The sequence below is a fragment of the Trachypithecus francoisi genome, unplaced genomic scaffold (genome assembly GCF_009764315.1).
Source record: "Trachypithecus francoisi isolate TF-2019V2 unplaced genomic scaffold, Tfra_2.0 Lachesis_group7, whole genome shotgun sequence".
NCBI lineage: Eukaryota > Metazoa > Chordata > Mammalia > Primates > Cercopithecidae > Trachypithecus > Trachypithecus francoisi.
The window spans coordinates 97836564-97899093 of NW_022681472.1; the positions used below are offsets into that span (position 1 = coordinate 97836564).

Consider the following 62530-nt stretch of genomic DNA (forward strand, 5'->3'; position numbering starts at 1 on the left):
CAGTTAGGTGGGGCTGTGTTCTTTTCGGGAGAGGCATATTGAACACAGAGGATGGAAGAGTCATGGGGTCTTGTGCGCCTTCTGGTCTGAGTTGGGTGCAAGGTAATACAGAGGGAAAGGTCCACAACCGGGAGAGGAGGAGGGCTTATCTCTCATGTCATTGACTATTAATTGTGAACCTCAAACACCCGAGACAGGTCTCAGTTAATTTAGAAAGTTTATTTTGCCAAGGTTGAGGACACACACCCACGATACAGGCTCAGGAGGTCCTGACGACATGTGCCCAAGGTGGTCAGACCACAGTTTGGTTTTATACATTTCAGGGAGACATGAGACATGAATCAACATGTGCAAGATGAACACTGGTTCAGTCTGGAAAGGCGGGACAACTGGAAGCGGGGAGGGAACTTCCGGCTCATAGGTAGATAACAGACAAATGGTTACATTCTTTTGAGTTTCTGATTAACCTTTCCAAAGGAGGCAATCAGATATGCATCTATCTCAGTGAGCAGAGGGATGACTGAATAAAATGGGAGACAGGTTTGCCAGAAGCAGTTCCCAGCTTGACTTTTCCTTTTAGCTTAGAGATTTTGGGGCCCCAAGATATGTTCCTTTCACATTTTCCCCTTTTCTTTTTTGAAGTCTTTTGGAGAAAGCATTTTATAAGAAAATGAGTCTCCGGTCTCAGGTTTTGTCTGCTCTCTCATGGCTAGGATGGTTTATTCCTGTACAGTTAGGTCCGGAGTTATTAGAAAAGCTCATTTTTAGAAGGTCATGAAGTGTCATGTCCTGTGAAAAGAAAATAGGGGGAGGAGGGAGGAAAAACAACAACAAACAAAAGAACAATCTGGGAAAAATTAATACAGGCCACATTACTCTGAAGCCCATACATTAGTAGGCAGGTATGAAAATGGCTTATGTATGTAAACAGGTTGCTGTTGTTTTCTTCTGAAGTTTAAGTTGCCTGGCTTCAGTTCACAGGGCTTTATGAAAGCACAGCTTAGTTTTCAGTAACTCCAAATCAGGAAAAATGGGAGAAAAAGACAGAAGAAAAAATAAAAAACATTATTTTGAAGAGTTGTAGACAAGAAAAATTATAATTCAGTCAAAACTGTAGAAAATAATAAAAACGTTAAAACATTAGGCAAGACTAGAATCTAACAACAGGTATACTATAGGTTTGCAACATAATTTTTCTTTCTCCAGTTTCCCATTTTTAATAAACACAAATCATGGTAGGACTAGTTTGCTTTATTATACTTGGCCTAATTATTTGTATTCAGTGCAGCAAGAATAATTATTTTTTACATAGGCTTTTTTTTTAATGGAGTTTTCCTCTGTCACCCAGGCTGGAGTGCAGTGACACAATCTCAGCTCACTGCACCCTCCACCAACCAGGTTCAAGTGATTTTCCTCCCTCAGTCTCCTGAGTACCTGGGATTACAGGTGCATGCCACCACACCTGGCTGATTTTTGTGTTTTTAGTAGAGATGGGGTTTTGCCATGTTGGCCAGGCTTGTCTCCAACTCTTGACCTCAGGTGATCCACCCACCTTGGCCTCCCAAAGTGCTGGGATTACAGGCATGAGCCACCAGGACCAGCCTACATCGGCTTTTAAATTGGCTTTGATGAAACTTTGTCTCAAATAAGACTTTTTTAAAGCTGAGTGCAGTCATGGATTCATATCATCAAATATCTATGAGTTGGGGGATCCTCTTTTCTTGAGGTTCCAAGATAAAACTTGGGGGCCAGGCGCGGTGGCTCAAGCCTGTAATCCCAGCACTTTGGGAGGCCGAGACGGGCAGATCACGAGGTCAGGAGATCGAGACCATCCTGGTTAACACTGTGAAACCCTGTCTCTACTAAAAAATACAAAAAACTAGCCAGGTGAGGTGGTGGGCGCCTGTAGTCCCAGCTACTTGGGAGGCTGAGGCAGGAGAATGGCATAAACCCGGGAGGCGGAGCTTGCAGTGAGCTGAGACCCGGCCACTGCACTCCAGCCCGGGCAACGGAGAGAGACTCCATCTCAAAAAAAAAATAAAATAAAATAAAATAAAATTGGGGCTGGTGGGCCTGTCAGAAAGTGACATTCTCTACTTACAGTTCAGGAACCCTGTACAGAGACTGTGTAGACAAACATGAGGCCAGTCATGGCTTTTATTGACTCTGTAAGTCAAGTTTGAGTCCTTAAAGGAAAGCACATCATTCCAGTCAAAGCCATGGTAGAATAACCAGTTTCTCCAAGTGTGTCCTCTTATACATGAAAAGAGATTCTTATTGCACTTATGTAAATTACTGTATTGCCACAAATAGCTTCCAAATTCTGGAGAAATTGGGAAGAGGAAAAACAAATATGTTATATATTTTGTTCATAGGAATATGCTAAATTGTTAAATCCTGTTAATCGCTCAAAAGAAAAGTTTCCTTGGCTCTGAAAAAGCAAATCAAAGGATTAGCAACATTTTAAGTGAAAAGTCAAAAGGATTACTTCAGTCTTGTAATAGTTCAGTCGCTGTAGTTAATTCCTGTCCTGCTTGATATTCCTGAACATTTCAGTTCTCCATGGGTCCTGAAAGTTTTTACTTTATTCTGATGTCACCATCTCCAAAGCTGTTAAAAACTTGTATGCAAGAGCACCTGTTGGAGTTTTATAGCTTTTTATAAAATCACCTTCTAAGAAGGACCAAAATAAGACAACAATTGTCTGTGAATGACAAAAGGTTTTAGGGCAGCCACAGCCAAAAGAACATTGACAAGAAAATTCATTACCTCTGTGGCACACAATAATTTAACATAATAATTATAATCACTACTGAGAATGTACACTAAGTCATATCAGAATTATAGGAGTGAACACATAATGATAACATGTTTATACAAACAGCCCAAAGAAACCCAAACACCATTTCATATTTGACAACACTTCCTATATAATTTTTATACCAAATAGGACAAATTATGTCATTTTTGGACTTTATGGAACTTAATATCTTAAAAGATTAATTAGGTCAGAAAAAGACATAATTTATAATTTGATTTTGGAAAGTTTGTCAGATACCAAAGGTTTAAAACACTTGATATCACAGGCTATTGTAAAATAAGTCATTCATTTAACCAAAATGCTAACTTGAGGATTTCAAAAAAGGTGAAAACCTTCATTCTTTCAGAGAAAACTTAATTTTCCAAACAATAAACCCTAATAAAAACAAGAAGCCAATTACATTTGTTTTTCAAAATTTTATAAATAATCAATAAAATTTTAATCTTGATCATAAGATATAATTTTCATAAGCCTTTTACAAACTTTATAGCCTTAATTTATTAAGGAGTTTGTTAATGCTTCCAGAAAACCTTGTTAATCTGACACAGGGTCAAATAATGATTTATTTATAGAGAAACTGAGCTTATTTTATCTCTCAAAGTCAGCCTTTACAATCTCACACACCCGCCTCTTCATGATAGTCCCTGGGCCTTGAGGAGTTGAATAGCTTTAATTTCTGGCCTGATGTCTCAGGAACGCAGTTTATTTTGAAGGGCATCTTCTACTGGGTCTGAAGATAGAGCTTTAATTCCTGTCAGTGTTTATAATTTAGCAGGACTTGGTGTTCTTTTTAGATCCAGGAGTCAAACCCTGTAACTCAATGTCACAAGTACTTTAAATGTGCATACAGAGAGATACATGGATGTAATAACTTTAATTTTAAAAAACATTAATCTCAGTTTTTTTCCTACGCAAACCAAAACTTAATAATAGTATGACAACATGATCACATGAAAGTTTTTGCTTTTTAAAAAATAATATCCTCTTATTGTGACTTACACAGACCATTCATGGCATACTTGGACTTTTTGGGTTGACCTGAATATCCCTTTTTTATAAACAACCACTCATTTTACTGTAGGACTCAATTTACCATACAGGATTCTGTCTCATATAAAATTATTTCTCTTTAAGCATAAAAGTTTGGAAAATCTGCAACCTGACAATGTAATAGAAAAGAAAATCCTACTTTCTGAGGAGAAATTCAAGCCAGCTGCAGAAATTTGCATAAGTAACAAGGAGCTGAATGTTAATCTCCGAGATAATGGGGAAAATGTCTTCAGCGCATGTCAGAGGTCTTCACAGCAGCCCCTCCCATCACAGGCCCAGAGGCCTAGGAGGAAAAAGTGGTTTCATGGGCCAGGCCCAGGGTTGCCATGCTGTTTGCAGCCTAGGGACTTGGTGCCCTGCATCCCAGCCACTCCGGCCATGGTTGAGAGGGGCCAACGTAGAGCTCAGGCCATGGCTTCAGAGTGTGCAAGTCCCAAGCCTTGGCAGTTTTCACATGGTGTTGAGCCTGTTGAGTGCACAGAAGTCAAGAATTGAAGTTTGGGAACCTCCGCCGACATTTCAGATGTACGTAAATGCCTGGATGCCCAGGCAGAAATTTGCTGCAGATGTAGGGCCCTCATGGAGAACCTCTGCTAGGGCAGTGTGGAAGGGAAATGTGGGGTCAGAGCTCCCATGCAGAGTCCCTGCTGGGGCACCACCTAGTGGACCTGTGAGAAGAGGGCCACCATCCTCCAGACCCCAGAATGGTAGATCCACTGACGGCTTGCACTGTGCGCCTGGAAAAGCTGTAGACATTCAACGCCAGTCCATGAAGGCAGCCGGGAGGGAGGCTGTACCCTGCAAAGCCACAAGGGTGGAGCTACCCAAGACCATGGGAACCCACCTGTTGCATCAGCATAGCTTGGATGTGAGAAATGGAGTCAAAGGAGATCATTTTGGAGCTTTAAAATTTGACTGTCCCATTGGATTTCAAACTTGCACAGGGCCTGTGGCCCCCTTATTTCAGCCAATTTCTCCCATTTGAAATGGCTGTATTTACCCAATGCATGTACCCCCAATGTATCTAGGAAGTAACTAACTTGCTTTTGATTTTACAGGCTCATAGGTGGGAGGAACTTGCCTTGTCTCAGACGAGACTTTGGACTGTTAACTTTTGAGTAATGTTGAAATTAAGACTGTGGGAGACGTTTAGGAAGGCATGATTGGTTTTGAAATATGAGGACATGAGATTTGGGAGGAGCCGGGGCAGAGTGATATGGTTTGGCCATGTCCCCACCCAAAACTCATTGTGAATTCCCACGTGTTTTGGGAGGGACCTGGTGGGAGGTAATTGAATCATGGGGAAAGTCTTTCCCATGCTTTTCTCATGATAGTAAATAAGTCTCACAAGACCTGATGGTTTTATGAAGAGGAGTTCCCCTGCACACGTTATCTTGCTCTTTGCCTGCTGCTATCCATGTAAGACATGACTTGCTCCTCCTTCCATTCCCCCACAATTGTGAGGCAATCCCAGCTACGTGGAACTGTAACTCCATTAAATCTCTTCTTTTGTAAATTGCTTCAGCGGGTGCAAGCCCCAAGCCCTGGCAGCTTCCACATGCTGTTGAGCCTGTGAGTGCACAGAAATCCAGAATTGAAGTTTGGGAACCTCCACCTGGGTTTCAGAGGGTGAATGGAAATGATTGGATGTCCAGGAAGAAGTTTGCTGCAGGGGTGGGGCCCTCATGGAGAACCTCTGCTAGGGCAGTGTGGAAGGAAAATGTGGGGTGGGAGCCCCCACACACAGTCCCCACTGGGGCACTGCCTAGTGAAGCTGTGAGAAGATAGCCACTGACCTCTAGACCCCAGAATGGTAGATCCACAAACAGCTTGCACCATGTGCCTGGATAAGCCACAGACACTCAATAACAGTCTGTGAAAGCAGCCAGAAGGAAAGCTGTACCCTGCAAAACCACAAGGGCAGAACTGCCCAAGACCATGGGAACCCACCTTTTGCATCAGTGTGACCTGGATGGGAAACATGGAGTCAAAGGAGATCATCTTGCAACTTTAAGATTTGACTGCGCTGCTGGATTTCAGACTTGCATGGGGCCTGTGGCCCCTTTGTTTTGGCCAATTTCTCCCATTTGAAATGGCTGTATTTACCCAATGCATGTACCCCCATTGTATCTAGGAAGTAACTCACTTGCTTTTGATTTTACAGGCTTATAGGCAGAAGGGACTTGCTTTGTCTCAGATGAGACTTTGGACTGTGGAGTTCTGAGTTAATGCTGAAGTGACTTAAGACTTTGGGGGACTGTTAGGAAGGCATGATTGGTTTTGAAATGTGGGTACATGAGATTTGGGAGGGGCCAGAGATGGAATGATATGGTTTATCTCTGTATCCCACCGAAATCTCATCTTGAATTATAACTCCCACAATTCCCACATGTCGTTGGAGGAACCGGTGGGAGGTAATTGAATCATAGGGTCAGTCTTTCCTGTGTTGTTCTTATGATAGTGAATAAGTCTCCAGAGATCTGATGGTTTTAAAGATGAGAGTTTCTCTGCACAAGCTCTCTCTCTTTGCCTGCTGCCATCCATGTAAGATGTGACTTACTCCTCCTTGCCTTCCACCATCATCGTGAGGGTTCCCCAGCAATGCGAAACTGTAAGTCCATGAAACCTCTTTCTTTTGTAAACTGCCCAGTCTCTGGCATGTCTTTATCAGCAGCGTGAAAATGGACTAATACAAACACATTTCTAAGTGTCTAAACTACAGTCTTCCTTAAAAACCAAGGATAGTCTCTGTTGCAATAACTATTTTAGTTAAAAAAAAAATCAGGTTCACAATACAAAATTAAGTGTTTTAAGGGCTGAAACAAACTTGTCTGTTTAAATTCTTTGGGTTCCATAAGGAAAAACAGAGGTTTCTCCCCCAAAGGGAGTCTAGCACCTTCTCCATTTTCTTTAAGGAACCCCATGCTATTATAAACTATTTTAGGTCCCCTATGCAGCACAGGGTGCAAGAGAAAGGAGAGACAGCAGAAGTAAATGAAGAAACTAGAATTCAGTCAACCGAGAAGAAAAAAATTTTGCTCAAAAAAACGACAAGGTTCTAGGAGAGGAAAAAAACGAAAACAAAAACATGAATGTCCTTTAAAACAAACACACACACACACATTTTGGATGTTAGCTTTAATTTATCTGACTTTTAACCATGGAGCTCCTTTAAAAAAAAAAGTTTTTAAATCTCACTACCATGTTTCAGCTAGGACAAATTGCTGCTATTTCAGAAGTACCAAGTATCAAACCAGAAAGGACTTGATTTAGGAACCAAACCCAGCTTTCATGCTGGAAAATAAAAAAAAAAAAAGGAAAGCAGAACCTTAGGCATTGAACTGCAGTGTGGGGTAACAGCCATTGCTTTCAGTTTGGCCTGGCTAGCAAAAAGGTGGTCTGGTTATGTAAATAAAGCCCCTTAAGTAGTGAAAATCAAAATCAATCTTTTTTTTTTTTTGGTGGGAATGTAGCCACTTCAGAGGCCTTGTTCCCCATAATTTGAAACTTTCCTTCAGATTTGATCAAGTCAGACAGAGTTGGTCAAACCCAATGGGAAAAAGACTGAAACAACAAAAACAGAAACATACAACAACAACAACAAAAAAGAGCAAAGCAAAACAAACAATTGCACAACTTATATAATTACTGAGTGCTCTAACAGTAAGGAGAAATTAAGACCAGCTGGCTGTTAATTTTACCTTTAGCCAAGACAAACCCCAATTCAGTTACTTACCTAGGAATGGATCTCAGGCTGAAAACTGCTCTCCACCATCCTAGAAGCAGGAAAAAAAAAACACCTCATCTTCCCTGTTGGAAGTGAGCTCAAACTCCATAAAGCAGTTTACCTGCCTTCCATCGTCACAGAAGCAGGTAAAAACTTGCCTGCCTTGTTTTGGAAGCAAGTAAAACTCCAAAAAAGGGGGCAGGGTGGTGGTGGGAGTTGTACAGCAAAAAAAAAAAAACGTTAAATCTCAACCAAATTTTGGGAGGTCAGGGATTCTCTGGAGGGGGTGCTTCCAGGCCTCAGTAAATTGTCCTATTCATTTGAGCCATAAAGATAACTCAAGCTGGTACTAAGCACTCATAGGAGATTTTTTCAAAGGTCAGGGGCACCTCCATTCAGAATCCCTTTGTGATGACCAAAATGTGAACCCAGAAAATCTGAGACAAGTCTCAGTTAATTTAGAAAGTTTATTTTGCCAAGGTTGAGGACACACGCCCATGACACAGCCTCAGGAGGTCCTCACGACATGTGGCCAACGTGGTCAGAGCCCAGTTTGGTTTTCTACATTTTAGAGAGATATGACACACCAATCAACACATGGAAGATAAACATTGGCTTAGCCTGGAAAGGCGGGACAACTCAAAGTGGGGTAGGGGCTTCCAGGTCATAGGTAGATAAGAGACAAATGGTGGCATTCTTTTGAGTTTCTGATTACCCTCTCCAAAGAAGGGAATCAGATATGCATTTATCTCAATGAGCCAAGGGATGGCTTTGAATAGAATGGGAGGCAGGCAGGGGCCCATTCCATAGGCCCCTCCCCACCAAACTGTCCTTGAAAAATCCTCACCTCTGAATTTCAGGGGAGGCTGATTTAAGTAATAACTGCCCTAAGCAGTTTTCAGCTTGACTTTTCCCTTTAGCTTTAGTGATTTGGGAGCCTCAATGTATTGTCCTTTCACATAATCAATTTACAGAACAAGAAAAAAGAGAAAGAGAGGTGACCCACAGCCGGAGAAGTGGAAGCTGCAGCTGCATGGTTATGCCACACAGCCACATTTCCTTCTAGGCTCAATGTCATTTTTAGGGTTCCAAAAATGGATGATGTTTATTCATTTTTTACACCCCTCTGTGCAGGCCCCAGTACTGGCCCAGACTGGCCAGGTACCCCACGCTGCAGAGGGGTGTGCAGCGGCTCCCCACAGGCCTGGCTTGGGCCACATCTATCACAGGCAGATTATTGTGAAGAGACCTTTGCACAAATTTTAAGTGCAAGAGATCTGACCTAACCAACTCCATCTTGCCTTTAACCTCCAAACTGCCTTTGATCACTTCTGGGCATGCATGGGCCAAGCTAACTTTGGGAGAAATTTAGTTTGTAATTTAAATGGTAACAGCCCTTCCCACAACTAAACCACCTTTGTAATACTAATGAAAGGCCACCAAGTTAAGAGGATGAGAGGGGCCTGGATTCTGCTAAGCCGTAGGGATAAACAATTACCAACTATTGTCCCAGAAGTTATGAGATTTGCAACTTCCCTAATTACTCCTGTAGATAACATCACTATTGTAGAACCTAGGATTGGCCTTTTAAGATGTATTTTCAGACAGGGTCTCATTCTGTCACCCGGGCTGGAGTGCAGTGGCAGAATCATGGCGCAGTGCAGCTTTGACCTCCTGGAGTGCAGTGGCAGAATCATGGCGCAGTGCAGCTTTGACCTCCTGGAGTGCAGTGGCAGAATCATGGCGCAGTGCAGCTTTGACCTCCTGGAGTGCAGTGGCAGAATCATGGCGCAGTGCAGCTTTGACCTCCTGGAGTGCAGTGGCAGAATCATGGCGCAGTGCAGCTTTGACCTCCTAGGCTCAAGCAATCTTCCTGCCTCAGCCTCCCAAGTACCTGGGACCACAGGGACGTGCCACCACTCCTGGCTATTTTTTTTTAATGTTTTGTAGAGAAGAGGTCTCACTATGTTGCCCAGACTGGTCTCAAGCTCCTGGGCTCAAGCACTCCTCCTGCCTCAGCCTCCCAAAGTGCTAGGATTACAGGTGTGAGCCACTGTGCCTGGCCACACTTTTGCACTGCTGACACCAGATGGCTCTACCTGGACCAGCAGACCAGCAGCTCCTTGGTAGCTGTCACCCAAAAGTGGACTCAGTGCACGAGGACCTTTTTTACACCCCTATGATGGCATCCCCAAAAAATCAGAAGCACCCATTCCCTGGGCCCCGTCCACCAAACTGTCCTTGAAAGATTCCCACCTCTGAATTTTAGGGGAGGCTGATTTAAGTAATAAGAAAACTGCAGTCTCCCATTTAGCTGGCTCTATGTATATCCAACTCTTTCTCTATTGCAATTCCTCTGTCTTGGTAAATTTGGCTCTATCTGGGCAGTGGACAAGAAGAACTAATTGGGCAGTTACAGTGGGGTTGACTGGCACATGAGAATGGTGGGATTGAGAGGCCTGGGAGCCTCCACCCTGCAGGGTCTGCTGATTGGTATCACACCCAATAAACCATAAGGTCAGGGGAACCTGCAGGGGAGGAGCAGCAGGAAGGACACTGCTCTGCAGCCCAGCCCACAGCACCCCCACATGGTGTCCATGGCCATTCTAGTGTGTCCTGACCTCTCACACTGCTCCAACCCTCACAGCACACCTGCTGCCCTCCTGGGGTGCTGGCCTCCCTTCAGGGAAGGGGAGATTCTGGGCTTACAAAGATCAGGACAGCGGCCAGAGGCAAGATGTGACAGACCCTGGCTCCCTCTCCCCTGATGTCTGCCCCCTCCAGCCAGACTCCAGCCACTCCCTGCTAAGGGTCCAGCCTGATTCTGTTGAGCAAGAAATGTTTGTGAGGCTCCCAGGCTGGAGGCCAATGTGGTCCCTGTGTCTTGGTGGGATCCTGTTGCCCCACCACCAGAGCTACCCCAGAACAGGCGATTCAAAGAAGAGGGCTATACCCAGGGCTCAGAAGCACAGACCCCCACCAGCCCTCCTCAGCTGGCAGAGCCCGCCTGACCTCCCTGAGCCCTCCCTGGCTGGCTCAGCTCTCTCACTGGGCATCTGGACTCCTCCCCACCCCAGATTCAGGCACAGCCAGTGCAGGTGCCACCTGCTTAATGCTGTCCTGCCCAGGCACCCTGCCCAAGTCCCCGGCCACCCCCAGCTCAGGGGCCAACGTGTGCAGCCTCCTGGATGCTGATCTTCTGCAGCCAAGAGCCTTGAGCCGCCCCAGGCCCTCCTCAGGGAAGATGAGGCCGAGAGCAAGCAGAGGACCCAGACCTCCCAACTGAGGTGCGTCTCTCAGCAGGCAGCACACTTCTGGAGAAGGTCAACTGCAGAAGCTCCTTGCCCTGACAGCCTCAGGGTCCCTTCTGAGGCTCTGCCTGCCCCAGGGGTCTTTGAGGAGGCCTCCCCTGCTCAGCCTCCTATGGCGGCTTCACGGGCTTCTCGAGCCACCGCTGGAGCCATGAGGGCTGCCCTCAGGTGACCACCCCCAGGCGGGATCCCTCTCTGCCTTTGCACACCCCCTTGAGATGGGTCCTAGTAGTGCCAGTTCTCCTTCCCCAGCAAGGGCTGCTCCAGGTTACTGCCCACCCAGAGACCCTGGGGGCCAGCACTGACTTCAGAGGTGGAACCATTCAATGTCCTCTGGTGGTGACCTGGCTGTGTGACTGCTGGCCTGGGGCCCCTGAAGAGCTGACACCCCACAGACACCATGTGTTAGGCACTGTGTGAAGGTTAGCCCTGCAGAGTGGCCCCACACTATTCAGACACTTTTGAGAGTGAAAGGGGTATCAGCAATTGTTCCAGGACAACAGGTGCCACCAGGACTGCCCAGGGAAAGCAGGACACAGCGGCACCACAGGCACATCCAGCTCAGCACAGCAGGAGGCTGGCAGACACAGCCAAGGCAAATGCCGCCAGAGGCCAAGAAAAGCGGGGAATCACAGGCAACAGGCAGGGGAAGGGATGCAGTGAGATCCTGAGCTGTGGAGTAAAATGGCTCCAGACTCCAAACTCTGTGTCCCTGACCATCTCTGACACTCCTGAGCCTCAACTGCTCATGTGTACAAAAGGGATGGCACTAGTGACTCAGCCAGGTGCCAGGAAGATTCGATGAGTTAAGTGCCACCAGAATATGGACCGCACAGGCCCCACTAAGTGTGTTCTGCCTCCTGTCGTCTTGGATCCTCTCTTCCTCCTTCGCTGCTTTTACACTGGGTATTTTCTAATGTAGCATTTTAATTTCTTTAATGATTTTTTTCACTCTATTTTTTGAATTATTTCTTTAGTGGTTGTTCCAGGGATCACCATTTACATTTTATCAGAATCTACTTTGGATCTGCGCCAATTCCAGTGAGAGACAGAAATGCCGCTCCTGTGCAGTTCCGTCCCCTTTTCCCTTCTGCGGTATTATCGTTATGCACGTATCACATCTCTACATGTTACAAACCCAGCAGTATGTTGTTATTATTATTCTGTAATGTTATGCTTTTTAAAGAAGCTGGGAGATAAAAGAAGACCAAGTACATATTTTTAGCTTTTGCTACATTAACTTTCCTTTTTATCGTTTCTGGTTCTCTTTATCTGTTCTGTGAATTTGAGTTACTATCTGGATTCACTTCCTAGTCAGAATATTTTGCTTCCGCCCATTTCCTTTGGATTATTATTCACAAATACATTCTATTTCTATATGTGATAGGCCCAACAATGTTATACCCATATTATTTTATATAATTGCTTTTTACATCAATTAAGAAGAAATGTGCATTTATACTGTTTTATACAACGATACAAGTACCTCTGCAAGTGTTGTTTTTAATGTGGATTTAAATTACCTTCTGGGGTCATTTACTTTCAGCCTGAAAGACTTCCTTTCATCTTTCTGATAAGGTGGGCCTGCTAGCAACAAACTCTCTTGGCTTTTGTATGTAGTATCTGGGTTCATCTTTAAACTGCTTGTTTGTTTGTTTGTTTACTGAGACAGGGTCTCACTCTGTTACCCAGGCTGGAGTGCACTTGGCTCATTGCAACCTCTACCGCCCAGGTTCCAGCAATTCTCCTGCCTCAGCCTCCCAAGTAGCTGGGATTACAAGCACATGCCACCATGCCAGGCTAGTAGACAGGGTTTTGCCATGTTGCCCATGCTGGTCTTGAACTCCTGACCTCAGGTGATCCACCTGCCTCAGCCTCCCAGTGCTGGGATTACAGGCGTGAGCCACCATGTTCAGCTGCTTAAATTTCTGAAAGATAGTTTGGTGGATATAGGATTCTTAGTTAATGTTTTTTTTTTGTTTGTTTTTGTTTCTTTTTTTTTGCTTGTTTTGAGCACTCTGAATATATTATCCCTCTGCCTTCTGGCCTCCATTGTTTCCGATGAGAAGTCAGCTGTTGATCTTACTGGTGTTCTTTTTTAAGTGACAAATCATTTTTCTCTGTTTTCAAGATTTTATGTTTGGCTTCCAGCAATTTTACTATGATGAGTCTATCTGTGGATCTCTGGTTATCCTACTTAGATTTCATTGAGCCTCTTGGATTTGTAGGCTAACATTTTTCAAAAAAATTGGGGATTTTTCAGCCATTATTTCTTTAAACATTTTTTCTGCTCCTTTCCGTCCCTCCTCTCCTCTGGTTCTCCAAGCGTATGTTGGTGCAATTCGTGTGGTATCATACATTTCTCTAAGGCTCTTTTCTTCACTCTTTTTACTGTTCTTTGGATTGCATAGTTTCTATCACTCTGTTCTCAAGTTCATGAATTCTTTCTTCTGCCAGTTGAAATCTACTGTTGAGGGCCGGGCGCGGTGGCTCAAGCCTGTAATCCCAGCACTTTGGGAGGCCGAGACGGGCGGATCACGAGGTCAGGAGATCGAGACCATCCTGGCGAACACAGTGAAACCCCGTCTCTACTAAAAAATACAAAAAAACTAGCCGGGCGAGGTGGCGGGCGCCTGTAGTCCCAGCTACTCGGGAGGCTGAGGCAGGAGAATGGCGTGAACCCGGGAGGCGGAGCTTGCAGTGAGCTGAGATCCGGCCACTGCACTCCAGTCCCTGCGACAGAGTGAGACTCCGTCTCAAAAAAAAAAAAAAAAAAAAAAGAATCTACTGTTGAGCTCAGCTTGCCTAGTGAATTTTTCATTTCAGTCATTGTACTTTTCAACTCCAGAATTTTCATCTGGTTCTTTTTATTTGAGACAGGGTCTTGTTCTATCACCCAGGCTGAAATGCATTGGCACTATCACAGCTCACTGCAGCCTTGACCTCCCAGGCTCAAGCAATCCTCCCACCTCAGCCTCCTGAGTAGCTAGGACTACAGGTGTGTGCCACCATGCTGGCTAATTAAAAAAAAAAAAAAAATTATAAATACAAGTTCTTACTATGTTGTCCCAGGCTGGTTTCAAATTCCTGGACTCAGATGATCTTCCTGCCTCAGCCTCCCAAAGTGCTGAGATTACAGGAGTGAGTCACTGAGTCAAGCTGGTTTTTTTTTTTTTTTAATACAAAACATATAATTTCTACCTTCTTAATCTCCATTTGAGGCAATACTGGCTCACATCTTCCTTTAGTTTTACCCCCTTCAGTTCTTTAATCATAATGTCCTTTAGTTCTTAGAACGCATTTATGATGGCCACTTTGAAACCTTTTTCTTTTAAATCCAGCATCTTGCTCTACATAGGCAGTTTCTATTACCTGCCTTTTCCCCCAGTGTATGGGCCATACTTTCCTGTTTCTTTGCATGCCTCATAATTACCTGTTGAAGAATGGACATCTTAGGTAACCATTGTAGCAATTCTGGATACTAGCCAGCCCAATCTTGGACTATTTTCCTGCTTTCTTTGCTTAGGGACCAGCTAGACTATTTTAGTGGCATTTCCCACCCTACATCCCAGAGCCTCTGACTGCATCTCAGTTTTTCTCCTCAGGGGCACCGTCTTGGTTATGCCCTCAGTCACCCTGGATGACAGTGGTTTGAAAGTGTTGCAAAGTGCTTTGTTTTCCCTGACCACACCCAGCTGTTAAGCTCCACTAATGGTCAGCTGATGGCTCCACTGTTTTGAATGCTGCCCTGGACATAAATTGCTTCGCAGGTCAATCCAATCAAATTTGGGCTCCTTTGAAGGGATAGTTCCTGTAGTTAGTGTTTGTGACACTTATATGACCCCTAGCCAGACAATATTTTTGGCACAGATCTCCAATAAATCTACTGATTGACCACAGTTGCCTTTCTCCATCACTTCCACCGTTTTTGAGAGCACCCTTAGGCTGGAACTTCACACTCTTACAAATGCAGCTCCTGTGGGGAGGAATGTGGAGCTCCCTCTTCTATGGCCTGCTTCTCCAGTGGCTCTGCTGTTTGGGGTAGGGACAATGTTGTATCTCTCCCTAACTTTGAGAGCTGAGCATTTGATGGGAGGGGAGTCAGCAATCCCAGGTTTTCTGGGCTTGCCTCTCAGTATGGAACCCCCACTCTACAGGTGAGGCCCACTAAGGGTTGTTGCCTGCCTCCATCCCTCACACATTAAGCTCACCTCATAAATCCGCCCTGTGCCCAGCCCTGCCATAAGGCAGTTCTCCAACATTATGTCTCTGTGGAAGCCTCTGGGGAGGGCTTAGGAATTGCCAGCTCCTCTGGTAAAGTCACTGCCACATCCACGAAGCCCACAGAACTGCCTGGACCTGAAGCAGGCTGGAACCTCTGCTCTCTCCTTACAGTGATGGGGGGAGATCAGACATAATTGCTGGAGAAGGCATGAAGGCACAAGGCCTGGGCCGACTTGCACTGCTAGATGAGTCCTATACTCACTCACCCATCCTCTACAACCATGCTACCCAAACCTTTTTTTTTTTTTTTTTTTTTTTTTGTATTTTTAGTAGAGACGGGGTTTCACCTTGTTAGCCAGGATGGTCTCGATCTCCTGACCTCGTGATCCGCCCGTCTCGGCCTCCCAAAGTGCTGGGATTACAGGCTTGAGCCACCGCGCCCGGCCCCAAACCTTTTATAACTAGTTGTACTCATATGACTGGGACCTGGCTCAAGGGACATGAGCAGAAATGGTGTGCTTTCTGGAGGCAGACACAGTGGAGGGGACTGGAGCAGGTATCCTGTAACATCTTCAACCCTGTGGATCCCTTCATGAAACACACATGGCATATCTTGGTCTGTTTGCAAGGTTATAAAGTAACACCTGAGGCTGAGTAATTTATAAAGAAAAGAGGTTTATTTGGCTCACAGTTCTGTAGGCTGTACAAGCAGCATGGTGCCAGCATTTGCTTCTGGTGGGGAATTCAGGGAGCTTCCACTCATGATGGAAGGCAAAGGGAAGCAGCATTACATAGCAAGAGGAAGAAGGGAGGGAGGTGCCAGGCTCTCTTTAACAAACAGTTCTCATAGAAACTAATCAAGTGAGAACTCATTTGTTACCACAAAGATGGCACCAGGCTATTAACGAAGGATCCATCCCGATAACAGGAACATCTCCCATCAGGCCCCGCCTTCAACACTGGGGATCGAATTTCCATATACGATTAGAAAGGGACAAACATCCAGACTGCATCATGGCAGACGGAGCCTGGCTCTGCCAGACAGTTGAGCTGTCTCATCAGCCCCAATTTCCCTTCTCAACTAGTATGTGTGCAAGAACTAAACTGCTATCTTGTGTACGCAACTCCAGGGTCCCTCTGTTATTGGCACTGGGCAGGGCAGAGTGAGAATCCCCCAGGCCCTGGCCACGAGGTGCTCTGTATCTATCACCACTGTCCGGGTCATGGTGGGCAGTGTGGGTCTGCCTCCCCTTCTAGACCAGGTGAACCTTCATGATATGTGCATGTTTTACTCATCCGAAGTCCCCCAGGGCCCTGGCCCATGACTGGAACTGAGGAGTCGAGGGCAATGGCAGAACGCCTGGACCTGCAGCAGGCTGGAACCTCTGTTCTCCCCTTACTGCCTGTCTCAGTTTGGATTGCTATAACAAAATACCACAAGCTAAGTGGTTTAAACAACAGAAATTAGTTTCTCACAGATCTGGGGACTGAAAGTCCGATATCAAAGGCACTGGCAGTCTGGCGTCTGCTGAAGGCTCTTTCTGATTTGCAGATGGCAGTTTTCTATTTTATTTCTTTTTTTCTAGCGATAAGAATGCCTAGGCTGGTCTCGAACTCCTGGACTCAAAGCAATCCTAATGCCTTGGCCTTCCAGTGCTGGGATTACAGGCATCCGCCACTGTACCCAGCTTGAAAGACGGCAATTTTCTCGTATGATCACACAGCAGAAAGAGACCTCGCTCTAGTTCCTTCCTTTCAAGGACTCAATCTCATCGGGGAGCCCCACCCTCATGACCTCACCTAAGCCTAGTCACCTCCTAAAGGCCCCACCTCCTAATACCACCCTACTGGGGGTCAGGGTTTCAACACATAAACTTTGGGGGGAACACAAACATGCAGTCCTTAATACCATCATTACGGAGATGGAGGCCACACACCTACCAACACCCACGCCCTCAAGGGCACTGGTGGGGATGGAGGGGTCTTACCCAGCACTGCCATGAGGCAGAAGTTCTCCGACATTATGTCTCTGTAGAGGCCTCCGGGCAGCACTTAGGAATTGCCAGCTCCTCTGGTGAGGTCACTACCACATCCTCAAGGCCCACAGTCTCCTGAAACAACAGAACTTTGCTGCTTCGTGGAGGAGCGTCGGTATGTCCACACCATAGGGGTGTGGTCACTTCCCTCTGCCAGGGAGAATGGGGAGGGAGAACAGGATTCCTAGTGTATTTATTCTCTTCAGAACTGACAGCCCATCAAGGTACAATGAAATAGAAAAAGGCTGGCCAGGTGCCAAGTCCTGGCTCAAGCATGGCAGCTCCTTCCACTGAGCCTCATGGCCACCCCAGAGGACAGGCCTTCCTTTTACACACATCAGAAATAGGGAACCCAAGACCTCGAGAGGGGAAATGGGCCCAGGGACATGCCTTGGCTTGGGGTGGCTTAGGACCAGCACAAGACACCTGACCCCAGAGCAGACCATGCTCTGACACTGGGCAACACATTCCCTGCTCTGGACCTCCGTTCCTTTGGCTGTTAAGGAGGCCCAACAATCCTGGCCTGTGTGGGACGGGACTGCCTGCAGACATAGAGGGCCTTTGAGCACCTCCTATCTCGCCTCCCAGCCAGCCTGGGTGTGGAGATGGCCATGCTGACAGGTTTCCTGAGAGAGGGCCCAGCCATGGCCAGTGGGCCTCCCAGGATTGGCCCCTGGGTGCAGGGCCTGAGCAGGGAGGCCATCCTGCTGCCCTTGAGACCAGGACCCAGCAGGGGCCATGCCCAGATTCAATGGCTCAGGACCACCACGGAACTGAAATGAGGTTCAAGGCCTCACACAAGAGTGGCCCCTAAAAAGGCTGGTAAAGGAGTGTTTTCACCTCTGTTTACAGTTGAGGGCACTGCTCAAGGTCATGCAGCTGGTGAATGGCAGGGAGTGAGCAGTGAACATGAGGCTGGTCACCAGGAGCAGGTAGCCGTGGGTCTCCCTCTGCCCTCAGCAACTTCACACCTGCCCCTCCCTGGGCCCCAGTCTCATATCTAAACAGGAGTGACCCCACCTCATTTCATGGTATCACCACTGCCCTGCAAGGGAAACAACAGATGTGTAAGGTCTCAGGGTCCATGTGTGGAAGCAGACACCAGAGCCGAGTCCACACGGGCAAAGGAGCGGGCATGCAGGGCCGGGAGCTGGGGCTCACCTGGGAGGTGGCTGGGGGTGGCTGCAGCTCCTGGCCCTGCAGACAGCCAGGCCTGGGGTCTACAGGAGCTGGACAGGGAAGAGGACAAACAAGCCCTCACAGGTCCATTCTCCCCAGCCTCCCAGCAGGCCGCTGAGCCCAACGCAGTGCCTGAGAGCTCAGCCCTTGTCAAGGGGAGTCCTCGAACCCAGAGGGGGCAGCGGAACTGCAGAAGCCCTGCCCAGGCCCTGTCTCCCAGCCCACCACCCACCCCTCACAGCTGCCACACCCACCAGCCCGCGACTGTCCACATCCTGACCCCTACCTCATGACCTCCCCGACCCTGATCTCCACACCTGACCCCAAAGCACATTTTATTATTATTTTTATTAGAGATAAGGCCTCTCACTCTGTCACCCAGGCTGGAGTGCAGAGGCCATAACTCACTGCAGCCTTGAACTCCTGGGCTTGGGGATCCTCCTGCCTCGGCCTCCTGAGTAGCTGGGGTGACAGGCAAACACCACTACACCTGGCTCATTTTCTTTTATTTTCTGTAGAGATGGGGTCTCCCTCTGTTGCCCAGGCTGGTTTCAGACTCCTGAACTAACGTGATCCTCCTGCCTTGGCGTTCCAGAGCGCTGGGATTTCAGGCAGAAGCCCCCACCCGCGGCCCCCCATAAGCACATGTATGTGGGGTGAGGTGAGGTCCCTGAGGTGCAGTGTGGATGGGTCTTGATTTGTCCCAAGTTTCACTGCCTTGTGCCACAGCCTCCCAAGAAAAGATGCAGCCTACACCTTCTGCAAATCCCTGTCTCAAACCCTGTCCCTCCAGAAGCACATCCAGCCACTCGGACCCTGAACCTCCTCCAAATGGACTTTAACTGGGGACAACTGATGACAGTCTTCCAACCCCAGGGAGCTGAGGAAGCCATGAGCAGGGGCTGGGACTTCCTTTCTTCCAGTCAACCTACCACTAGCAATCACTCATTCGGCCCGCTGGATAAGAACAGTGGCCTACGGTGTCAGGGGTGGCCCAAGTGGTCTCCATCGCATGCTCAACCATGGCTGAGCACGAATGAAGCATATGAAGTCACGCACAGACGGGCCCAGGGCAAGGTCCGCTCTAGATCCTCCTATGCAGGAGACAGACAACCTTCAGGACAGTGTGCCGGGGGTGCCCACAGAGATCCAGGCTGGCACAGGCAGGACAGGTGTTCCGTAAACCAATCCAAGGTAGAAGCGGCTGAAAGACCACCTACCCATCCCAAGCCCTGAATTCACCATGCCACCCTGAAAGTATGGCCTCTCCTGGGCACCCTGAGGGATGGGAGCTCCCAGAGTGGAGGCTGCCTGTCCCAACTGAGGACAAAGGAGTGCCCTCAGGCCTGAGCCCTCAGGGGCACCACCAGAGAAGAATGTGGTGGTACAAAGAGGTTCATTCTACTAACAGGCTGGAAGCAGCCACGGAGGTCCCAAACCAGATGTCGCAGCACCCACTGCTCCACTAGCCGCTGGAGAACTGAGGCCATGACCTGTACGGGCACTGTGAGAAGACAGGGAGTGGCTCCAGCCTGGTGTGCTCACAGATAAAAGGGAGAGGCATTTAAACGGGACCAGAGACTTTCACGCTCTGCTCTGGCAAGCTCCAGGGCTTCCCAGGGGCCTCAGCAGCCCCAGAAACGGAGTGAGGAGACACAGCCTCACAGGGCTGCGGTGTCTGGTGCAGCGGGGCTCCACCTGAGAGGGCTTGGGGAAAAAGATTCCGAGGCTAAAACATGCAACCACTTGAGCTTCTGAGACTGATCAGGAAGTGAAAACAAAGTGTTCGGAGGAAATAGCAGTCTCCACAAAGTGTTCTGGGGGACAGGATGGAGGCAGGAAGTATGCAGCAGGCAGCTGGGCCCAGCAGCGCAGAGATGAGTAAGCTCTGGGCTCCCTAAAAACCTCACTCTAGGGAGACCTGCAGCAGCAGCAAGCCCAGGTGAGGAGGGGCTGCAGGAGGAGCAGGGCCCAAGTCCCCTGGGTGGCACAAGGGATTCCAGCCACAGGGGCTGTGCTTAGAGTCAGGCTCCAAGCCTTGTTGCAGTTAGTCTGGAAGAGGGACACCCTGAGGACACAGCCACTCACTGGGGACAAACGTCTACTCATGAGCTCAGCACAGTCAGCACAGAAGCAGGTCAAGGGCGGGAAGAGCTCAGGTCCTGAAGAGCTACAGTCTGACAGGGACAAGCCATCTCCAGAGGATTCAGGAGAGCCAGCCAGGAGCTCGGCAGGCCTGCCCTGTGCCCTCCTCAGCTCCACCCACCCAGGATGTCCTGCTGTTTCAGAGCCCTCGAGACATGTTCTAACCTCCTGCGTTGCCTCAAGCAGCTGCAATCCAGCAATCTTGGTTATGAGGCTCTGCTAGGAGTGACACGTGAGCCCAGAAATGGCACGAAGTACACGGATGTGCAGAAGTTCCCCAGACACAGGAAGCAAACAGTGGGGGTGACACCACGAAGGCAACGGGACCCAAATGGAAACAACTAGGACTGTCGTTCAGCACCGAGGTCTTTAGAAACTGTTTGGCTTTTATAACCTTCACACATGCATTCAAAGCGAGAAACACACACTTGCAGGACATGGGTAGGGCTCTGTCAGCAATGACTTTTGCCCCGGGATCTGCAGGGATGTGAAAATACAAGAAACCACAGCGAGCCAAATCCTCTCCCTCATGAGAACAAAGGTTTCAGTGGAATCAACAGCAGACGCTGGAATGCAAACTACGTGCTAACTCTGCCAAATGACATACATTTAAGAGGGGAAAAGAATTCAAGAGCAAAGCACTGAAAATAACATAGCAAGAAAAACCCATTTAGGCCGAGTGCTGGGGCTCACGTCTGTAATCCCAGCACTGTGGAAGGCTGAGGAGGGAGGATCACTTGAGGCCAAGAGTTCAAGACTAGCCTTGACAACACAGTGAGACCCTGTCTCTGCAAAAAAATAAAAAGGTAGGTGTCACGGTGCATGTCTCTAGTCCCAGGTACTCAGGAGGCTGGGGTGGGAGGATCACTCAAGCCAGGGAGGTCGAGGCTGCAGTGACCTGTGATCACATCACTTCACTCCAGCCTGGTCAACACAGTGAGACCCTGCCTCAAGAATAAAAAAAAAGAACAATGCACCTATTTCATGCTCACTCAAAGATGAGGCTAATCACTGTGGACACAGGGCATTTTGGAATCTCAGCTGCAGGAAGCGAGTGCTGCCTGTGAAATGGAGATGCTGCAAAGCAGCTACAGACATGGAGAAAATCACCACATCCTCTTACAACCACGTCTGTGAACACTGACCAGGACAGACAACTCCTCCCCAAAGGTGTTACTAACGTGCTAACAGCCGGGGATAAGAGCACAAATATTGCTGGAAATCTAAGCAACCTGTTTTACTGTTTCCAGTGACTTACGTGCAAACCTAAGACTAATCTTTGAACGCCTGATCAAGACGTATTCATGTAAAGGCCGTAAGTATGAAATTCTGGGCAACATGGCACATTGCACTCTGAGCCAAAATGCCAAAACACCACGCAGGGTCTGTGTCCCCTATCCGGGTGATGAGCAGGGCCTGGTCAGCCACTCCTACTTTCTTCACGGAGAGAAACTCGACCAAGTCAACTCTCTGTGGGGCCCCCACATCCTGGGGCCAGAGCCCACGGGATAGGATCTGCGGGTAACAGAGGATGGTTCCAGAGTCATTCTGCTGAACGAGGCCACGACTGAAGTGAGACGTGCGGCCTCTTCAGCCGAGAGCAGGCCAAGAACTGAGTCCCAGCTCTCGGCCATCGGCCCTCAGGCACCGTGCCCGGGGTCCACCCAACAAGGGGATAGCCGCCAGCCCAGCACATAGAGCCTTCTGAGACGAAGCTTGTCCGGGGCGGTGGGCATGGCCTCCTGTCGGTCTGGAGGACAACTTCTCTCCACATGGACAGACAGACATCTCCACCCTCTGATACTGCAATCATCAGCCAGCACACATGAGGCCAGATCAGCCGAGCGTGGCCCCCATTCCAGCCAGAGTGAGACTCTGGCTTGTTCTAGGCTAGGGTGGACCCTTCCAAAGCATTTCCTCACTTTCGGATGACACGGCAAGTGATAAAACCTGTATCGACAGGAACCTCGGGCAGACTGTCCTGAGCACCCGAGCCACAGCCGTGGGCGACCCGCTCCTGGAAGGGCTCTTGAGTGTCTGCACATGCCCTCCTGCCTCAGGTGGGGTCGGGGCATAGGACCATGCCACTCCAGGGTATGTGGAGAAACAGGGCCGGTGGCCAGGGCAGGGCAGAGAAGCCATCAGTTGTCACCTGCTGTGGATGAGCAGGGCAAGGGAGAGTGAGCCGTGGCCCCGCAGCCACCAGGGCCCTCCTGGAGGGCTTCAACCTTGACCACAGCCCCGAGGGCGCCACACCGCCTCCTCACCTGCTGCTGGCCCCGGAATACGGCACGCAGCGCTCGCAGCTGCCCCACTTCCTGTGCACTGAAGCACCGCTGCCGCTCCGCAAAGCGCAGGACTGCGTCGAAGGCCACGGCTGCCTGTTCCCAGGCAGCCTCCTCACCCTCACCAGGACCTCCTCCACCGTCTTGGTCAGCTTTCGGAGTCTTTTCTGCACCCCACACCACCTCTCCTGGCAACGTGGCAGCAGGGGGTAGTCCCCCTTCTGCCTCCCTTCCTGCTACACCCCAGCTGGTGGCCTGGCGCTGGCGAAGCGGGCCTGGGCAGGAGGAGCCTTCCTTCACAAGCTCCAGGATGTGCGCAAAGGATTTGTTGTGGGGCTTCGCTTGGAAGTGCTCTGCCTCCACCTCCTCCTCAGAGGAGGAGCCTTCAGCAAACACAACGGATGGCCACAGCTTCCTCCAGGCCCGCCTGAAGACGTCACTGGGAATTGCGTTCCAGGCACAGGCCATGCTGAAGATGGCATCGTTCATGTTGTAGCGGGCGTGGGGGCCCTGCAGGGGGGCCGGAGGGTTAATGAAGTTCCTCATGAAGTCTCTCCGAATGCCCTGCTCCATGGGCTGCACCAAGGAGGCCACGCTGGCAGGCAGGAAGATGGTGAAAACATTGCTGGACACCAGCTCGGCCTCCTGCGGGTGAGCCCGGGAGCTGTCCAGCAAGAGAACGGCCTTGCTGTCTTCGGGCAAACCTATGGTTCTGAAGTGCTCTCTCACTGAGGGCACAAAGATATGATGGAACCAATCAGAAAAAATCTCCTTGTCCACCCAGGCGTTCCCCTGGGCCTTATAGGCGACAGGCAGGTGCTGGATGCCTTTGAAAGCCCTGGGGCCGCTGCATTTCCCGATGGCCAAGGGCTTGAGCCTGTGGGAGCCCGTGGCATTGGCACACATCAGCACGGTCAGCCGGTCCTTGCTCTGCTTGAGGCCAGGCACGGCCCCACCTTCGGCAGTGGGATTTGGCAGGCACCGCCAGAAGAGGCCGGTCTCATCAGCGTTGTAAACCTGCTCGGGGCACAGCCCGTGCTCGGCAGCCAAGCTCCTGAAAAACCCACAGAACTGCTCTGCGGCCTGGTGGTCGGCTGCCTGCTTTTCACTGGATGCATCTAGCTTTTTAATGCCGTGTCTGGCCTTAAAGCGCCAAAGCCACCCTCCAGAGAACACACAGGGCTCAGTGAGCTGCATCTGCTCATAGAAGTCCTTGGCCTTCTCGATGAGCATGGGGCCTGACACGGGGACGCCCTCGGAGCGCTTCCCCAGGAACCACTCGTACAGGACGCGGTCCAGGTGCTCCAGCTTGGGCGTGTGCAGCGTGCGCCGCTGCTCCAGTGCCTTGTTGGAGTCCGAGCTGGCGAAGAACCGAAGCAGCTGGGCCTTGTGAGCCCTGATGTCGTAGAGGGTGGACATGCCCACGTTGTACTCCTGCATCAGCGCCTTCCGGCTCTCGCCCTTCTCCAGGCGCGTGCAGATGTCAATCTTCTCCTTCAGCGTCAGCACCACCCTTTTCCGCTTCTCCCCTCCGCTCTTCCCGGCCGCCGGCTTGGAGGCCATGGGGAGGGGTGGCTGGTCCTAGCACTTGCAGGACACACACCTGGCCTGGGCTGCTGCCACTACTCCCCCTCCTCCTGCTCCCCTTCCAGGGCTCCGTCTCTCCCTCTCCACTCTGCCTGCCTGATCCTGAACACAGGCCCCCGTCCGTCTCGGGTTCCCCACTCCACACGCTGCACCTCCTGCCTCAGGTGTCCCTGGTCTTCCAGGCTCCACACACCCAAGCCTTGGTTCCTGGCAGTGCAGTCAGCTGCCAGTTCTCTCTGTGGAGGAGGTGACCCTGTCAGACTCCCCTCTGCTGCTCCACACGACTGGAACCCCGGCCTCAGTGGATACTGTGGTAGCAGCTCCCCTCAAACTGACCAGGTTTGGGGTGGTTGAGATGTTACCGCATCAGCTGCAGGGTGCCTCTCCAGGGTCCACAATGGTATCTCCAGGCACAGCACTTCAGGGGCTGGAAAGCAGAGGGAAGAGAGAGGAAAGTGATGGGGCACGCCCGGGACACACCTGGCATCCTCATGACTCTATCCTCACCGGGATGCTCCAGCTGAAACGCGAGAGCTGTTGAGAAGAGCCACGCAAGCGCTAGCATGCAGTGTGGGAAGAGGGCGGCCCCGGGAGCGGCCCAGCCCTGCCCAGCTCCTGGGTGTGCTGCTCAGGTGGACTCTGCCCCACTCCCACCAGGCAAACTGAAGCCATTCGCTAGGGCTAGAAACGAGACGTGGCTCTCACAGGAGTAGCCCGGCCTTTCCTGGGGAAGCGCTCAGGCAGAAGCCATCAGAGGAAGCCAGGAAGTCCGACGCTGGGCAGACCTGAGAACAAACCTCCCAGCCGCCCGGACCCGGACTAAGCTTCTTGCTGTAACTGCTCGCTGGGCTGCCTGAGCTGGCCATCTTTTCAAATCCCTTATTCCTCCCTGACGAGCAGAGGCAGGGGTGGAGGGATGCAGGGAGGAGGAATTCCTCATTACCCTCCCCGCCGAAGATCTTACAAACCCCATCTGCAGCATGTCTCTAAACTCCTCTCTCTAACACAGAGCCCCAAACTGCCTCTAGAAAACGGGGCATTGGACGTTTCTCTATAAGAGCAGACCTCAAGATCCTCCAAGGGCTAGGAGGTGCTGCCAGTTTCTCAATCACCCTCCGACCTCCCTGACCACACACACTCAGATGCGTCTACCGGGAGCCTCAGCAGACAGACAACTGTGACCACTCCAGGCCTCTTTCAGGGGGCTCTCCTCAAGCTCAGCTCAGGGTACCCTGCCCCAGGCAGCCACACTGGGCCGCCAGTCTTTGAAACCGCAGGCTCTAGTGCTGACCGTCCACCTGACTCCACAACCACGGCAGGGCCGCAGAGCCTGCCAGACACGGACACACACACACAGCCACCCACCCTCACTCACGCATACACGCTCAGAGGACACAGGAACAAGCTAGTCCAGAGCAGGAACTTCTTCAGCATTTGCTAATTTGGGAGGCTCTATGAACAAATGACTAATTCACACCAGAAGCAAATGCCAGGACACCTATGGCCCGCTGGGAGCAAGGGTTCTTCCTGGGCCAGTTGTGTACCCTATGGAAAGCTTTGCTTTTAAGTTTCCTATGCACCTTTGACCAATATGAAGAAAAACAACACAGTCACAGCTCTAATCAAACACATCTTTCTGTTGGAGTTTTGAAGTATCTTCTCACCCTTCTACATAAAGAGGATGTGGGTCATTCTCATCCCTTCTAGGTGGACAATTCTATCCTCTCCTAACAAATCCGCAAACCCCCCCCCACCCCTCCCTACACCTGAGCCCACTGGCAGGGCACAGAGGGCGCACCCCTGTGAGGCCAGGGCAGCCTATGGAGTCAGGGCCTGCAATGCACTTCACCCAGGAAGACACTGGTGAGGGCTGAGAAGCTATGTGCCCCAACGCTGGGCAGCTGAGCTGGCCGGCTCAGTGTGGCGTGCATGCCATGGGCAGGCCTGGGGTCTCCCTCCCCTCCCTCCTCCGCAGGCCAGCAGGACTTGAGGATGGACTCCTGGAGCTCCTCCCTCCCTCCCGCGCCCTTGCCATTGCCGCTTCTGCCAACTCCATGCAGAGCGTGTGCTGGAGTGCAGAAACGCGGCCCTTTGAGGCCAGAGCTCAAGAGAAATGAGAAGTGCAATCAAACGCAGCAAAAGCTTCAAAGACAAATTCTAGGCTTGTTGGCCGCCACCTCTGGATGAGTCCTGTCCTCTTCCGGAGTCAGTTTCCTGGTCTGCAAAATGTGGGCTGGTCCCTTAAGGATCCTGCATTGTTCACTGAGGGTGACGGTGTGACGTGTGTGTGGTCTGGCACAGCACAGTGAGCTACGTGCATCTCACCGTGGGGAACAGGAAGGCAAGGCCACAATCCACCCTCGAGATTTTTAATATGAATCCGCTGCAGAAAAACTGGGGGAGACACGGAATCCCACAGCAGCTTGTGAGACCTGGGGCCTGGGATGCCGGGAAAAGCTTCCTGGAGGAGACTCAGCACCAGACACGAGCTCTTTGTGGACACGTCTCCATGCCTGAAGAGCAGGGGCGGCAGGATGACACAAAGTGGCTGAATTCGTTTCATAAGGAATCTCTGAATTTTAATTTTAAAGGAAGTTTTTGGTCTTGCAAGTGGGACAGCAGTGTGTTCCAGCACTTTGTGTCATCCTGCCACACCTGCAGGTCACGTATGGAGACGTGTCCACAAGTGGCCCGTGTCTGGTGCTGAGTCTCCTCCAGGAAGCTTTTCCCGGAATCCCAGGCCCGAGTCAGTCCCTCACAAGCTACTGTGGGATTCCGTGTCTCCCCGAAATGAGGGTGGTTTCTTGCCTTGCGACTGGAGAGGAAGCACAGAACCCGGAGGTCACGTGAACACGGGATGAAACATGGCATTCTCCTGTACCCAAGGCACAGACAAGAAACGGGAGGCCGAAGGGCTCAGCGCTGGGGCCGACTCCGTCCTGTGTGAGGGGAAGAAGAGCTGAGAAACGCGGGGGGAAAGCGGGAAAGAACCTTCGCACGGGCATTGTGTGTGCGCGCGCGCGCGTTGGGGATGGGGGGTATGGAGGATATGGAGAAATACTCAAAAAACAAGTCGCATTCTGGGGCCGGGTGAAGAGGTGAACTGGGGGTCAGAAGGGGAGTATGGGACAGAGAAAGATGGGACAGAAAGCCTGGGGTCGTGCGCCCCGCAGAGCGCGCCCGGGCGCCGGCGCCGAGTTCCGCTAGGAGCGCTCCACGCTGGGGGATCCTGGCGCAGAAGACAGCGCTCAGCTACCGGCGAGGCTCGCTTAAAAAGCGCCTCTACCCCAGGGTCCCCGTTTGCGGGCAGAAATTCAGTCTGGGACAAGAGCAAAAACGAAAATGGAGAAAAAGAGAAAAAAAAAGTCTCGGTCTGGTTTTTTAAGGGCAAGCGGATCTCGTGACCAAGCCTCTCTGAAAGTGGAAGCGCAGGAAGGGTCCGGGCTGGGGCGTCAAGGCCAGGCCCGGCGGCGAGGGGTGGGTTCGGCTCGGGGGCCGCGCGCGCAGGCCGCGGGGGTCGCGCGGGAAGCACAGGGCTTCGGGTTCCGAGCGCGGCTCCCGGGAGGGGGCGCTGCCGCCCGCGGCTGGGTCCGGCCCCGAGGCCTCGCGACCAGCCCCGCCCCGCGCGCCCGCCTGCACAGAGTGCGGCTCCCGCCCGCGCCGCCCGCGCCCAGCAGTGACCGGAGTCTGCCCGAGCCCACCCGGCCCGGCCTGGCCGCCCAGCGCCTCAGGCCAGCACCCTACTCACCCTACTCAGCCGGAGCAGCCACCGCCGGCCGGAAGTGCCGGCCACTCAGTTCTCCTCAAGTCCGCGCCTCGTCGCCTTCCCCCAGCTACTTCCGGTACGCTCTAGACAGGCTGGAGGACTCGGCGCTCGGTGGTGTCTGGGAGCCAGACTCCGGCTTTCCCAGAGCTGGGTGGCAACGGAGGGCCTGGGAGGGCAGGAGGCCTGGAGGGCAGGGGAGGAGGCCTGGAGGGGAGGGTAGGAAGCCTGGAGGGGAGGGGAGGAAGCCTGGAGGGGAGGGGAGGAGGCCTGGAGGGGAGGGGGGGAGTGGGAGTCCCAGGGTGGGGGAGGCGTGGGAGGGGAGAAGCGCGGACAGGGAAGGGAGAGGGGAAACGGGGCGGGGGTGGGCCGTGCGACCTGGGCCCGGGCTCCGAGCTGCTCTCTCCATCTGTAGAATGGGCGCAGGGTGTCATGTTCCTTTCATGACGAGCGACCCCTGCGCTGAAGGCGTTGGGGCTCCTGCAGTTCTGGGCAGCCACAGGTGCCTGGCCAGGGTTTCGTGCCGCCCAGCCCAGGACAGCCTTCCCGGTGCAGTTTCTGATGCGGGGAGAGCAGTACTGCCTTCCAGTCACCAGGACCAGTGCTCAGCCCGCCTGCTTGACCCCCTTACTTAGCTGGGGCCCATCCATACCCAATTTAGATGATTCAGATGATGGAATTTGAAACTTTTGAACTGGGTGCGACTTCAGTGAATGTGGACCTGAGTTGATGCTGTGATGAGTCAAGGCTGCGGAGAGCTTTGAGATAGGTGCGTGGGTTTTGCCCATGAGACCTATGCGAATCTTTGGAAACTGGAGGGTGGACTGTGGTGGGCAGAATAATGGCCCTCCAAGGATGTCCACATTCTAACCTCCAGCTCCTGTGAATACATTACTTACATGGCAAAAGGGACGCTGCAAATGCAATGAAGTTAAAATTCTTTTGATGGGGAGATTCTTATGTTTATCAGGGTAAGCCCAGTGTGCAGTCATCCCTGGGTATCCATAGAGGACTGGCTCCAGCACCTCTCAAGGATGCCAAAATCCTTGATGCTCAAATCTCTTACATAAAATGGCTTAGTATTTGCATATAACCTACACACATCTTCCTGTATACTTTAAGTCACCTCTGGATTACTTATAATACCTAATACAATGTAAGCGCTATGTAGATAGTTGTTATACAGTATGGTTTAGGGAATAGTGACAAGAGAAAAGTTTGTACATGTTCAGTACAGACACAGGTTTTTTTTTCCGAATCGTTTGTATCCTTGGTTGTTTCAGTCTGGATGGAGAGCCCACAGGTACAGACAGGAGGGCAGGCGCCATCACAGGGGTTCTTGTGGGCGTGAGGAAGCCAAGTGAGAGGACAATGGTATGAAAGCAGAGAGAAAAGGAAATGTGACAACCAACACGGGTTGGAGTGATGTCCTTCGAAGATGGAGGAAGGGGCCACAAGCCAAGGACTACGAGCGGCTTCTAGAGGCTGGGAGAGACAAGGAATCAAGGCCTCTCCTGGAGCCAACAGAAGGAATGCAGCCTGCCGACCCCTTGATCTTAGCCCGTGACACTCATTGTCCCATTAGACTTCTGACCCCTAGAGCTGTAAGATACAAGTTTGTGTTGTTTTGGATCACCATGTTTATGGTAATTGTTAGGGCAGCAGTAAGAAACAAACACAGATTTGGGTAGCTCACTCCTCCTTTTTCCTTTTTTGAGTCAGGGTCTCTCTGTTGCCCAGGTTGGAGTGCAGTGGTACATTCTCCTCACCGCAGCTCCAACCTCCTGGGCTCAAGGGATCCTCCTGCCTCAGCCCCAGAGTAGCTGGGACTACAAGCATACACCATCTCACCTGTCTTTAATTTTTTGTAGAAACGGGGTCTAGCTGTGCTGCCTAGGCTGGTCTCAAGCTTGTGGACTCAAGTGATCCCAAAGTGCTGGAATTTGAGGCACGAGCCCATGTGCCAGCTCACTCATCCTTAGCTCAGTTGTTCCCTGGGCTCCCAGGCCCCTCCCGCCCTCTGGGTCTTCTCTTCCTCACCCTCCGTTGCTGGTTCCTTACTGACCAGGCCATTCTTTGGCTCTTTTTGTCCAGCCAATCCCCACTCCCTGGGGATCTCCTCTGGTGTCATGCTGTTAAATACCATCCAACACCGGCAACGACCAAATTCATGTCACCTGCCAGGGCCTCTCCCCAGAAATCCAGACTCCTGTGTGCTACCCAATGTCTCTGCTTAGCTTTGATCCTCCAGCCCAGCTTTGCTCCGTCTGCATTGCCCCCACCTTCATGAATGGCAACTCACCTTGCTGTTCACTCAGGCTCAACCTCGACAGTCTCCATCCCTCATATCCAGATCCTCTACCCTCAAAATCCAGTCAGTGTTTGGCCTCTTCTCACTCCCTCCAACTTCCCTCCCCCATCCACACCTCTGTGGTCTTGCCTCCTCCCCAGTCTCCATGTCTGCCCTTACCCCCATGCAGCTATCAACTGCTGCATCACAAACCACCCAAAACTTAGTAGCTTGAAACCAACCGTTTTTATTGCACATGATTGTATGGGGCAGGAATTTGGTCATGCTAGAGTCAGATGTGTTTCACAGAGGAGGAGGCTGAGTCACGGAGCATACCAGCCACATGGCGGGACTAGAACCCAAGGTCACTGGACTGGGGCTCCCATGGCAGGGTCTCCTGAGACAGCAAAGTCCTCCCTTCCTGAGAAGGCTGGCTCCATCCCTGGTGTGACTCTGCTGCTGAAGCAGCATCATTGTCTGGGGTAAATACCTGGGGTTCATCGTCTCATGCCAAGAAGATTAAGGACACGGACTTGTGGATGGCTTAAGGAGCAGAAAGTTTAATAGACAGAAAAAAGGAGAGGAGAGCAGCCCTTTCTTTCGAAAGAGAGACGTCCAAAAGAGAAAAGCCGGCCTGCAGCAGACCCCAGCAGATTTTATAGGCCAACTTGAGGAGGCATTATCTGATTTATGAAGGGCCCACAGGTTGGTATGACTAAGGGTGATATTTACATATGGCGTGGGGAAGGTTGGTCACCCCCACCATAATCTTATTATGCAAATGAGCTTTCTACTTGGCCAGCACCATCTTGCCTGCTCCCTACTGTACACGTGGCTGGCAAAGAGAAGGGAAAATGGAGCTGCCATTTTGATCATGCCTAGTCTCAGGTAGCTTTTTTTTCCTGTTGGCACAACGGCTGGCATTCACCCATGCAAGCTTCCAGCTTGCTTTTCTTATGTCTGCAGCTCGATTTTACAGGCTGCTCTTTATGAGAAAAGAAAATGATTTGGGGGCTGCTTTTCATTAAAAGGAACACCTTACTGAGGACTTCCTTACCCTCACTATCTGCCTAAATAATTTATTTTTAGCTCCTCTATCACCCTCACTTCAGGGACGCGGAATCACGTGGTCTCCCAGGACTTGGACAGTGCTGGTGGGCAGTGGGGATTGGCATGAAACTGGGGCCTGATCCCAAGATGCATCCATTCTGACACTGGGAGGGGTCAGAAAGAAAGGAAGAGAAGGAAGAAAATACACTAGCGTGTAATCACCCAGTGGGTTCGTTTTGACCCCTGGCAAGATAGAACTGATTTATGAAGACAGGGGAAATGCAACAGAGAAAGAGTTTAATTCATGCAGAGCCAGCTGAACGAGAGCTTTATTATTACTCAAATCAGCCTCTCAGAAAATGCGGACGCTAGGGTTTTTCAGGAAGAGTTTGGTGAACCAGGGAATGGGTGCTGCTGGTTGGCTGGGGGTGTGGAAACTGGTACCCCTGTGCACTGAGTTTGCGTCCAGGTGGGGCCACGGGACCAGCTGCTGGGTTGGTGGACCTCGCTAGAGCCACCCAATAGTCATTAGGCATGCAACAACCTGAAACGGCATCTCAAAAGGTCAATCTTAGGATCACAATAGTGATGTTACTTGCAGGAGTAATTGGGGGAGTTGCAAATCTTGTGGCCCCTGGAATAATGGCTAGGAATCATTTAAGTCTACACCTCAGCAGAACTCAGACTCCCTTCATCTTCCTAATGCAATGGTGGCCTTTCATTAGCTTTACAAACATGGCTGAGTTTTGAGAAAGGGCTATTATGCCCAGAAATGACTAAGGGCAGTGTGGAGGTTAAAGGCAAGTTGGGGGTTGGTTAGATCAGATCTCCTTCACTGTCATCATTTTCTCACTGTTATAACTTTTACAAAGGCAGTTTCCAGTGTCTCCTGGGGGCTGGCACTGAGGACTCCCTTCCCCCAGCCATGCCCCAAGTTCACAGAGCAGAGCCCCCAGACCATGCCTGGGCCACTGCACCATTCTCCTTCCCCACTGGCTTCCCCATCTCCACCCACAGTCAGAGTGGCCTTTGACAGGGCTGGTCACTCCCCTGCCCAAACAAGCCTGTGCACTCTGAATACAGCCCAGGTCCTCACTGGGCCACAAGGCCACGCCGGAGCTAACCCCTTACTGTCCTCTCCCAAGCCCACGGGCCGTCCCCCGTGCCTGCTATTCCCTCTGCCTGGAGGTGGGCCTGTACCCAGCAGTGTCCTTTGCTCAGGTTCCGGAGTCCTCAGGTGGAGGCAGTTCCAGCCAGCCCTCCCTCTGGAGGTCTCTGGATGACAGGCCTCCCACAGCAGAGGTGGCTGGGGGTGCTGGTGAGGCTGTGCCCAGCTGGAAGGGAAGGATGTGCCTTGGGTCTCCTCCCCAATCTGAGTTCACTCCAGGAATGGGGAGTGGCACAAGCAGAGGGTGCAGAGCAGTGGGGGCGGATCTGAGGGTCACTGGAGGCCAAGGGGCCTGGCTGGTGGGGCAGGGGTTGGGGCAGTAATCATCTCCACCTTGGCGCCCAGGCAGGAGGGGAGCTGGTTTGAGGCAGGGCCCTGATGGCACCTTTGTGAAAGCCAGGAAAAGGCACCTCGTCTGGGAACGCAGGGGCCCTGGCGGAGTTAGAGATGGGGAGGGCCTGTGGGCCCCACCATGGTGGGCTTGGGGGAAAACGCCTCTGAGGGGCTCCAAGCTGCACAGCCCTCAGGACTTGGTGGCCCCAACACACACCCACATTTACACACATGCTTTTGCTCACACAACACACAACCCGTGCACACACCCACACTCACTCGCATTTACACACATGCCACACACTCGCACATTTGATCCACACACACAGACAAGCATCCTCTCTCACACAGCACACACTCCCATGCCCACATGGTTTGCACATACAACCCCTCACAGTTACATATCACACACACACAGCTTGCAAGTCATGGCCTTAATTTCCAGATCCCAAATGGGGGGGCTTGGCACTGAGTGCCCCCAGCCATCCCATGTGCACCAGCGGGTTTTCCTCCTGATCTGCAAGGGCGTTTTTCCAAAGAAAAGATGCTGCAAACTGACACCAGCATGACTTTGCAAGTGACATGCTATCTTTATTTTTTTTAATTAATGCTGCATGAAATAAAAAAATTTATACACAGGAATGTGTGTTCCAGCATGGGACTGTGTGGGGCTCCCCGAAGGTGGTGGTGGGACTCCCTGCGAGGTAAGTCGGCTCCCAGAAGCCCCAGGGCCTGGTCCAGCTGCCCTGGCCCCAGCCTCATCCCCTGCACTAGGTGGAAGGCAGGATCTCCAGGAAGCACAGCTGATTTAGGCCCATGGCGGTGGGCTGGGTGGGTGGAAGGTCAAGAGCAAACAGGAAAATCTGGAGTCCCAGGAGGCAACTGGCAGAGCAAAGGAAGGGGCCAATGGTGAGTCACACTGAAGCCACACTAGCCATTTTTATTGCACAGGTTCTGTGGGGCAGGAATTTGAGCATGCTAGAGTCAGATGTGTTTCAGAAGAGGACGCTGAGTCATGGGGCATACTAGGCACATGGCAGGACTAGAACCCAGGGCCACTGGATGGGGGCTCCCGAGGCAGGGTTTCCTGGGACAGCAAAGTCCTCCCAGGAAGGCTGGCTCCATCCCTGGTGTGACTGCTTACCACCTCAGGGACATGGGATCATGTGGTCTCCCAGGACTTGGGCAGTGCTGGTACGCAGTGAGGATTGCCATGGAACTGGGGCCTGATCCCCAAGATGCATGGGGCTCCCCCAGGTGCTCCTACCATTGCTTGGGCCTCTTCTCAAAGACCAAGTCCATTCTGGCACTGGGGAGGGATCAGAAAGAGAGGAAAAGAAGGAATAAAATACACTAGCGTGTGATCACCCATTGGGGTCATATTGACCCCTGGCAAGATAGAGCCGATTTATGAAGACAGGGGAATTGCAATAGAGAACGAGTTTAATTCACACAGAGCCAGCTGACCGGAGGACTGGAGTTTTATTATCACTCACATCAGCCTCTCAGCCCCTGTCCGCTGCATGAGGGTCTACAGGGAGCCATGCCTCTTGTGGTAGAACTTCCCAGAAAGGAGAACTGCCAGAAGATCCAGGCTCAGTTTAGGCTCAGGGCCTGCATTCGGGGTATGGCCAAAGTGTGAATGACAGGGTCAAAAATCAGAGGGTGGCCACAGTCAGGGTTCATTCGGTGACCAGGATCAGGGCTCAGTCAGTGGCCAGGGCCAGAGCTCCGGGTGTGTCTAGTCTTAGGACTCAAGGTGGGACCATAACCAGGGCTTGTTAGGTAACCAGGATTAGAATTCAGACTGACCACAGTAAGGGCTCCGTTTTCGGGTGAGGTCAGAACCCAACCTGTGGTTAGGGGTGGGGCTCTAGGAATGTCACAGCCATGGTCTTCCGCATAGGAGCCATGACCATGAGGCCATCCTCAGACCAGCCACACCCTCAGTGCGGCTGATGTTGGGGCCTGTGGATTCTGTGGTGGGGATCCTGTGTGTTGCCCCCTCCTGGGCCTGCACCCACTAGAGGCCAGCAGGACCCCTGAGCTGGAACATGCAGAGATGCCTCCAGACATCACCAAACATTCCCTGGAGGTGCAGTCGCCCACGTGAGAACCACTGCCTTACAGCAGTCACTGTGTATCAAATCAGATCAACAAACACTTACACACCTGTAAATATTTGAGGACAGAAAGTTCCAGGCTGGTACCTTGAATACAGAGACAGATAAGAAAACTTCTTGTGCAGGAATGGCCAGAGCCCCGGCGAGCTGGGGCTGGGGGTAGAGGGAGGATGGGACAGGGGCTGTCAGCCACACATGGAAGCAGTTCATGACTGTGTGAGGCTCCTTGTCCTGAGCTTACAGGACATGGGCTGGAGGGCGCGTCCAGAGGGTGGGCAAGAGTGGGCAAGGAAAGAGTCTGGGGTAGGCCGCAGTCACCCTGCATGGCCTCCAGTAAGTTCCTGTCCCTCTTGGGCTCAGCCTTCTCACTTGCCAGAGAAGAGACAATTTCCACGGAAAAGAGCCCAACCCAATGGGTTCCAGGGAGCCAGGCGGGAGAGAACCCAGAAGGACAGGGGATGACCTGGAGCCCCAGGGGAAGCCCGAAGGCAGATTCCTGGTGCCACTGAGTCTCAGGGAGGTTGGGTCTCGCATTATCCTTGCTCCCATCAGTAGTGTCACCTTGATCCCAGACTCAAGGTGAGACAGTGGGAAGCTGATGTCCCCCGAACACCCCAAAAACATTTGCCAGCCTTCCTGGATGGTGCAGGCCTGCTGGGAGAGAGGCTGATTCCCCAAGACTTCTTCCTGCAATATCCTCACCACCCCTTAAAATGTGCCAGAGCCCTTTTCAGAGGCAAAATCAAGGAGAGGAGGTAACAATGAAGGCCAGACAACCATCAGCTGGGACAGGAGAGCGTCCGGGGAGAAGGGGCCTGTTTCCCGCCAGACACCCCATCAACAGGGATGGGAGAGCATCAGGGGAGAAGTGGCCTGCCTCCCTCCAGACACACACTCAGCAGCAGGCAGGGCCGCAGCCCACAGTGGACCCACCAGCATCCGGCAGGAACAACAGCATACCCAAGAGGGTTGCCAGGCAGAGTCGTCTAACTCAGGGCCCATGTACAAAGGCAGGGGACAGGTTGAAGGAGACAGCAGGGCCACGAGTCCCCCTCAAAATCAGCAGCAGCAGGAAGCCACCGCCCACATGGGCTTGCAGGAATGAGGGGGAGAGTACAGTGACCAGAGGCTGGCCAGAGCCCTGGGGACAGGAGAAACCTGGCTGACAGGACGTGAGCCTGCTCTAGAAGGCCACAGCCATGACCACCACTGCCCACACAGCTGGCAGGAGAGCCTGGACCTGCTCTAGAGGGCCAGAGGCACTGCAGCTACCACCCAACCAGCTGGCAGGAGAGCTGGCCTGACCTTGTCTCTTCCACCCTCTCATCTCCTGCCCATGGGAGCTGGACCAGTCTCCCAGGTCATGGAGCAGGAGGGAGAGGGGATCTGGGGCAGACAGAGGCCATACAGCCCTGGGCCCAGCCCCTGCCTCCCGCTATTGTAGAGGCTGCTAAAAGCTGTACTTCCTGACTCCCTTGCAGCTAAAGTTCCAAGCTGAGGGTCACTCAAGGTCCTGAGGGTAAAGCTCCTAGCCCAAGGCCCAGCCCACACTGAATGCCCCATAAATGAAGACCTGTCCAACAGGGTCTCCTCCCCAGGGAGGCTGTCCCCTGGGTCAACAAAGAGCCAAACTCTGTAAAATATTTGAAGACATTTATTCTGAGCCAAATATGAGGGACCATGGCCTGTGACACAGCCCCCAGGAGACCCTGAGAACATGTGCCCAAGGTGGTCAGGGCACAGCTTGATGTTATCCATTTTAGGGAGACATGAGACATCAGTCAAATACATTGAAGACATACATTGGTTTGGTCCAAAAAGGTGGGCAACTAGGCCGGGCGTGGTGGCTCAAGCCTGTAATCCCAGCACTTTGGGAGGCCGAGACGGGCGGATCACGAGGTCAGGAGATCGAGACCATCCTGGCTAACACGGTGAAACCCCGTCTCTACTAAAAATACAAAAAACTAGCCGGGCGAGGTGGCAGGCGCCTGTGGTGGCGGGCGCCTGTAGTCCCAGCTACTTGGGTGGCTGAGGCAGGAGAATGGCGTAAACCCGGGAGGCGGAGCTTGCATTGAGCTGAGATCCGGCCACTGCACTCCAGCCTGGGCGACAGAGCCAGACTCCGTCTCAAAAAAAAAAAAAAAAAAAAAGGTGGGCAACTGGAACTGGGGGCTTCCAGGTTATAGGTGAATTTAAGTATTTTCTGGTTGGGAATTGGTTGCAAGAGTTATCAATAGAAAGGAATGTCTGGGTTATATGGGATTGTGGAGACCAGGGCTTTATCATCAGATGAAGCCTCCAGGTAGCAGGCTTCAGAGAGAATAGCTGGTAAATGTTTCTCATCAGACTGAAGGCCTGTGTTGATGTTAACGCTGGCTCTTCCTGAGTTCTGATGAGAAGAGGGATAATGAGGCTGTCCAGCCCTTTGCTGTCATGGCCTGAACCAGTTTTTCAGGTTCACTTCGGAAAGCCCTTGCCGAGAGGAGGGGTCCACTCAGATGGCTGGGGGTCCTTAGAATGTTACTTTTGGTTCACACCCAGAACAGCCCCTGCCCCTCTCCTTTGCAGCACCTGCTGCTGATCTGTCAGTGACGCTGTGACCAAGACTTATCACCCCGTGAGCCGTGGGTCCCAGGAGGGTGGCACAGCTTCTGTAGGAGCACAGGGCCCAGGGAGGTGCCCTCATCCTTGGCTGGAAGGCCGAGGCCTGGAGGAGTCTGGAGAAAGGGTCTCCCTTGTCTGGCTTTGTGCTGTGAGGTTGGGGAGGTGGGAGAGGCATAATCTGGGGCCTGAGGACGTTTCAGCCCTCAGCCTGGGGTGGCTGAGATATGGCCCTGGGCAGGCTCTGTCCTTCAGAGGTGGAAAGAAGAACAAAGGGAGAGGGAGGTGCAGGTTGCTCAGGGAGGAGATTCAGATCTGCCCAGCCCCGGGGCCCTCACTGGCTCCAGGAAACCCGCTGGTGTTGACTGTGGGCAGTCCAGCCTTTCCCCAGCTGCGGTCATATAAAGCCACTCAAGGCCCTCTCCACCTCTGCCCACCCCTGACCATGAAGGCTGTGCTGCTTGCCCTGTTGACGGCAGGCTTGGCCCTGCAGCCAGGTGAGGCCCTGGCCGGCCCCCAGCAGGGAAGGGAGCAGGCGTGAGCCGGGGAGGCCAGAGGGATACCTGCAGGGCACATGGAGAGGAGCGGGGGAAGGGGGTAGGAGGAAGGGGGTAGGGGATGAGGCTTTCGCCCTATAGCCTCTGTTCCTCCAAGGCAGCTCTTGGCACGACCAGGCAGCGACCTGTTCCCTGCCATCCCCTGTGACCAGGGCTTGCAGGGCCAGCACGGAGTCACTCTCCTTCATGCCCGTGGGGCAGGGCCTGGCTCCTCGGGGCAGATAGACAGACTGATAGACAGATGGACAGAGATGCTGATGAGGAGCCGGGAGGCACAGGGCAGGAAGCCTCAGGCTAACAAGTGCTTTTGAGGGCACAAGGCTGGGGTGCTGGGGGTGTCCTGCAAGGACCCGGGGGTCAACATCTGGCCCAGTCCCAGCACTGCAGCTTCCGAGGGTCCCAGGGAGCTGCTGGCCTGCGCTGCTCTGCTTGGGGTAGGACCGTCCCGACCCAGGGTCCCGGGGTCAGTCAACCCCACAGCTGCAGCTTCCTCTTCTGGAACGCGAGGTCACAAAAACAGCCACTGAGGGACTAAACAGGGCAGCGTTTCAGAGGCACTGAGGAAGGGGCCCTGAAGATGGGGAGGAGATATTGAGGCTGTGCAGGCAGGTGCGGTTGTTTCGGAGGAGCAGACACTGGCCATGAGCACCTAGCAGCAGGGCCACCACCCCAGGGGCAGAGCGAGACCTGACGCGGGAGGCCTGAGAGGGGCTGAGAGGTCGGGCTGCTGGGGACAAGGCCAGGTGGGCCTCCATGGTGGTGGCCTGAGGAAGTCCTGGAAAAGCGTCATCCATCCCCTGCCTCCAAGTGTCCAGCCGGGCCCCTGCCAGGTGAGGCGAGCCCCTTCTCTCTCAGGAGCATGGGCGTTTTAACAAAGCTTTACCCTTGCAAGCAGGGGGCTGGGGCACACATGGCCGCTGCCGGGCACCGTGGCAGGAGGCATGCAGAAAAGCCAGACCTGGGGGTGTGTGGAGAAGTTCGTGCCCTTGCAGAGGCCTGTCCCAGCACAGACTGTGCTCTCTCCGGAAGGGTCCGGATCTTGCTCTCTGCCCTGCCCTCTGCACTGCAGAGAAGATGAGGCTGGTAGGCCCCTGCCCAGGAGCCACCATTCCTGGGGAGTGCTATGGGGCAGCCTCTGAGGCCCCTCCCACTCCACCCCACAGGCACTGCCCTGCTGTGCTACTCCTGCAAGGCCCAGGTGAGCAATGCGGACTGCCTGAAGGTGGAGAACTGCACGCAGCCGGAGAAGCAGTGCTGGACCGAGCGCATCCGTGAGTGGGGGGACGAAAGTCACCAGGCCTAGGTCTCTGCCACTGAACTATTCATCCTTCTGGCCATCTGCCCACACCTATGTGCTCTTTTCCTTCCACCCATCCCTCACCCGTCCCACACCTGCCCCCCAGCGATCACCCAGCATCTGTTCCTCCAGCCATCCTCCTCCATCTGCCACTCCTCCACCCGTCTGTCCCTTCGCATCCTCCATCTGCCACTCCTCCACCTGTCTGTCCCTCCGCATCCTCCATCTGCCACTCCTCCACCCATCTGTCCCTCCGAGTCCTCCATCTGCCACTCCTCCACCCGTCTGTCCCTCCGAGTCCTCCATCTGCCACTCCTCCACCCGTCTGTCCCTCCGAGTCCTCCATCTGCCACTCCTCCACCCGTCTGTCCCTCCGCATCCTCCATCTGCCACTCCTCCACCCGTCTGTCCCCCACCATCCCTGTGCTTGCTCACTCATTCACACCATTGCTGACATTCAGTGGGTGGTCCACTTGACTTGGGCATCTGGATAGGGCTAAGACCAGGGCTGAGACCAGGCCCTTGCACTGCTTGCAATCTTGAAGCCAGCCCAGGGGGACTCTAGAGCTTTAGACAGGGTGGGGACAGGAGGAGGCCTGGGACAGGTCAGGCGGGTGAGCATGCAGGGCAGCCCCATCGCCGGGTCCCGCTGCTCCCCAGGCGCCGTGGGCCTCCTGACCGTCATCAGTAAAGGCTGCAGCTCAAACTGCGTGGATGACTCACAGGACTACTACGTGGGCAATAAGAACATCACCTGCTGTGACACCGACTTGTGCAACGCCAGCGGGGCCCACGCCCTGCAGCCGGCTGCCGCCATCCTGGCGCTGCTCCTTGCACTCAGCCTGCTGCTTTGGGGCCCCAGCCAGCTGTAGGCTCCCGGGGGGCCCTGCTGCAGCCCACACTGGGTGTGGTGCCCCAGGCCCCCGTGCCACTCCTCACACACCCGGCCCAGTGGGAGCCTGTCCTGGTTCCTGAGGCACGTCCTAACACAGGTCTGACCATGTCCCTCTGCGCCTCTGTCCCCCACCCTGACCCTCCCATGGCCCTCTCCAGGACTCCCACCCGGCAGATCGGCTCTAGTGACACAGATCAGCCTGCAGACGGCCCCTCCAACCCTCTCTGCTGCTGTTTCCATGGCCCAGCATTCTCCACCCTTAACCCTGTGCTCAGGCACCTCTTCCTCCAGGAAGCCTTCCCTGCCTACCCCATCTATGACCTGAGCCAGGTCTGGTCCATGGTGTCCCCCACACCCAGCAGGGGACAGGCACTCAGGAGGGCCCAGCAAAGGCTGAGATGAAGTGGACTGAGTAGAACTGGAGGACGGGGGTCAGTGTGAGTTCCTGGGAGGCTCCAGAGATGGGGCCTGGAGGCCTGAAGGGAGGGGCCAGGCCTCACATTCATGGGGCTCCCTGAACGGCAGCCTCAGCACAGTGTAGGCCCTTAATAAACACCTGTTGAATAAGCCAGAGAGACCCTCTGTCCTTGCACACCCCAGGTGGGGACGGGATCCGGGGCTGTGTCTGGACCAGGGCCCTGGTCATATGGGCTGCAGCCTCTGCCCTGACAGGAGCAAAGCTTGGCCCCTGAAAGGAGGACGTCCCTGCAGAGGGTGGGAGGGAAGTTCCCAGGACTTGCACTTGCTGTGCTGCCTGAAGCATGTGGCCAGAACTCTCCGAGCCTTCTGGCTCATCTATGACCCCTCCCTGCTGGGAGGATGGACCCAGAAAGTTCACAGGAAGGAGAGGGTTCCAAGGGGCGGGGCTGCTGCCGTTCACGCTCCTACTCATCCTTTTGGCCTGATTTGAGCACCCCCATTTTTCAAAATTTGTTTTAGCGATGCACACCCACCATACAGCATCCAAACACGACAGCAGGGTCCCCAGTGACAGGTGGCCTCCCCCAACCCTGAACCCCAGCCCCTTCCCTCTCTGGAGTGCCGGGGGCTTCTTTCTGGGAGAACCTGTGCCCCGCCATCATCCCCAGGCACCTGAGTGGGAGGACGCCATCCACACTTGCCTCCTGCGCTCAGGAGAAGCCTTGTGCACACAGCCTGCCTCCTGCCCTAGGACTGGGGGTGCAGTCTGTGACCTGAGTGGGGACCTGCTCAGGGTGGGGCCTCCAAGGGTGTTAGGGGTGGGGCTCAGGGGGATTTTCAGAGAAGAGGAGACAGAGGCTTAGGAAAGGGAACGGGTCTGTTGCCCACATCCCATACTGAGCCAGGACTGGAACCCTGGCCTGGACCTCTGGGGGTGGGTCATGGAGCAGCCAGTGGACAGAGCTGTGCTGGAAAGAGCCCTCCTGTCTGACATGTGACTTCACGGGGAGACCTCCCTCCTGAACACTGTGGGCCCAGGGTGGCACTGTCAGCAGGGTGCAGCTCCCCGGGCCAGCATCTGAGTGACCCTGGGCACTGGTCACACGCTCCCCACCTTGCCTACACCCAGCCCAGCCTGCCCGGCTTCCATGGTGAGCTCTGGGCTTCAGCCTGCCCGACATCCACCCACTCTCCTGGGCCCAAGGCACACTCAGACCTGCCTTGGCCCGGGGCCTGAGTCCAGAGTCGAGGGTTAGGCCATTGTTTTCCAGGACCCTGCAGACCTGCACAGAACTTTGCACCCCTCAAGGCTCTGGTGCAGGAACTGGGGCCCTAGGCTCAGGCATGTGCTGCTGGCCACACTGTGTCTCCTGAAGCTGCCAGCCTGGGCTTGCTGACCTGCTCTGGGGAGCGTCCAGGACGCTGGGTGAGGGAAGCTGGTGCCCTGCTCGGTTCCATCCATTCAGCACATAGTTATCGAGCCCCTGCTATGGTCTACGTGCTGTTCCAGGTACTCCTAATCATCCTGGTGATAAGAACTAGGAGAAAAAAGCAAGGAAAGAGGATCAAGAATGCTGGAATGGCCAGGGAGGAGCTCTGGAGGCCTGCAGTGCAGAGGCAGATGCCTCAGTGATAAGAGCACTGGTCCTCACTGAGCAGGACCCAGCCCACTCCATTGCCCACACAGCAGCCCCTATCCCCTGGTGGAAGGGGGTCCTTCTCCCTGGGACTTAGGTTCACAGATACAAGGCAGCGTGCTCCAGGGCTGGGGCCCATCCACATCGGGCTGGAGGTGGCCAGGACAGAGCAAGACAGGACCTTCACACTCTGTTCCCCAGACTTCCTCGCATGGGAATGCCTTGGGCCAGGTGAGGAGAAAAGGGGCGAGGACGCAGGAGGCCTCGCTGGGCTCTCGATGCTGGGGCCAACCTGAAACCTGTGGCCCCCTTTGACCTCCTGAGCTGTCCCTCAGGTCACGGGGCCTCTGAGCTAAGGGCCTGTGAGGATGCACAGCCCTGCCCCTCCCTCACACCACGACGATGGGGCCGGCGCCTGCTCTGGCCACATGACATATGGGGGACAGAGGTCCTCCCCATCCTGCTGCCTCCTCGAAGGACAGACGGCTGACCTCTCCAAGGGCAAGGACCAACCAGGAGGGCCACCTGCACCAACAGTGCAGGCCGCAGCCCTGGTGCACTCAGGCTCCAGAGGTCACCTATTCGCTCAGGGCCCCACAGCTCCATCTGGACTGGAGCCCACACCTCCCTGTCTTCCCACTTTGCCTCATCTTTAGAAATGATAGAAAAGCAAAAAAGAAAAAAGTGCAGAGCTCGAATCCCTAAACCCTAGCGTAATATCTGCCAGCATTTCATAGCCTTTGGGATGTTTCCTATTGTTGTAATCTAGAAGACACAAGTTTACCAAGAAGATAAACAAGCAAGGACCAACAATTAGTAATAACAAGATAGCTAACAAAGGTCCTAGGAAGGGCAGAACCAAGTGAGACTCAGGAAGGCGCTTTTAATGGTTGATCAGATATAGTTGAGATCAGAACCTCGGTTATATTTATGCAACCGGGCAGCTTGCTCATATATTTTACAAGCATTTTCTTCTATTTGACCTGAGGTGTTAACTCAGGTATTAACTCGGCGTTAATAAACGCAACAGGTTTTATTGATTATGGCACACATGTCCCCTTGGTCAAGCAATAATTAATCTCATGCTAATCTATCATCCATTATTATATCTGCAAAGGAATCAAGGGAGAGTTTTAGTGTATCTAAGTGTCTCCCGTTTTATGAGACAGTGTGTAGAATGAAGAAGTAAAGTTTTGAAGAGTTGCCTCAGGATAGGCAAATTTTCTCCATGGGGTCAGTAAGCCAATGGCAGCCTCAACCCCAGCCAATATAAGGCAGATTGCCCGCTTAGCTCTCAGGTAAGTGATGTTATATAATTGTATCCCACAGGGCTTTGCCTGTCTTGTTGTACATTGACCCCTGAACCAAATGTTATCAATACGCTGGTAACCATTGGGTTCATGATCCCAAATGAGAGACACTCTATTTATGCCTGGTTGAATAGGTGACCACATGGCCATAGGTATCCACTGGCGGTGCAAATCTGTATGGATGGGAGTTGTTAAGGAGGCTGAGTCGGAGGCACTAAGGATGTTAGTCATCTGTTTATTTCCAAAACAACAGCTTTAGGTATTGTAAGGGTTCACAAGTGTAGGCCATGGTGTCTTTCTCAGATGCCTGTGGGGACTCATAAGAAACAGGCTTAATCTTGGACAGGTGTACAAGAAGCCAAGTAAATTTGTTTTTCAAAATTTTATTTAAAAATTAAAAAATTTTAATCTTGATCATAAGATACAACTTCCATAAGCCTTTCATAACCTTTACAATCTTTATATAGGAGTCAGTTAATACTTTAAGAAAACCTTGTTAATTTGACTCAGGGGCCCATATGCTGGTCTTGCTTCAGTGCGCCTTCAACATTAATGATTAATTTATAGAGAAACTGACTTATTTTATCTTTAAAATCAGCCCTTACAATCTCATGCACCCACCTCTACCGAGGTAGTCCACGGACCTTAAGGAGTTGAATAGCTTTAATTTCTGTCCCTGTGTTTCAAGAATGCAGTTGATTTTGATTGGCATCTTCTACTGGGCCCAAAGATGGGGTTTTAATTGTTGTCAGTGTTTAAAAATTGAGCAAGACTTGGTGTCCTTTTCAGACCCAACAGTCAAAGCCCTGTAATTCAATGTCACAAGAACTTTAAAAGCACATACAGGAAGATACATAAATGTAATAACTTTAATTTAAAAAATTAAATATTGGCCAGGTGTGGTGGCTCATGCCTGTAATCCCAGTACTTTGGGAGGTTGAGGCGGGCAGATCACGAGGTCAGGAGTTCAAGACCAGCTTTGCCAATATGGTGAAACCTCATCTCTATTAATAATACAAAAATTAGCTGGGCATGGTGGTGTGCCCCTGTAGTCCCAGCTACTCGGGAGGCTGAGGCAGAAGAATCACTTGAACCCAAGAGGTGGAGGCCGTAGTGAGCCAAGATCATGCCATTGCACTCCAGCCTGGGCAACAGAGTGAGACTCCGTCTCAAACAAAAACAAAAACAAAAAATCATCCTTTTCCTAAGCAAACCAAATCTAATAATAATGGCATAGGAATTATTTCAATAAAATGTTATATCTGTTAGGTCATTTACCGAAAGGCAAAAGAAAAGACCGTCTGCAGTGCACAGAATATTATGTTGGAAGAAAACGTTTCCTTAGACCTTTAAGAAAATGTGCCTTTTAAAATGGGAGAAAAAGCCAAAAAATGGTGACATGCAATAAAAGTTGAACTTTCAGTTAAAAAAATTAAAATCTGTTATAATTTATTAAGAGTAAATCAACCCATTAAGAAAATTTCATTGTTCTAACCAATAATTTAGTGCATAAATTTTTTTTACATCAAGCCCAATCTCTAGGAAGAGCAACATAATTTCCCTTTACTTATAAACAACTTGATCATATAAAATTTTTTGGTTTTTTTAAAAAATAAATCCTCTTACTATGACTTATACAGACCATTCATCACATGCCTGGACTTTGTCTTTTGTACTGAACATCCTCTTTCTTAAAAAATCAGTCATGGCCGGGCGCGGTGGCTCAAGCCTGTAATCCCAGCACTTTGGGAGGCCGAGACGGGTGGATCACGAGGTCAGGATATCGAGACCATCCTGGCTAACCCGGTGAAACCCCGTCTGTACTAAAAAATACAAAAAACTAGCCGGGGGAGGTGACGGGCGCCTGTAGTCCCAACTCGGGAGGCTGAGGCAGGAGAATGGCGTAAACCCGGGAGGTGGAGCTTGCAGTGAGCTGAGATCCAGCCCCCGCACTCCAGCCTGGGCGACAGAGTGAGACTCCATCTCAAAAAAAAAAAAAAAAAAAAAAAATCAGTCATTTTATTTTAGGACTAAACTTACTATACAAGATTTCTTTCTCATATAAAATTATTTCTCTTTAAGCTTTCTTACCACAAAAAATATCTCTTTATTTTTATAACTTTCTTTACATCTCTCTTATTTCCTGGTTCCTTTACCTTGTTTTATATATAACCTTTAAATAAGCTTTAAATTAGATAAAACTTGTTTACCTTTTTTAAAAAAAGATACACTTTTTTTTTTTTAGCAAGAATGAATGTTTTCCTATAATATATTTTTATTGGAAAATACCTAAATAGTGAAATATCTATTATTTAATATAACTTTCTATTCTAAATTATGACAAATTTTTCTACAAGTATGTATCCCATTACTTTTACCTAATTACCTGAATTGTTTACCTAGATTGTTTATGAAAACTGTGATAGTCATGATTTAAAGTTATGAAACCATCATTGCAAAATTATAACTGAGATAGGGAAAAAAGATTTTACCTAACTGACTCCATCTTGCTTCTAACCTCCAGGCTGCCCTTGTTCATTCCTGGACTCTGGGAGGAACTTAGTTTATAGTTTAGCTTTGAAACAAACACGATAACAGCCCTTTCCCAAAACAAACTTCCTTACCGCCTGTGCACTAGACTGGCTAAAGCCACAGGATTAGAAGTTATGATAATCTTACTAAATTCAAGATGCATATATATTCATTAAATCAATATCAATGACTTATTTATTAAAGATTACACAAGCAAATATCATTATGTTTTGGGCTGGGTTTATAGTTTTGTAAACCCTCTGCCAAATTTTGACAACTTATAGTATTTGGCAGGGGTAAGTATGAAATTGCTTATTAATAATTGCAAACAAAAAATGTATGCTGGTAATTCTTAAGACATTTCTAATATTACTTTACCAATATTTTTAAAGCGAGTTCATTTATTAACAACTTTACTTAAGTTATGCAAATTTGAAAAAGCATTTGACTAGTCTTTCCTTTTTCCTTGATAAAGTATTTAAGTGCTTTTATTTCACTTTGAGCCAATTAATTAGAGCTCTTTTATATATTTTTCGTGGTGAAACATTAGGCATGCTGATAGAAGTACATCTTATAGATTCATAAAAGCCTTTTTTTTTCATATCTTAGACTTTCAGATTCTTGATAACCTGTTTCACAATGCTAGGCAGTTCTCAGCTAAATAGCCTTAAATTTGCATATTAAAGGACATAACTCAGGTGAAAGTCAAATAGCAAAATTTACATTATCAGGTACAGAGAGAAAATGTCTGGTGGTGCTAGAGAAAGATTAAAGATGGATGCCAACTCAATAATAAAATTACAGAAATGTATCATTGGATTATATAAGAAGACCAATTTTATTTAGATAGAGACTACCTGTTTTTCTTTTTTTAACCAGATCTCTGAGCTCTGGGTAGAGCCCACACTGAATCCTGGGTCTCCAAAAAGGGTGAATTACTATGAGGCTAGACAACGTGATGCTTTTACAGTTCACTTAAAAAATAGCTTAAAACAAAAACATTTCTAAGTGTCTAAATTACACTCTTCCTTAAAAACCCCAGAGTAGCCTGTGTTGCAGTAACTATTTTAGTCAAACAATCAGGTAATAACAGAATTCAGTCAACTGAGAAGAAAAAAACTTTTGCTAAAAAAAAAAAAAGGCAAGGTCTTAGAGGAGAAAAACAACCAAAAAACAAACACATGAAGACCTTTCAAATACAAACATACACATATGCATGTGCACACACACGCGCACACACGTACGTCTTGGACGTTAGCCTTTTTTTTTTTTTTTTTTTTTTGAGACGGAGTCTGGCTCTGTCGCCCAGGCTGGAGTGCAGTGGTGCGATATCGGCTCACTGCAAGCTCCGCCTCCCGGGTTCACGCCATTCTCCCGCCTCAGCCTTCCGAGTAGCTGGGACTACAGGCGCCCGCCACCTCGCCCGGCTAGCTTTTTGTATTTTTAGTAGAGACGGGGTTTCACCGTGTTAGCCAGGATGGTCTCGATATCCTGACCTCATGATCCACCCGCCTCGGCCTCCCAAAGTGCTGGGATTACAGGCTTGAGCCACCGCGCCCGGCGGATGTTAGCCTTTTAATTAAACTGACTTTTAACCATTGAGCTCCTTTTAAAATAATCCTTTTAAATCTTATTACCGTATTTTTCTTTTGAGATGGAGTCTCACTCTATCGCCCAGGCTGGAGTGCAGTGGCCGGATCTCAGCTCACTGCAAGCTCCGCCTCCCAGGTTCACGCCATTCTCCTGCCTCAGTCTCCCGAGTAGCTGGGACTACAGGCGCCCGCCACCTTGCCCGGCTAGTTTTTTGTTTTGTATTTTTTAGTGGAGACGGGGTTTTACCGTGTTAGCCAGGATGGTCTTGATCTCCTGACCTCATGATCCACCCGTCTCGGCCTCCCAAAGTGCTGGGATTACAGGCTTAAGCCTCCACACCTGGCCTCATTACCATATTTTAGTCAGAAAAAATTGCTGCTATTTCAGAGGTACCAAGTGTCAAACCAGAAAGGACTTGATTTAGGAACCAAACCCACCAAACCCAGGCTCTCACGGTGAAAAGAAAGCAGAGCCTTAGCTGTGGAACTGCAGCATGGGGCAACAGCCAATGCTTTCAGCTAGCAAAAAGGTGGCCTTATTCTGTAAATAAAACCCCTTTAGTAGTCAAAATCAAAAATCTTTCCTTTTTTTCTCCTTTTGCTAGCTGTTTTTCTCCCCCAACCATACCACCTTTTGTGTGTGTGTGTGTGGAGGGGGGGTGGGGGGTGGAATTTAGTCACTTCAGAGGCCTTGTTCCACATAATTTGGAACTTCCCTTCAAATTTGATTAAGTTGGATAGAGTTGATCAAACCCAATGGACAAAAGACTGAAACAACACGAAAAACAGAAACAAACATCAAAAATTAAAAAAAAAAACTTAAGCAAAACAAACAATGACACAACTTATATGATCACTGAACACTCTAACGGTAAAAAAGAAATTAAGACCAGCTGGTTGTTAACTTTAACTTTAGCCAAGACAAACCCCAATTCAGTTACTTACCCAGGGATGGGTCTCAGGCTGAAGACTGCTCTCTACCATCCAAGAAGTGGGAAAAAACTCATCTTCCCTGTTGGAAGTGAGCTCAAATTCCATAAAGGAGTTACCTGCCTTCCATCGTCATGGAAGCAGAAAAACTTCCCTTCCTTGTTGGAAGCAAGTAAAACTCCAAAATAACGGAGTTGTACACCAAAATAAACTTTAGATCTTGACCAAATTTTGGGAGAGCAGGGATTCTCTGGAGGGGCAGTTCACAGACCTCAACAAATTGTCCTACTGATTTGAGCAACAAATTAGTTCATGATGGTACCAAGCATCGATAGAAGATTTGTCAAAGCTCAGGGGCACCTCCACTCAGAATCTCCCCGTGGTTACCAAATGTGAACCCAGAAAATTTGAGACAGGCCCCAGTTAATTTAGAAAGTTTAATTTGCCAAGGTTGAGGACACACGCCAATGACACAGACTCAGGAGGTCCTGATGACATGTGCCCAAGGTGGTCAGAGCACAGTTTGGTTTCATACATTCTAGGGAGTCATGCTGGTTCCGTCTGGAAAGGCGGGACAACTCAAAGCAGGGAAGGGGTTTCCGGGTCACAGGTAGGTGAGAGGCAAACAGTGCATTTTTTTGAGTTTCTGACTGGCCTTTCCAAAGGAGGTAATCAGATATGCATTTATCTCAGTGAGCAGAGGGATGACTATGAATACAATGGGAGGCAGGTTTGCCCTGAGCAGTTCCCAGCTTGAATTTTCCCTCTACCTTAGTGATTTTGGGGGCCCAAGATATTTTCCTTCCACAAAGACATAGAAGAAATTATGTTATTTCAGATAAAGGCAAAATTATGAAATGCATCGTAATGTTTTGGAATACAGACCTGTCCCTGTGTCTCAAGAAAGCAGTTTACTTTGTCCCCTTTGCCCAGGTCTAAAGACAATGTTTGGATGAACGGAGGCAAGATGGTGCACTTCCGGGTTCTTCATCCCGCCCCCCAACTTTTCCCGCGCGCGCGAAAATGCAGCCGGCGACCCGGGAAGGTGCAGACCAACTAGGCATGCGCCAGGTGATGTCAATCCGAAGAGACCAACATTTACCTGGTCGCACCTGCGGAACGCCCCCCGACATGCCCGTGCCCCGCCTATCACCCTCCCACTCCTAGAAAAGCCGCTCCGGAGGGACGCCACGCGCGGCCTTCTCACAGCCCCACTCCTGTCGGGATGTCGGGACTGTGGGAACTCTGTCCGAGAGCCCCACCGGGGGACTCTGTCGGCCTTCTTTGCCGGAGGCCGACAGACCTCTCCCCACCCACCTTCTTCCCCTGAAGCTAGGTGACCAAAGTAAACTTGCAGTTTTGCTCCTACACTTGCCTAGTCGCTGGTTCTTTTGTGCCCGCTCTGGTGGTCTTAGAAAAACAAATCAGTTGGTGCCGAAGACCCAGGAGGAGACCCCTCCTCAGGCCTCTAAGGGTTGAGGAACCTCCTCCTGCTCCCATGCGGCAGACGGACCAGGACCTGAGACCCGCTTCCCTCACTCTCACCGGCCTCTCTGGGGTAAGTGCCCTTGTCTCCTCTTTACCTCCCTCGGCCAAAATCCTGCGCAGGTCCGAGGTCCATTTGGAGCCACCATGTGGCTCGGGAGACCCGTTCAGGACGGAGACGTCCGCCTGAAGGTAATCTCCACTTTGGCTCCATGAGCCTCCAGTCTGTCTCTGCTGGTTCCAAAGGACGCTTTGAAGCCAGGCAGGGATCCATTTCCATTTCCATTGTGTCCACTGTGTCGGTAAAGAGGAAACAAACGGGAAACCCCCCAGTCCAAATTTCCAAAGAGCACCCCCTTAGGGTGCCTCCTAGCCAATTTAAAAACCTTACAGCTTGAACAACACCTTAGGAGGAAGCGGTTAATTTTCCTTTCCACTGTGGCGTGATCGAACTCAGCAATTTCTGCCAGTGGCTAGGCAAGTGGTCTGAAATTAATTACATACAAGGCTTTTGGGCCTTACGCTCTCGTCCCGATCTGCCCTATACTCCTCCTCCTCTCCCCGCTCTCTCCAACCCCTCCCTTCCTGCCCAGACTCCTCCTTCCTCCTCCTTATCTACTAGTAATCCACTCGGTCCCGTGCCTCCTTCCGGGCCCCCAACTGGCTGTCTTGAGTCCCCTCTCTCTGCCCACACCCTCCTACAGTGTTAGCGCCTTTGTGAGAGGTGGCTGGGGCGGAGGGGGTAGTCAGAGTACATGTCCCTTTTTCATTGGCCGATCTTTCCAAAATTGAGAAGCGTTTAGGTGATTTTTCAGCTAATCCTACCATATACATAAAGGAATTTAGATACCTTTGTCAGGCCTATGACTTAACTTGGCATAACCTCCAGGTTATCCTAACCTCTACCCTAAACTGACTGAGGTTCTAACCCAATATACCCGGTTAGATCTGGCCTCCCTCACAGGGGCCACCATTTTGGCATCTTATTTCATTTCTCAATCAGCTCCTGACATTCGTAAAAAACTTCAAAGGTAGAGGATGGTCCTCAGACACCAATACAAGACCTGGTTAAATTAGCCTTTAAGGTCTATAACTCCAGAGAGGAGACGGCAGGCTCGCCTTGAACAGAAGTTACAGTTCCTAGCAGTGGCTTTACAGCCTAGTCGTAACCCCAGGCCAGAGAGTACACACTCCGCAGACTCCAAGGCTACGAAAGGAGCCTGCTATAAGTGAGGCAAGGCAGGACACTATGCCAACAGGTGTCCGCAGGGTCCCCGAGTCCCAACGCAGCCTTGCTATAAGTGCAAGGCGTCAGGACATTGGGCCAGTGAATGTCCTAACCCTCGTCCACCAGCAATCCCCTGCCCTGCTTGCTAGCAGGGAGGACACTGGAAGTCTGATTGCCCCACCCTGAGAACAGGTGCTGCGTCTCCACGTGACCCCCTTTCCCGGGATCCTGGGCGCTCCTTCCAGCTCCTACATCTGGACGACTACAACTGAAGGTGCCGAGACTCGGGGACCCCCATCACCCTCGCCGAGCCGTGGGTAACTCTCCTGGTAGCGGGTAAGACAATTTTTTAATCAACAGCGAGGCTACCTATTCTGTTTTGCCGTCCTTCTCTGGACCTAGCCTTCCATCCAATATCTCTGTAGTAGGAGTAAGCGGAAAGCCATCCACTCCACAAAAACTCCACTCCTTAACTGCTGCCTGGCCAACAACTACTCTGCGCACTCGTTCCTCATTCCCAGCTAAAAAGGGCCCCTACCGAAAGCAATCAGTGGAAATCAGTTTGGCTTTCCCCCACTTGCCTCAAACTTACTAAATTTTCTTAACTATCTCATACTCCTCAACCTTTCTGGGACCTTCCTTCTGGGTTTTGTCCCTATTCCAACAAATGCTTCCATTCCTCGTTCCTATACTAATACTGTGCCTTATTTTATTTTTCATCCATGCATCCAAATGCCAACCATGGGCCCCGACCTTAATGACGCCCCTTAACAGCAGGAAGTAGCCAGACAGACCACGGCGCCCCTTTATCACTATTACCAATAAAAGGTTGGACTGTTTGGATGAACGGAGGCAAGATGGCGCACTTCCGGGTTCTTCATCCCCCAACTTTTCCCGCGCGCGCGAAAATGCAGCCGGCGACCCGGGAAGGTGCAGACCAACTAGGCATGCGCCAGGTGATGTCAATCCGAAGAGACCAACATTTACCTGGTCGCACCTGCGGAACGCCCCCCGACACGCCCGTGCCCCGCCTATCACCCTCCCACTCCTAGAAAAGCTGCTCCGGAGGGACGCCACGCGCGGCCTTCTCACAGCCCCACTCCTGTCGGGATGTCGGGACTGTGGGAACTCCGTCCGAGAGCCCCACCGGGGGACTCTGTTGGCCTTCTTTGCTGGAGGCCAACAGACCTCTTCCCCACACCTTAGGTGACCAAAATAAACTTGCAGTTTTGCTCCTACACTTGCCTAGTCGCTGGTTCTTTTGTGCCCGCTCTGGTGGTCTTAGAAAAACAAATCAGACAAGCCTTCAGTTAACTTGAGTTTTTGTCAGATACTGGTAGGAGTCGGTGCCATCTTTAGATATGTGTGTCCAGGAGTCAAAGTCCTACAACAGGTTATTAACTAAGCAAAAGGATTGGTTAATAACTCCTAATAAGGACAGCTTCAAGGGGGCTGAGGGAATCCTTTAACTGATTTTCTTCCAATGTGTAATTGTCAGGCTGGAGGTGGTGATACTGGACTTCATGGTCTGCCAGAAAGCTCTAAAAAGATTTTATGACCTTGCAGAGATTAATTTCTGTAGGTTTAATAAGCCCCAGCAATAAGACTAAATCAGATACTAAATTTAGGATTTTGATTTTGAGGATATTTCTCTAAGATGTTAAAAGGCTCAAAACATTTTATCAACATAAAATCACCAGTCATTATAATAGTTATTCACTTAACCAAGAGTAATAATCAAAAAGACTTTAACAAGCAATAGAGAAAGGTCATATGGATGTAAAAACCTTAACCCTTTTAACTTTCAGTTTTTTTGCAATCACAAAGCTAATGAAGACAGCATAGGAATTATCTTGAAAAAACATAAAATCTTGTGTTTTTTTTTGTTTTTTTTAAGCCAGCTGATAAAAAGGCAGAGAAAACCTTCTACAGTGAGACTGCTTCTCCTTATAGGAAGCCCATTTAGATAACCTGGAAGACAAACTTGAGGAAGGAAGTGCTTGATGGCGCATGAACAGTGTTTAAGGTTACGGGTGTATGTGACTCTTAGGAAGAGCATGAGAAGTTTTCTGATTACACTGAAAATTTAGACGCAGCAAGAAAAGCCAAGAATATAAAATCAAGTTATACTAGAAGAAAACATTACTTTTATAGAGCTTTAAGATAAAATGTTAGCATCAGGCCATTCCAACAGTTAAAACTGGAGGAAAAAAGGGATGCAGGAGCTGACAAAAAACGCTGAAGTAGAGGGTTGTCTTCTCGGGCCTGCTCAAGGGGGAAAAAGCTGAAAGCAGTGAGACAGAACCAATGGAATGTCTAAAATATGGATCTGAGAAGTTTAGAAGAGAAACAGGGTATAAAATTGGAAGTAAAATTTCTTGTAACTTCATTAAGAGCAAATCAGTACCTCAAGACAACTTCGTTTTAACATAGGCGACCAATTTCTAGAAAGACTGTTATAAATGGCTTCCTTTCAATTATAACCAACTTACTCATATACAAAACTCCTTTCATAAATTTCCCTTCATGAACTTTATCCCAGTGTACACAGACCATCTTAGACATGCTTGAACTTTCTGCCTTGCCCTAACCTTCTCTCTTTCCCAAATAATCATTTAGTCATTATTCATGACTAATGGCTGAAAGTCATTAGTCATATTAATGACTAATGACTAAAAATCATTAGTCATTTTACTTTAGGACAAAAATTTACCACACAAGATCCTTTTTCATACATTATTTGCTATTCTTTATAATCTTCCTTACCAAAAATACATCTTCATATCCATCACTTTTATTCACATCTCTCGCTCCCCTACTTACTGGCCCCTTTCTACCTTGATTCATAAGTAACTATTTTCAAGTTCATCATTTTAATTAATCTTTAGATAACTTCTGAATTAGACAAAATTATCTTTCTTCTCAACAAGACTAGTTCCTGGGAGCCTTTTGGCCTCATATGCTGCCCAGAGACATGCTGAATTAAATAACCCAAAGAAAGAAAATCACCAGGAGAAGGACTTCAGAGCATGTGTGCTTGGATGTGGGAGGATGGGGGAGCCCCCAGGAGAGAAGACAAACCGCTCAGGCTGTAAAGAAGGCCGAGGGCTGGGCAGTTTATAAAGAAGAGAGGTGTAAGTGGCTCACACTACCAAAGGCTGTCCAGGAAGCATGGTGCTGGCTTCTGGGGAGGCCTCAGGACACTTAAAATCATGGGAGAAGGCGAAGGGGAAGCGGGCAGCTCTTACGTGGCCTGAGACCCTTCCTGCTTTCTCCCCATGCGGCTCACTCAGAGTCATGTGGCCCCAGCCACTGCTCAGGGGCAGAAAGATGGGGACCCGCCGAGTTTGTGCTGGCTCGGATGCTGGCTGTGTTCCTCAGATAGGCACGGATAACTGGAACATTCTACTTTCTTTTTTATTCCTCCTTTCAGACGAGGGTGACGATAGAGTGTGGTGTCACGTTTGTGAGAGAGAAAACAGTTTTGAGTGCCAGAACCCGAGGAGGTGCCAATGGACAGAGCCGTACTGCGTTATAGCGGCCGTGAGTGAGTATCTTCAGTCTTGTTGGAGACCCACAGGCAGGTGAATAGAGGGCTTTCAGGAATCAGGGCTGTCTAGTTTTCCTCAATAGGGAATAACTAATAGAAAGTAGCTTTTTTTTTTTTTTTTTGAGATGGAGTCAGGCTGGAGTGCAGTGGCCTGATCTCGGCCCCCTGCAACCTCACCTCCCTGGTTCAAGCGATTCTCCTGCCTCAGCCTCCTGAGTAGCTGGGATTATGGATGCGCACCACCACACCGCCTAATTTTTTATTTTTAGTAGAGGCTGGGTTTCATCATGTTGGTCAGGCTGGTCTCAAACTCCTGACCTCAGGTGATCCACCCACCCTCGGCCCCCTAAAGTGCTGGGATTACAGGTGTGAGCCACCGCACCCTGCCTCTTTTTGTCCTTTAAAATGTGAAGAGCAAAGTCCTGAGGGGCCAGGGAGAGGTGAAGGGGGAGTGGGGTGGGGTTCAGTCCGTAAGAACTGTGCCGGTGTAAGGCAGTGCCTGCTACAGTGGGTCCAGATAAAATATTGGAAGGTAGGAAGAAAATCTGGGTTTCATGTCATCCATTTTTAAATGAAAAATTAAGCTTTAATAATGTTAAATGCGCCACTGAGAACAGTGTCTGTGTCACTCTTACAAGAGATGCACAAAACCAAGGTGTACAGCCTCCAAGTGTGTTCTCAAAGAAGGGTGCGTGCCTTAAAAACTGGAGACCGCTGCTGTGTCATCTGTGATTTCCCTGAAAACCTATGGGTACATGAAGCCCTCCCCGAGGGGAATCTGGACACCCAGTACCTTCTGCCCACAGGGCGATCTTCAGGGCTGGTGAATTCTGATTCCAGCCAGCAGTTGCTCTCCAGCCCTTCGGTATCCACGAAGTTGGTGGGGCACCAAGGTGATGCTTCAGAATCAGTGTAGCCAACATTGACTTTTTAACTTAATATGGCAAAATGATTTGTACAGTGAAGTATAAGATGAAGTGTGGTCATGCGACAAGACCCCCAGCTCAGAGCCGAGCCAGGCCCACCGAGAGGCCGGCTCCATGCCCTGGGTGATGGCCAGAATGGCTGGCAGTCCTGTGTCTGTCTGTGGTCACAAAGGCCTGAGCCAACCCTGTGTTTGAGAAGTTGAGACCTGTGTGTTCCCAAACAGCGACCCCTAGACCCGCATTCCCAGTGCCTGTGGACAGGCCATACCACGCAGAAGCCAGCCCTTCCCCGAAGCAGCATTCAACACACAGGCCTGGCCCTCGTCCTCCCGACCCCCACTTGGTGCCTTATTGAGTGTGCACCTTTGAGCAGGGCCACCAGGGGTAAGGCTTTGACCCAGACAGAAAGGCCTTGTTGTCAGGCGTTGCAAATGCGTGATTGCCTTCTCTCAATCTTTATTTCCTATTAGAAATATTTCCACGGTTTTTCATGATTTCGAAGCAGTGCTCCACTAGTTGTGCAGCGATTGAGATACCCAAGCCAGAGGAGAAGCGGTTTCTCCTGGAAGAGCCCCTGCCCTTCTTTTACCTCAAGTGTTGTAAAACTCGCTACTGCAATTTACAGGGGCCGTCCATCAACACATCATTGTTCAAAGAATATGCTGGGAGTGTGGGTGAGAGCTGTGGTGGGCTGGGGCCGGCCGTCCTCCCGCTGCTGGTCTCCATTGCAGCCGGCCTTAGCCGGCCTTGAGCCACGGGACTGCCATGGACTGAGCCTTCTGAAGCATGGACTCGCTCCAGACGATTGTCCCCTGTTGCATTAAACTTGTTTTCTGTTGATTACCTCTTGGTTTGACTTCCCAGGGTCTTGGGATGGGAGAGTGGGGATCAGGTGAAGTTGGCTCTTAACCCTCAAGGGTTCTTCAGCTCACATTGAGAGGAAGTCCAGATCTCCTGAGTAGTGATTTTGGTGACAAGGTTTTCTGTTTGAAATCAAACATTGTAACTCATTTATTGCTGACGGCCACTCTTTTCCTTGACTCCCCTCTGCCTCTGAGGGCTTCAGTATTGATGGGGAGGGAGGCCAAAGCACCACTCATGGAGAGTGTGTGCCCAGATGCTTCTGACCTTTCAGGTGATGCAGAAACACTGGGGGAGTCTGAATGATTGGGGTGAAGACATCCCTGGAGTGAAGGACTCCTCAGCATGGGGGACAGTGGGGCACACGTTAGGGCTGCCCCCATTCCAGTGGTGGAGGCACTATGGATGGCTGCTTTTCCTCAACCTTTCCTACCAGATTCCAGGAGGCAGAAGATAATTAATTCTGTTGAAGAAACTTAGACTTCACCCACCAGCTGGCACAGATGCATGGATTCATAAATTCCCACACGTGTGTGTTCAACATCTGAAACTTGGGCCCAGTAGAGAGCATCAGGGTAAATGGCCTTCATTTCTCTATCAAGATGCAGCCATCCACAGAGAGCTGAGAAATCAGACTCAGATTTCCACCCAAAACAAATACAAGGGGACTTCAAAAGTTCACAGAAAAATTGAACTAAAAGATAACAATTAAAAAATAGGTTTTATTTCTCAGCATGCATTCCATCAAGGTTGAGATGGTTTTGTAAGTGATGGTAGCAGCCATTCAGTTCATCCCTAAAGAACTGGGCACCCTGGGAATTTAACCATGCCACTTCAGTCTTACGTTATTAACTGAAGAAAAGTGGGTGGACTTTAAAGATTTTTTAAAGTTATAAAACAGAAGTAACCAAATCAGGCCTGGAAGGTGTATGCCTAGTGATTTCTCATTGAAACTCTCACAGCACTGGCCTTGTTTGATGAGAGGAATGAGCAGGAACATTGTCATGATGGAGAAGGGCTCTCTGGTGAAGCTCTCCAGAGTGGTGATTTCCTGGGTGTTTTCCTGCTAAATCATTGACTTTCTCTATACGCTCTCATAATAAGATGTTACTGTTCTTTGGCTCTCCAGAAAGTCAATAAGCAAGATGCCTTGAGCATCCACAGAATGGTTGCCATGACCTTTGCCCTTGACATGTCTACTTTTGCTCTGATGGGACCACTCCCACCTCTCAGTAGTCATTCCTTCGCTTGTGCTTTGCCTTCAGGAGTGTACTGGTTAAGCCATGTTTCATCTCCGGCTATAATTATTTGAAGAAATGCTTCAGGATCTTGATTCCACTTGTTTAAAATTGCCGTAGAATGCTTTTCTCTTATCTGCAGCTAAGCTGGGAGAAAGTTTTGGCACCCACTGAGTGGAGAGTTTACTTAACTTTAATTTCAGTCAGAATTGTATAAGCTGAACACCTTGGGATGCCTACAGCATTGGCTAGTGCTTCTGCTGTTATTAATCAGTACTCTTAAATTAGGGCACAAACAAGATGAATTGTTTCCTCACAGACTGATGTGGCTGGTCTGCTGCTACGGACTTCGTCTCCAACATCATCTCTTCCCTTCTTCCAATGAGTAATCCACTTACTTAAACTGCTGATTTCTTTGAGGCATCGTCCCTATAAACTTTCAAAAAATCATCAATGATTTCACCATTTTCCAGCCAAGCTTCACCATCAATTGCATATTTGTTCTGGTTTCAATTTTAGCAGAATTCATGTGTCTGATACGAGCTCTTTTCAAACTATTGTCTTATACTTCTTAGGGCCTCAAACTAGATCCTGTTCAGACGTGTTTTCACAAGTTAGTATAAGTTTATTTTGTTGCAAAAAAAATTGAAATCCATGCATTCTTTTTCCCAGTATGCATTTTCCATGAACGTTCTAAAGATCACTCATCCTTCCTCCCCATGTTGCCTATTCAGTGTCAGGGAGGATGTGACCCTACCCACTGCCCACTTTTGTCTCCCTTCTGTCCCCACCATCCTGGCCAGCCACTGCTTGGTCTAATACCAGAGGCTGCTGGGTGGGGAACCCTGGGGAACCTTCCAGATAGAGTTTCTTCGCTATTCCTGAGGCATGGGAAACAGGCTCATCTCAGTCACATCTGAACACTTCAAACCTGAGGCCAAAGTCCATTCTGGGGGCAGTGGGCAGGGAGGGTCCCAGCAACTCAGGACCATATAGGACCACCAGCACCTGTCGGGCTCTGCCTGTGTGTACATCTTTTTACCCATCACAGGCTTGTGTTCACATCCTGCCATTTATACCAGCACCCAGAAACAGTAGCCCCAGCTGCTTCCAGTTCACAGCCCTGGACTTGAGTTTGGGGAGCATTACTTTTGTTAAGGCAGGCAAAAGTGGGAACTTCATTCAGAAAGAGCAAGTGAGGTAGGTGGTCAGCCACATGAGAGAGTTTCCATGGCAACCTTCCATTAAAGTCTCTTCAAATGAAGGATGTAATCTATGATGTAAAATAATAGCAAGTCAAGAAATGGGAATATGGAAAGGTCCGAAATCGGGAACTGCTGGGTCTCTGGTAATACTAGGAGCACTCCCAATTACTTGAGTAAGGGACGTAGAAAATTATTGCAGGGTTAGGAATTGGAATGGATCAAGGAGTTTGCTGTCTCCAGTGTAATAGATGCTCTTTCCAGAAAAGTCACCATGGATGGAAGACAGAATGGAGGGTAGTGTCTAGAAAAGAATAAGGTTCAACATATATGCTCCATTATGAATGTAAAAGCTTGAGTATTTTTTGACAAAAGGTTAAGAGTCAGTCTAGAGTGAGGGATTGGAGAAGCAGGAGATGGTGGCCCAGCTGGTCAGGGAAGGTCCTTACACAGGCAGAATAGAACAGGGGACAGATCCAAGGCTGAGACACTGACAAGGAGAGCAGACACTTCTATCAACGTGGAAGAGCAATAGGCAAGAATATAGAGAAAGATCATGTATGGGAAGGGACCAGGAAGTTGAAAGAATTCATCCCCAGCACTCACATTTTCTCTGTGAAACAGAATACAGTGGTGTCTGCTCAGAGAATGAGGGTACAAATAAGGTTGGACTTTGAGTGCCATGATGGACGCTTAGGACTGTCCCTAAAGGCAAGAGAGAAGGGATATCTTAGGGGACATAACATAGGATAGCCCAGCATTGTGGAGGTCATGGCTAAGACAGGGCATTAAACATTTGCAGAGACCTGCAAGAGTTCAGTGGTGGATTTTCCCCAGCAGCAGTCCATGTTTATGAGGGGGAAAGGCAGATGACAAAAGTATATCTGGGTGTGAGCCGGTTCAGAAGGTCAAGATGGAAAGAGAGCAGTTGAATGATGAACTGTGGGAGATTAAGTGGAGAAGTCAAAGTAAGGTTAGAAATACCAGTTTTGAAGAACAGTACCAAGGCCAGAGGCTATAGACAGCACAGAAACACAGAGCAGATGTTGGCAATCTCATGATTAAGAGAGTAGGAAAGAAGGAGATTACAACCACTAAAAATAACTTAGTACACAATAAATGAAGGCTCAAAACTAATGGGGAAAGAATGGATTATTGAATAAATGATATTGTTAAAATAGGCTACTGTGTTACTACTAGATCAGGTGTGTGAGTAATGGAAATCCCCAAATCATAATGACTTAACACAAGAATGTGTATTTCTTGCTTTTGTAAATGAAGTGAGCAAGTAAGCAGCACAGGGCCGTGGGCCACTGCTGGAAGGACCCCTTTTCACGTGCCACCACAGCTTGGAGCACACACGGGGAAAGGGTAATGTATGGGTTCCGTAAGACCAGCATGGTTTTCAGAATTATAAATTCTCTAAAATATATATGCATGTATAGATCATCACCTATGTGTAGGCTTTAAAAACAAAATTGAAAATTTGAGGTTCCACTTTGAGTCCAGAAAGCAGTCTTCTAAGAATAAGTATGTCAGGGTTTCCAAGAGCTGCTGGTAGCCTGATGGCTGGACTCAGAGGATACACGAAGACACACTAGAAAGTATCTTGAACATGGATTTCATATCTTGATCTCTGAAAACAGAAAATGACCCTCCTGTAATACACATGAAGTAATTCATAAATCTCCAAACAGCTAGACTTTCTGAAGGCTCTGCTTCGTCAAACAAACATGTCCCAGTCTCTGAAATGCCTTTCTATCTCAAGCACTAAAAACTATTACTGACTAAATTCTTTTATGGGCAAACACAAAGCTGATACTATAAAACAGAAACAGCATGAGAAAGGAAATTAGAAGCCATAATTGTGAACAAAAAATAAATAAAATTTTGGCTAATCAAATCAAGTGTAGTAAAATACTAATACATTATGATAAGTACAATTTAATCCCAAAAATGTGAGAATAATAAAATCTTAGGAAAAGATATCACTTACCATAGCAAGAGAATACGGAATAATAACCAAATGATAATCTATATTCAGTTATAACATTTTAAAAATAATCTTGAATACCTAAGAATAGAAGGCAATTTCAATATTTTGAAAAAAGTTACTTACCAGAAACCTAAAGCAAACACCACACTTAGTGGTGAAGCATTAGTAGTGTTCTGTCTAAATGCAAAAACATGATAAGCCTATATACATTGTTACCATTGCAATAAAACATTAAAGTGGAGAGTTTAGCCATGTAGTATAAGAAAATAAAGAGTATAGAAACTTGTTCCCAACAATCTGCCACATTAGATAGTCACCTATAACAGAAGACCTTAGATTAATTAATTTGTAAAGAACAGAAATTTATTGCTCACAGTTCTGGAGGTGGGGCAGTCAAAGATCAAGATGCCAACAGATTTGATGTCTGGTGAAGGCCTGTTCCTCATAGATGGCACCTTCTGTGTGTCTCTGGAAAGACCTAAAGAGGCGAAGACATTCCCTTCGGTCTCTTTCATAAAGGCATGAATCACATTCTTGAGGGGTGCCTCCAAAAGGGATGCACCACTTTTTTTTTTTTTTTTTTTTTGACATGAAGTCTCGCTCTTGTCACCCAGACTGGAGTGCAGTGGCGAGATTTTGGCCCACTGCAACCTCCACCTCCTCCTGGGTTCAAGTTATTCTCCTGCCTCAGCCTCCTGAGTAGCCAGAATTACAGGCACCTGCCACCACACCTGGCTAATTTTTGTACTTTTAGTATAGACAAGGTTTTGTTTGCCATGTCGGCCAGGCTGGTCTCAAACTCCTGACTTCAGGTGATCCACCCGCCTCACCCTCCCAAAGTGTTGGGATGATAGGTGTGAGCCATCATGCTGGGCTGGGTTGCACCTCTTAATACCAACACAATGGTGATTAGGTTTCAATATGAATTTTGGAGGGACACAAACATTTGTACCATGCCATTCTGCCCCTGCCCGCCCCCAAACTCATGCCTTTCTGACATTTAAAATAATTTATTCCATCTCAAAACTCTTAACTTCAGTTAAGTCTTTTTTTTTTTTTTTTTTTTTTTTTTTGAGACGGAGTCTCGCTCTGTCGCCCAGGCTGGAGTGCAGTGGCCGGATCTCAGCTCACTGCAAGCTCCGCCTCCCGGGTTTTACGCCATTCTCCTGCCTCAGCCTCCC

The 62530-nt window shown here is 50.0% G+C and overlaps 3 protein-coding genes across 5 annotated transcripts; 2 read left to right on the plus strand and 1 right to left on the minus strand.

The window, feature by feature from the left end:
* Positions 1 to 15788: 15788 nt before the first annotated feature.
* On the minus strand, positions 15789 to 28189 carry JRK (Jrk helix-turn-helix protein). 2 transcript variants are annotated; one of them, XM_033202164.1, is made up of 3 exons: positions 28114 to 28189; positions 22761 to 24792; positions 15789 to 17244 (listed from the first exon to the last, which is right to left on the minus strand). In XM_033202164.1, the coding sequence occupies exons 2-3, from the start codon at positions 24339 to 24341 to the stop codon at positions 17155 to 17157; spliced, it is 1671 nt and encodes a 556-aa protein (XP_033058055.1). In that variant the 5' UTR covers positions 24342 to 24792; positions 28114 to 28189; the 3' UTR covers positions 15789 to 17154. The 2 variants fall into 2 exon arrangements, with proteins under 2 accessions (XP_033058055.1, XP_033058054.1); XM_033202163.1 differs by having other exon boundaries at positions 15789 to 24792.
* Positions 28190 to 37259: 9070 nt separating this feature from the next.
* Positions 37260 to 41013, plus strand: PSCA (prostate stem cell antigen). 2 transcript variants are annotated; one of them, XM_033202165.1, is made up of 3 exons: positions 37260 to 38190; positions 39414 to 39521; positions 40208 to 41013. In XM_033202165.1, the coding sequence occupies exons 1-3, from the start codon at positions 38139 to 38141 to the stop codon at positions 40417 to 40419; spliced, it is 372 nt and encodes a 123-aa protein (XP_033058056.1). In that variant the 5' UTR covers positions 37260 to 38138; the 3' UTR covers positions 40420 to 41013. The 2 variants fall into 2 exon arrangements, with proteins under 2 accessions (XP_033058056.1, XP_033058057.1); XM_033202166.1 differs by having other exon boundaries at positions 40601 to 41011.
* A 13614-nt stretch (positions 41014 to 54627) lies between these two features.
* LY6K (lymphocyte antigen 6 family member K) lies at positions 54628 to 56895 on the plus strand. The gene is made up of 3 exons (XM_033202704.1): positions 54628 to 54667; positions 55010 to 55123; positions 56523 to 56895. The coding sequence occupies exons 1-3, from the start codon at positions 54628 to 54630 to the stop codon at positions 56801 to 56803; spliced, it is 435 nt and encodes a 144-aa protein (XP_033058595.1). The 3' UTR covers positions 56804 to 56895.
* The last annotated feature ends 5635 nt before the right edge of the window (positions 56896 to 62530 follow it).

Bases quoted from the DNA above. Each gene is read 5' to 3' on its own strand.
- JRK (XM_033202163.1), bottom strand. From the start codon at position 24,341: ATGGCCTCCAAGCCGGCGGCCGGGAAGAGCGGAGGGGAGAAGCGGAAA.
- LY6K (XM_033202704.1), top strand. From the start codon at position 54,628: ATGGGGGAGCCCCCAGGAGAGAAGACAAACCGCTCAGGCT. The intron at 54,668-55,009 runs GTAAAGAAGGCC...TCCTCCTTTCAG, and splicing joins GAAGACAAACCGCTCAGGCT to ACGAGGGTGACGATAGAGTG. The intron at 55,124-56,522 runs GTGAGTATCTTC...ATTTCCTATTAG, and splicing joins CTGCGTTATAGCGGCCGTGA to AAATATTTCCACGGTTTTTC.
- PSCA (XM_033202165.1), top strand. From the start codon at position 38,139: ATGAAGGCTGTGCTGCTTGCCCTGTTGACGGCAGGCTTGGCCCTGCAG. The intron at 38,191-39,413 runs GTGAGGCCCTGG...TCCACCCCACAG, and splicing joins AGGCTTGGCCCTGCAGCCAG to GCACTGCCCTGCTGTGCTAC. The intron at 39,522-40,207 runs GTGAGTGGGGGG...GCTGCTCCCCAG, and splicing joins GTGCTGGACCGAGCGCATCC to GCGCCGTGGGCCTCCTGACC.